This window comes from Lactuca sativa, chromosome 2 (genome assembly GCF_002870075.4).
Source record: "Lactuca sativa cultivar Salinas chromosome 2, Lsat_Salinas_v11, whole genome shotgun sequence".
NCBI classification, from domain to species: domain Eukaryota; kingdom Viridiplantae; phylum Streptophyta; class Magnoliopsida; order Asterales; family Asteraceae; genus Lactuca; species Lactuca sativa.
Genome location: NC_056624.2, coordinates 67225434 through 67297522, shown reverse-complemented (window position 1 = coordinate 67297522; position 72089 = coordinate 67225434). Strand labels below are relative to the sequence as shown.

Sequence of the window (72089 nt, the reverse complement as noted above, 5' to 3'; positions counted from 1 at the left end):
TCTTTATTAATACTATTTTCTTGGATATATTTGCATATGAAAAGAGAAAAACAAATATGATTAATATTTTAATTATGTATAGGAAGTGTTTGTGTGTGCCAAACGTAGAAAGTGTGTGACTGTGTATGTGTCAAGTGTGTGTACGTGAACGTTCATATGTGATTGTGTGTGTGTATAATGTGATTCAATGATTTGTATTTTTCTATATGTTTGACTGTCGGTGTTGTTATAGTTTCTATTCATTGTTCCAGGTTATCTAACAGCCAAAACAAGAGGATATCTTACTACAACTAAGTTTTACTCTAGGCAGGGTAGGTATCTTTATGCTGTAAAAACAAAGTCAATGCACACAAACCATTATGCCTTTGAGGTCAAACATGCTATTTTTCTATTATATTTTTTTATTGAAATATTAAAAAGTTATGATATTTTATAATCATATAGAAAAGTAAAACCATGCTTATTGGAGCTATGTTATCAAAAGGGGAAAAAATGTTTTACAAGTTTTGTTGTTATGTACAAGTACGAAGGAGGAAGGAAGATAACATTTTCATTAAATTGAGTGGGGTTCCTTTAGCTAGCCTGTTATTCACATCATCTAACTCTATATTGTTTCTACTTTTCTTTGGTAAGGAAGCTTCTGTTATTTTAACAACTTTATTGTGTGGTTTTATTATTTTTTATTTAACCACTAAAATTGGAAAGCATATCATCGTTCTCGAGAAATATGATCTAAATGAAAAGTGTGATGGATGTCTATGTAATATAATCAATCCATTGATTCAGATATTCTGTCATCTCTCATTGAAAATGGCATTTGTTGCGTATGTACCAGAATTAAATAAATTATATTATGTAAGGGTACTACTATTAATCACACCCATGTCGCATCAGGTAAACCTTTAAATTGCCTTTATCGATCTTTTTCACCTAGCTATTCTATGTAATGCATATGTGAATTTTATTAATCATCTAATTCATGCTTATCATTGGTAACTAACTAATCTCAATGATTTTTGTTCACATACATTTTATACATTGTGTTTAAATTTTGGTAGTTTAATTAGATGAAGAGTGATCGTTGATGCATGACTATGAACCACCTACCACTTTAATATCATTATATATGTTTTTTTTCGAAGCATTTGGGCAAACCTGCAGGTTTACTTTGGGTAAACTTTTTTTCTAATTCCTATTTTGAATTTGTGGATCATATATAACGTGAAGTTTGTATTATTTCATAGTAATTGTTTTTATTATCTCTTGGTAATTTGAATTTGTGGATCCAAATTTATGTTACATTCAAAGAAGCTTCTTAAGCCAAAGATAGTTCTTGAATATGTCAAATAAGATTATGCTCGCAAAATAGTTTTGTTGTTGGTGGTCCGCTAAATATCAAGAAATTTGTAACATCTCAATTTTTCCAGACCAAAAATTTCATTTTTAAATAAGTTATTACATAAAACCATCAGTATAAAAACATTCATAATGATATATCATGTCAAATCCAAAGTGTCAGTAATCAAAACATATTATCATAAAACCATATCAGAGTGCAATCCCAAAGATCTCATGTGCGGAAAACATAGTTTGATGCGCTACGATCAAGCCGACTCATTTCCTTTAAACACGAAGTACCTGAAATCAAAACTGAAAACCGTAAGCACAAAGCTTAGTGATTCCCAAGATACCACATACCATACATATCAACTGATCCATACATGCCATACATAACCATGAGCCATACGTAACCATGAGCCATACATAACCATCATATCCATAATCAAGTAAGGTGCTATGTGCCAAACATAGTCTTTCTAAGGTGCTATGTGCCAAACATAGTCTTGCGGTTATGCCACGGGCCGCACGTGGTCTTCCTGGTCAAGCCTGGGGCCACTCCCTGGGTCTTACAGACAAGTGCCAAGGGCCACCCCTAGTCTTCCATGCAAGCATCACAAAGACAACTATACATACTACCCTACTAGGCTACTCAGCATATGGTGTGCTAGGAGCCACCTCCTGGTCTTTCATACATAATAGCATATAGTGCGCTACGAGCCACCTCCTGGTCTTTCATACATGTTGCCTAGGGCCAACCCCCGGGTCTTCCTATCAGACATAATAACATATTGTGTGCCAGGAGCCGCCTCCTGGTCTTTCATGCATAATGCCTAGGCCTACCCCCCCCCCCCCCCCCCGGGGTCTTCCTACCATATATAAACTAAATGGGTCGGCATTATGGTCATAGACCCATACAAACAGTGAGGAGACTCACCTCAAACTGCTGAAGCTGTTGATAACCCTCTGGTTGCTATTCGATAACTCTTTGAACCGCTGCTCCTCTAGCTCCCCCAACAACCAGTACCAATAATAACAATTACCCTAACTGTCCTCCAGAAGTCAACTAGGTCAACTCTGGTCAAGGTCCTTCTCACGATCAAAGTCAATGGTCAGAGTCAACTTCTAGTTGACTCGACTCGTCGAGTTGTTCCACCAACTCGTTGAGTCTGTGCTCCTCAAATCCCAAAACAACCTCGAGTCTAGAAACAACTCGACGGGTTCTCCTTCAGCTAAACATTCAGGACTATCTTCAACCGACTCGCCGAGTTGTTCTACAGCTCGTTGAGTCTATCTTCATAAGCTAAGGAGATTGCCTTGGACTCGCCGAGTTCCTCCTTGAACTCGTCGAGTACCATGATCTTCATGTCCATTACGGACACAGACTGGCTGAGTCCTTCTTTAGCCCCTCACACTGATCCGACTCATAAACAGAAGGGTTTGAGTTTGCAACCCGAGTCGTCGACTCCGTGAAGTGACTCGTCGAGTCCATCTTATGACAACTCTATTATGCCAATTCCAGTCCATTCAGACACCTCATACTCGTAGATTTGGACTCCTTATGCTAGCATTGCACGTAAAGTTGCCAACTTTACGTGCATGCAAGGTGTTATGAAGCCAAAACTCTTACTCCAAGCTAGAAAGAAGGTCTAGGTCATGAAATAGGATCTCAGCTGGATAAAGCCAACAACTTTGAGCTTCTAAAACTCAAGAGTATCAGACCTGTTGTCCAAATCCATCCTCAAGGGTTTAATACTCAGATTAACCTTGGAAATGATCCAAATGTCACAAAAAGGCAAGCTAGAAAGGGGATCTATCAATTGAAAGCTCAAGGTCCAGACTTTTTACCTCCTAACAGTTGCCAAGTCAATATGGAGGTTGGATCTACTCTTCATTCCTTGCTCTTTTCTTCCAAGCCTTCAAACTCCACTCCAATGGACCTTAATCTTCACCATAAGCTCAAGAATGAAGTTAGGTGGCTAGGGTTTTGGGGTTGTGGACGAGAGAGGCTGTAATGAACCCCAGGGAAGAGAATAGGATGCTTAAATAGGGTACCAAGTCCCGAAACTAGGGCTTTCCCAACCCAGACCAGACTCATCGAGTCCACTCACCGACTTGCCGAGTCGGCCACTTATTCTGCGACACGGAACCCGCTCTGACTCGTCGAGTTCCTCCTTAGACTCGACAAGTTGAACCTTTTGACTTAGGGTTTTCTTTCCTTTCCGGGTCTTCTAGATTTTGGGTGTTACAAAATTTGGCTTTGTTACCTATTAAATTTGTAAAAATAAATTGTGAGTTGTATTCTTGAATAAGTTATATAATACACAACTAAATTTTTTTATAGAAAAATGTTCTTTTTTTAAGAAAAATGATCAAAATTTAATTACTTACATAGAATTCAAAAATCAATTTACTAAAAAAAAACATCCATACTTAAATATGTTTTTGGTAAAAACAAATTCCATACCATGTATAGTTTAATTAATCAATGAACATAGGTGTGTTAATTGCTCTAAAATAAATGGCGGTATCCAAGACACCTAATCAACTAAGGAAACTATTTATTGCAAAAAAAAATCACCATTGGATTTTGTTGAAGGCTTATGTTGTAATTTTTAACCAATGCCAAAAATGTCTATATTTAGTTATTTACCACTCTGCACCCTTATTCTCCCACCCCTAAACGCTAAATGTTAAGCTAAACCTTAGACTAGGAGTATAAACCATATACCTCTAAGGTAGTTAACAACCTAAATTAGATGTAAATGGGTACATACATTAAATATATGCATACCTTCAAGAAAACTATTTTTCAAATGATTATGTTTTTTTATCTAAATTTACATCAACGTATAATATATATTTGAAATATGTTATCATGAATTAGAAATGATCCATTTTCGATGCAATCAAATGATAATGTTTTTTAAATCTAAATTTACATCATCGGATCAGAGTAAATCACAGAATACTGAAGCATGTGATGTATGCCCTGCAAACAAACATCCTGAGCTCTTCCATTTGAAAAACGAAGTACCTAAAATCATAAATTGAAAATCGTAAGCACAAAGCTTAATGAGTTCCCCAAGATACCACATACTATACATAACTTATCACATAACGAGCCCTGCCCACTGAGATATGGGCCCCACCCATACTCACATAACAGACCTCGCCCATTGAGATACGGGCCCTACCCACACTCGCATAACTGGCCCCGCCCACTAAACATATAACCATATAATCATATAACATTCAAACACATACGAAAATCACAAAGATAGTAGCATACTGCATAATCATCAAGCCCCGCTCACATACAAATCATATATACATAACCTAATACTAGCATACAGAATAACCATCCTGTTGGATTAGGTGTCTAAGCCCATAGCTATTATTGGTATGTATTCGACCCGAGAGTAGCGTGGTCCATTTGGGTTGCATATCATCAGGACAATTTGTTAGGATGGACTTTTGAGAGAAGGTTATTTATGGTTTATTAATATATTATAAGTAATAATATATTAATATGAAATCATATGTTTTAACTAGTATTGATCAAGAATTAATTTGGAATTAATTTAGTGTTCGAAAGAGACTAATTAAATATATGGGGACTAATTATGATAATTAGTTATATTTATATGTGTTGGGCTTATGATCCATGTTGGACCAAATTTATGTATGGATACATAAAGAGTTAGGACACATGAACCATGGATCATAAAACCCATGGGTATGGATTTAGGTTATATCCATGACCCTAGAAATCCCACATATAAATAGATACTTCATTGCCCAAAATCGCCACTTGTATCTTTTTAGAGTTCATCGTGTCTTTTGTGTGCATGGAATTCTCTCTCAAGTTCATCCTTTGTCCATGAGGTGTTGTGATTCCATTTGAGGCTTCCACACTATTGTGGCTAAGCTCTTTAAGGCCAAATACACCAAGAATTCAAGCTCCATCAAAAGGTATGTCATGCTAACTAGTATATTTTATTTTTATGTTAAATGCATGCTAGTTGTAAGATTAATACCTTGGAAACCATTTGCATGTATAATTAGTGAAAAAATAGATCCAATGTATTTAGGGTTGTATGTTCACCATAGGATGTTGTAGTATACCAAAACCCAACAGTGGTATCAGAGCCATGGGTTGTTTTCAATTATACTTGATGCAAGTTGCTAAAAAAACTGGAAAAAATTGAATTTTTTGCTGTCAGGATAGCAGACTCTACGAGTCCAGTGATGGACTCGACGAGTCCATGAACAAATTCATCCAACTCGTCGAGTTGGTTCATGCACTCGACGAGTTGGACCACCTAACAGCTTATCTTCGAGTTTTTTGGCCTGATTTGGATTAGAATCATTACCGCAAAGTGTTTTTGTTCATAAAATTTGTTTTTTGATACTATGGTAATGTTTATTCTCATCCAAATAAAGCATAATAATCAATGTTTCAAGTTTCATACATGTTTATATGAAGCTTGAAAAATGTTGATTATGAATGTTCATGTTTATGAGTTTGTTTAGATTAATAGGAAAAATTATGAGATAGTTGTTTTCAATCCAAATTAATCTTGAAGTTGTTCATAATATGTGTTTTTGTAACTTGTCCTCAAGTTACATGAAAAGTCACATTTTTGAATTTTAAAACTCATAAAATTTCCATAAGTTATGAAAAAATGAAGAGTCACATTTTTAATGCGTTTAAAGTCTTCCATAACTTGTCTACAAGTTATGGAACTTGAAGGGTTTTTTTCCATTAAACCACTTTAAAATTCATAAGTTATGGAAACCATAAGTTTTTTGAAAGTTTTGGAATTTGTAAAGTCAAACCCCATATACACTTTAATTCCAAACCCAAGAATTTTAAAAGTTAAAGTTCAAACTTTATGGACTTCATTAAATTAATTAAAGTGTCTAATTAAAAGAGTTAATAATTCCATAAAGGCATGGTTTAAGCTTAATTAAATTAAGAGTATAGTTTAATTAATAGATTAAACCACCAAGTATTTTAAATGTTTAAAATACACCCTTATACTATTATAATATTAATATTTAATACTTATATATATATATATATATATATATATATATATATATATGTATGTATGTATGTATGTATAAGAACAAAGTCAGTCTTACCGTTAGTAGGCCTCATTCATGAAGCCGGTCTATAAAGGGGGTATAAGGTTACTGCCTATAAACTGGCAGTTTAATGGGTGTCCACTATCACCTACCACTTCCTTGACCGATGGAGGGTTGTTAGCCGAATGGTTAGGACAAGGACTATAATTCTCCCTTCATTAAAAGTATTAATGATAAATACTAAGTAACTAAACCTTTTATAAATACCCAATCATAGCTACTTAGGAAAAAGTGAATAAGGTGCTAATCCATGAAATTACACTTTGCAGTTTGTTTAAGTCGGTTAGTGGAGCGTGTATGGTTAACCGGCACACTAACTCGTATTTAAAAAGGTAGGAAAAGGGTTACTTAATATTTATCATAGTATCGATGGAGCATGTGTCGTTAACCGGTACATCGATTGAGGGGTAAACACTTAAGGGTACCAAGTAATTTGCATGGTTACTTCACACCTTGTTTTGTGATCCTCGGCATCCCAGTCACAAAACCTAAAGGGCACACTTGAGATCGAAACATGTCATTGAACAGTTCAATGAATCTCAAAGATCTAGGAGTTTCAAAAACTAATTAAAACCTAATAATATATATTTCGTTTTCATGGTGGAAATTGGTGAATCGTCATTCGCCTACCTTCAAATATTTTATAGCTTGGATTACGGCATCCCTCTTCCAAGTTATAAAAGTATTGTGTTAGGTCCTAGCCTTAATATTTCATATTGGGTGTTATATTAACGACTTTAAATCAACTATCTTGAATATCTCCCAAGAGATGTCTGGTTTAGACATTTATGATCTTCCCAAATCTCTTGAAACAAGCTTTCCTAAATGAGGATGATGTCCCATGGAAATCATACTTCTTTCTCCTCCTCCAATTATTCTCCCTAACCCACAAGTTCGTGAAAAGTTTAAGGTCACTCAAGCCCTATTGGCAAGCAAAGGTCTATGTGTGATCACATCTTGGAGATGAAGTCACATATTGACAAGCCGGGAGAGTTGGGTGTCAAAGTCTTGAGAAAGTTAGTGGCTTAACTACTTTCTAAGTCATATAGTGAGTTGTTTTGGAATACCTATGAAACAGACTATGACAAGACCCTTAATGATCTTATCTATTTGCTAAGATCAACTTCCTAAAAACTTTATGGACATTGACAATGATGACACTGGAAATCCTGAAAAAGCATTCTCTTCCCAATGGAAAGGGAATGGCCATAGTCAACTCGGTTGACCAAATGGTAAGGAGAAAAACTAAGTCTAAGATAGTCCCATTACCAAAGGGTCCATATGTTTATATTGCCAAAGAAAGGGGCATTGGTTGCGAAGCTGCCAAATTTACCTAAGGATGTTAAAGTCAATAAGTTTGACTCTACTTCAGGTAAAGTCCACTATCTAACTCTGCTAAGTTTCTATTATGAGATTCTTGATACATGATGTGACTAGGTCACATGTTGATGTTTTAAGAATCAAAGAAAAAGTGAAGAAACTTAAAGAAAGAATATGTTAAATCTAATCGCGTAGATGGATTTCTATCGCATAGTTTGAAGATTGGATTCTTGAGCTACTTCTTAGGAGTTATGATATTTTGCTTAGGAATAGATAACAACAAGTTTTCATATGGATTGTAAGGATAAGTTTTTCCGCGAAGTTTTAAAATAAAAGGTAAATCTTTTGATTTTATTATTTTAAAATATCCTTACAATGGCATTTGTGAAAATTTGTGTTGCGTATAAGATTCCATTAAGAGTAAGAGTGGAAATATGAATTTGATTCTTTCATTTGTGGTAGTGTCTAAATTTACCAAATAAGGAAAGATTCTCATCATCCAAGTTTTAGTTGGATAGAAACTTGGAATCATGCAAGTTGTATAGCATGATGAATGAGAACTTTCGAGCACTGGAAAAATTAAGACTAACTACTTGTTCACATGGATGTGTGAGTCAAGTGAAGGACTAAGGGATCGGGTACACATTCTTGTTCACTGGTCAGAGTCCACCACAAAAGATCGATAAGACTATTCGTCATAATTTACTATAGCTCAGTAAATATGGTTACTTACAAGTTTAAGTATAATTCTGAAACATTGGAAAATATTCGATGTATTGCAAAACGAATGAGAAGAATCAAATTAGGCAGAAAGATAAAAGTTTCTCAAATCTGAAAAGATGGGAGAGTAATTTAGTATCATGTTTTATGATCATCTTAATGATTAAGATACCATATCACAATTAATCGTCTAAAGACATCTTAGTGATGGGTTTGAGCCATACGAACATTCCTATGTGCACATGCAAACCCTAATGCTTGGATCTAGGTTTCTCTAATTGAACATGCAATATATCCTAGACTTTGATTGATAGATCTAATGAAGAACATTCAAATCATATATGAAAAACAGATCTAGAAGATTACCTTGAGTTGCTTGCTTGAATCTTCTTGTCCTTGGAGCATAGAGTCACAATTGTTACTCCTCTAATGGCTTACAAACACCAACTAGCAAGAGGATGATTAGAGAGAGAGAGAGAGAGGAGGGCAAGAAATCGGCCAGGGTTTCTTCAAAGCAAGAGTGTACCGATTTCCTTAGCCCTAAGGGTCTATTTATACTAGTGAGCCTCCTAGGGTTTCACCCTTAAACACTAATTGGATAACTTAAGCCCTAAGCAATCCAATCTCCTAATTGATAAGCCTTGGACTATTTCTAGGTCCTTCCAAACCCCCAAAACTGTCCACCCATTATCCATAAGGGATTATAGCCCAAAGTACAACTATCATACAATTGACAGTTTATGCCCCTTTATTCAATTAATCTCTTTAAGTCACCAAATTAATTCCTAATTAATTTATGACTTATATTAATCAAATAACAATATTATTATTCCTTATATTATTCTCATAATATATTAATAATATTTCTTCTCTCATTATAAATCATCCTGTCAAGTTGTTATGGTGAAGGCAACCTAAAAGGACAATACACAACCGGGTCAAATACTTGCCTAATATAGTTGCAGCCTTAGACACTATTCCAACACTTAGTGCATTGTTATGGCTGAGAAGAGGAGACATGAATTGTTGGAATGGTTAAATCAAGAAGATGAGTCATACTTCGTTCCAAAAACAAAGTCTTAGAGTTCATACTCCAAGATTGTAACTTGAGTGACACATCTTAAAAAAGGTTATTAACACTATTCAAATGTAAGCGTAAAATGTTTTCTACTCTTGTACATTTGAAATTGGTAAGTTGTGATGTTTTGGATAAAACAGAGATCAACTTAGGCCAATTGCATGAAGTGTTAGTCTTGATAAGAATTCACACAATCCCTTGAATATTTGTTTTGTCAAGGAATGGTTCTTGACAAGAGAGTCTTATATGTCAAGAGGACAGTGGGAGTCTTAAAGGTCTTGAAAGTTTCAAGAACTAATCAAGGATAAAACCTATAGTTCTTCACTAGCACACAACTTGAGGTTTATAACCTATCGTGTTGACATTTCTATGCCCATAACTACTTGGAAGCAATGGCAGGCCCTTGGGCTGTAGGTCGCAAGAAGTTAAGACTGCATAAGTTCAATCCATATGAATTTGGAAGTGTCACTAACCTTGTCTTGTGATTATGGTTTTGACAAATTTCATATGTATAGAAACTCATACACCATAAAATCTAAGTGTCATAAGGTTTCTCTCCGATTCATGAAAATGATGGTGAGGAAACACTTTCACTAAGTAGATTTTTAGTAGATAGCAATTGTGACATTTTCATTCTCAAAGTCGTTAGTGGAGCGTGTGTGGGTAACCGGCACACTAACATAGACTTGTGAGAAATGGCAAAGGTCTAAACAATTGAGACTATGATTACGGCATCCCTTTTCATAGTTCTATAAAATTTTTTAGATACACATGTGAGCTATCTAAGGAAAGGTGTATGATTTTGATAAAGTTTTATCAAAACATCTAGTATCAGAAATCTGAACTTTGGTAAGAGAGTCAATAAAGTATTGATTTCTAGAAGTCCATCTAATTTCTGGATACATGTCAAAGCTAGTGGGAGCATAAGTGTTATGCTAATAATTATCATGTTAGTCGGAGCATGATTATTATGTTAAGTGTTAATTATAGAAAAAAAAAGTTTCAATTCGTGAAGTTGCAGGGATTGAAAAGTTCTTTTGCTATAATTAAGGGAGAGGAAATTATACTTCATTTCAAATCATCTTAGATAGTGATATTTTAATCATGTTTAGTCAAGTATATATATGAATTTTATGTTGGAATGGTTCGACTCAAGGAAATTCTATATATATTGCGTTTTCAAAATTCGGTTATGATGACGGCATCCCTCTTCATAGTCAAATTTTGAGAACATGGCAAATAAAAATATTTTAGCAAAAGATTGGTTTAGTATCATGTCTTTATGTGAGATATCATGAATCGTGTCCCACATGCTTCGGATATAGGATCCATTGCATATGCTATAATATTTATCCTTTCTAAATTTTCTGAATGCCTAAGGCATTAAGATCTACAATTGGATATGACTAAAATGATTAAACAATTGTCGAGGACAATCTAAGGTTTACCAAAGATTGGTTGCTCAGGGGTAGTTGGAAGTATAGTGTTAATTTTTGGAAAGGACCATAATTGAATTATTCTGAAAAGAGGCAACTCTTGTTCAGAAGTGACAGTTAAAATGAGAATATGGAAATATTCCCAAAGGTAGAAGTTATTCATTCAATCTGTGTAAGATTAGGAAACTTAATGCAAGAAGTTTGTTCAAAGCAATGTACTTTGAATTTGAGACTTTGGTTCCATGAAATGCTCTCCATTGGGATACTCTATAATGATTGTTGGCAAGTCTTTGTGACTTTGTGCATAGTCATTACGAGAGGATCAATGCATATAAGTTTAGAATCTAATAGATTTCGTTAAATGGTAGGTATTTGGAATTCTTACATTTACGATAAAGATTTGGGATTGTGAAATGAGCATCATTGGAATCATGTTCAATTGATCTATTTCACAAAGTAAAGATCATAGATAAACATAGTGTGCATACTTGATGTATGGCATGACTAGTGTTTACAAAACATAGTTTACATGCTTGGAGCATGGGACAACTATTGTTTTAATTCAAGTATAAAGTTGATTTTTTGAAACATTATACAATGAATAATGAGTAATCAATATGGTGTTTAAATAAAAGGTGTTTTATTTACTATCAAAGGTGCTTGGGACCATAGATGATTAGTATTATTCTTGTGTTTAACTTTGCATGTTTTAACTTCCAGAATAACTAGGTTATTCTTTCCGAATGACTAAGTTATTCAAACCATCCACAGTCGATAATACGTTGGAAGTAGGTATTAAGGCAAGATTGTCATGAATTGGGTTTGTAGATGTCCAAGGTAATGGACATAGTAAAAGTTACTACAACATTCATGAGTACTCCTGGAATAAGGATTCGAGTATTGGATTCAACCCATGCTCATTTGAATCACTTCATGGATTTTATGACGAGTGATCATGAGACGATAATATCTTATATCCTTCAAACCTAGAGATATGAGTTGTTACTATGAGTTAGTTGTACATTGATTACACGAAAACGCATTCGGTAACTCCATGTTATAAAACGTGCCTTTGTGTATGATTCAACAAGTAGTAGAACAAGCCATATGAGTCGAAGTTTATCCATTCCTTTTACCTTCAGGAGAAAAGCGATATCTGTGGGCCTCTCGATGATTTGGTGTTGACAAACGTAAGTGCTCGGTCGGGCCTGGACTGATTTGATTTGTTCAGTTAGTTAGTCGTCATAAATTGGAAATCGGGAAACAACAAATGGACAGAGAGAATGATTATAATCCATGTCTCAGTCCATATGATATCTAGAATGGAGGAATATATGATGCCTTATCTAATGGACATGTCATTTGATTTGTTCAGAGTTTGACAGCGACTTTAAGAGCTACGATTGCTAGTCGGGATCTTGGAGTCATAATTGAATAATAGTTTTAGACTTATCCACGTGGGAGACTGTTGGATTAGGTGTCTAAGCCCATAACTATTATTGGTATGTATTCGACCCGAGATTAGCATGGTCCATTTGGGTTGCATATCATCAGGACAATTTGTTAGGATGGACTTTTGAGAGAAGGTTATTTATGGTTTATTAATATATTATAAGTAATAATATATTAATATGAAATCATATGTTTTAATTAGTATTGATCAAGAATTAATTTGTAATTAATTTAGTGGTCGAAAGAGACTAATCAAAACTATGGGAACTAATTATGATAATTAGTTATATTTATATGTGTTGGACTTATGATCCATGTTGGACCAGGTTTATGTATGGATACATAAAGAGTTGGGCCACATGAACCATGGATCATAAAACCCATGGGTATGGATTTGGGTTATATCCATGACCCTAGAAATCCCACATATAAATAGATACTTCATTGCCCAAAATCGCCACTTGTATCTTTTTAGAGTTCATGGTGTCTTTTGTGTTCATGGAATTCTCTCTCAAGTTCATCCTTTGTCCATGGTGTGTTGTGATTCCATTTGAGGCTTCCACACTATTGGGGCTAAGCTCTTTAAGGCCAAATACCCCATGAATTCAAGCTCCATCAAAAGGTATGTCATGCTAACTAGTATATTATATTTTTATGTTAAATGCATGCTAGTTGTAAGATTAATACCTTGGAAACCATTTGCATGTATAATTAGTGAAAACATAGATCCAAGGTATTTAGCGTTGTATGTGTACCATAGGATGTTGTAGTATACCAAAACCCAACACATCCGACGCCGCCCACTAAGCATACCAACACCTGCACATGCAAGAGTCATGCATACATCTAGCACTCTACATAGTAACCATGGGCCGATATATGTAACAACCCCAATTATTCAAGAGAAATTTTTTTAATTTTAATAAATCAAACACATGTCCATAAACCATGAAATTCCAACACAATTGTTTTCAATCCACATTCATTATATCTTTATTTAAAACCATCAGAGTGTCCCATAAAATGTCGATGAGAGAGTGCACGCCGCGCCATCAACCTTTCCCTTGCTCTTGGGCTCAGATGTACATGAAAGAAATCCACTAACTGTAATCTAATGCTTAGTGAGTCCCCTAGAGCATACCCTACACACAAATCACATAACACATATCATATTAGCTATGGAAGCTATCTATACCACATAACATAACAAGTTATCCATAAAGTTATCTCTACCAAGTATCCCTGCATAAAGATGCCATCGGCTCCCCCACATGGTCTTACACCTAAGTGCCATGGGCTTCTCACCCATGGTCTTTCCATGCCGGACAATCATGGGCTCCCCCACATGGTCTTCCATCCAAGTGCCATGGGCTCCCCCCATGGTCTTCCATGCAATTATCACAAAATCACTAGCATAAAACTTAGCATAAAGCTAACTATCATACCACATATCTCTACTATAGCTAATGTACCACATATCATAAAATGGGCCGGCCTTGGTGCCTTAGACCCATTGGTATGGTGAGGAGACTCACATATGTCTATAGAATCCGAAAGCTGCTCTCCTAACAGTTCGTAGACACCCGTGCTAAACAATAATAAAATCACTCAATGTTATGCCTAAGAACTACCCAATTGAAAACCCAAACTCCAAGTCCTTTCACAAAGGCCCAAAAGGTCTTCCTTAGATAATGGGCCCAAATTTCATATCCAAAATCATTAATGGGCCTCATGGCCCAATAGAGCCCAACCATAACACCCATGATCCAAAACAGATAACTGGCCCCCTCTAACCCCAAACATGACTAGGCCTAATGACTAATTTAGGCCCAACAGATTAAAGGCCCAAATTGAATCCAAGTCCATTTGTTGAGCGTATGCTTAGCATACCTCCCTGGTGCGCGCAACGTACTGAGTCTCTAGGCCTTATGCGCTGCGTACGTAGGTTACACCCAACGTATTAACAGATTAAGCAATTTATCCATTAAGTGCTTAATACTCAGTTTTCCCACGTCCAAAAGTCAGATCTAAGCTTATTAAGATGACCTAGGGCATAAAGTTGGCAACTTTATGCCTTTTCATGCCTCTTATGTTCCCAACAACCCATTAAGACCTTTTTAAGGGTCTTTATCCATGCATGATGTCAAAACACCCATCAAGACTTCATTTTTATGTTATGAAGAGACCAAAGGACCTTAGATCTAACATTTCCAACCTTTAGAGTTTGCTCAACTCACAAGAGGAAATCCAAAACAAACAATAGGGACCAAACTAGAAAACCCTAACTAGATCTTATGAATAGGATGAAAAGATCAAAGCTTTATACCTCTAGAAGCTCCTCAAGGTGAAGTAGGTGTAGATTCTTGAAGCTCAATATCACTCCAAGCTTACTTGACAAATTCTCCTTCTTGAATGGACACTAAAATTGCCCCAAATGCACTCTCTAAGCTCAACAATGATCTCACAAACTCTCTCTGGACTATAAGGGCGAAATAAGGGTATGGAGGTTGTGTAGGGTTAGGTCTAAGAGGCTTAAGGACGTTTAAATAGGCATCCACTCCGAAAATTAAGGTTTTGGTCATTCGTTACGTACGCCCCGCGTACGTGCTACTCATCCGTCATTCTCATGCAAAGTACGCTAAGCGTACCCATAAGTATGCCCATCGTACTTAAGGGAGTCATTATGCCATATTTACAATTCTTCTAGGGCATCAAGGTAATTCCTAATTTGGAGTCTTCAATTTATGGTGTCTTCGACCAGCTAAACTTTGTGAGGAGACTCACCTTGGACAAATGAAACCCATAGATAAAACTCTGACTGCAGATCCACTAAAATCCCTGCGCTACCAAATACCAAATGACCACGAATCAATAATTGTGTCCTGACTCACACAAAGAGTCCAAATTGGGGTAAACGACCTTTTTAACCTTCCTTTAACTTGGCCCAATCCAAGTGTCCAAAAGCCTAAAATCCAAAATAAGCATCTAAGGCCCAATTATGGCCCAATTTTCCACATTGGGCACAATCCCTTTCATGGGCCTTTTCCTAAGAAGTTCAACAAAATTTCAACAGCCCAATCCATGCATTCTGATGGCCCAAAATGGCCCAAGACATCCAAGCCCACTGAATTCCAAAATCAAAGCCAAAACAAAAGAAACTCATCCTACTGAGTACGTGGGGCGTACTCTGCTTGTACATTTAGCATACTGTGTAAACGGCTTGTACGCCTAGCATACTCACCAACATGGCTAACTTTTCCATTTCAGCTCTTAACCCATTAAGACTTCAATCCAAACTAAGATTTGACTTCCATGAGGTGGTTAATCAGATAAAGTTGCCAACTTTATGTGCATGCATGGCTAAATGGGGCTCTAGAGATCAAAAGAGCTTAATGAATGACTTAATAAATGCATGAGACCTTAAACACCACAAAGTTTGCCTTTTTATTAACCTTGGAATTGAATGGAGATAAGATCTAGCACTCATTGCTTCTGGAGTAGATCAAAAACCCATCTTTATCACAAAAGAATCCAAAATGCACGAAATACCCGATGAACTAGATCTAACATATAAGATCATCAAGATAGAAACTATATACCTCCAAAATGTTGATCAAGATGCAACAAGCCTAGATCCAAAAGCTCCAAGCAATCCCACACCTTTCCGAGAAGTTCCTTCTTCTTCAAAGATCACCAAAATTCTTGAAATACCACTAAAATCTCAAAAACCACTCAAATGGGGGCTAAGGGTTGATTTCTAGGGTTTAGAGTGATAGAGGATGAAGATATTAGTGTTAGGTTCTGAGATAAGGAGTTTAAATAGTGTCTAAAACCCTAAAATAAGGTTTGGGTCTAATTGGAGTATGCCCAATGAACATATTGTCACACCCCCGAACCAGAACGACGGAAATGTTCAGGGGCGGATGACTTCTTGGGCGGTATCATAACAATGAATATAATAGTGAAGAAAGCAAACCCAACCATCATCAATATAATTGAAAAAGTTACATCGTAGTATATGTTTACATATTTTCAAAATCAATTACATCATGATGACAAAATATGTTTTTGAACTTGATGCCTTAGCGTCCCTGTCCTCAAAGCTGAGCATTTCATGTTCACTGAAATCCTGAGAATACAGGTAGTTTTGAAAAAGTGTCAACAATTAAGTTGGTGAGTTCATAAGAGTATTATTTTGAAATGAAATTGTTTTCCTTTGTAAAAGCGAATAAGTTTTTCCAGAAAATCCGATATTTTCCTTAAAGATTGAATTGAAAGTCTCTATGTTATGAAATAGTGCATCCTAGAATTTCCTATAGTTTCCTTCTATAATCTCCAAGTGTATATATAAATAAATATATATATATATATATATATATATATATATATATATATATATATATATATATATAAGTTATATAAAATTAAAGTTAGATAAAACGTCGAATTTAATGGTTCTGTCCTAGGCCCACAACCAAACAAGGAACAGGAAATAAAGCGGGCCTACCAATTCTAAGTCAATCACGACTAGATTCTATATAACTCTAGCATATACACTTAGTAATTATGGTTGAAAACTAACAATTCTAGACAGAATGTAGTCTTAAAAACCAAAGACCGAGACTATGCCTATCATAGTTCATCAAGTGGTAACAATGGACATAAACTATACATATCATAATTCACCAAATAGTGGTAGTGATAGTGAACATGAATTATGCATATTATAGTTTATCCAAAAGTGGTGGTGGTAGTGAACATAAACTATACATATCATAATTCACCAAACAGCGGTAGTGATAGTGAACATGAATTATGCATATTATAGTTTATCCAAATTATTTGTAATGTAATGCAACCTAACTATACCTACTATAGTTAGCGTATTTGTTGGTAGTGTACACTTATTATATTTTATTATAATTACTTGTAGTAGTGGCAAACCTTGGTATATGATTCATAACTTCAAGATAAGGTAAATAATATGTATTATCATTCACATGTATTCCATTAGTACTATCCTTCTCATGGTTTACCAAATGTTTGTATGTAATGGATGTAAACTTTGTTTATGACAATTTATTATTTCACCATACTTAATATAGTAAAAACCCATTTGTTTTCTGATGTATGTCTACATACCAAGACAAAATGACACATAATGTAATAATATATAATCACATAATGATACACACCTTGCGCAACAAGTTACAAGGTGTGAATGAAAGTTGTAAGCTGTCAACTTGTTTTTAACATTTCTGTACTGTTTTGGAAAAATCTCAGAAACATCATACGATGTCGAAAAATGAATCTGTAAACTCTGGGAGTTTAAAAAATGTGTGTAGTTTGTTCATAAATTTTATCATGATTTTTAGATGTCTCTAACTTGTGTGAAAATGTCCATATTCACAGACTGGTCCGGATTCGTAGCTACAGTGATAGGCAGTTTTGTAAAAATCACCATAAATTGTAGAAAACTCATATGGAGATGTGAAAGTTGTCATTTTAAAAGTATTAACCTGAACTATATGCATCTAATATACTTTTGAAAAATAAAATGTTTAATTTGACCATAACAGTCCGTGAATGGAGTTAAACTTTACTAATGAAAGTTGTTGGAAAAAGCTTAGTTGTGTTCTTGGTGTTTTAACTTTTATCCCCCCCCCCCCCCTTAAAACTTAAGAAAACATGAAAAGATAGGAGTATGAACTCACCTTATGTGTTCTTAGTGGGTGAATGTTTAAGAAGACAAGTGTTCTACTCAAGAACACTTAGGAGATGCCTTGAAGATTTCGAGAATCTAACACAAATATGATGGAGTTTGTGTAAAAAAACTATGATTGGAGTAGAAAGAAGTGAAATAATTATATGGAGGATGAATATACTTACCAAAAGTGGAAGAAAAACTTGGAAGAAGGCCCTTAAATATCGAATTTTAGTGAGAGAATTGAGAGAGAAAATGTGTTTGATCTTTGGTGGAAGAATGAGAAAATGAGAGAGTGTTAGGAGAGAGGATAGATTTTTGCCTTAGACAAAGAATGGGGTTGGGAAATGATGGGAAAAGGAAGATGAATGACCAGTTATGGTGGGGGGTGTGGGCTGGTCTTGGAGTGGGTGTGGGTGGTTGCTTGTGTCATAAACTAAAGTAAAGTCAACACTCCACTTCAAGTACTTCACCCACTCTTCTTGGATAAGATTTATCCCCAAAAACATGATTAATTAATAAATATGGGGCCTTATATGTTAAAATAAAGTTTTGGATGAAAATCCTACGTTAAAATGATGAAAAACGAGCCTAAAACGAAGTCGTAGTTGAAAACCAGGAAGAAAGGCGAAACCTACGAGACCTCTCGGTGCTGGGCCGAAGGTTCGGTCCCTTCTGGTCATGGACCGAAGGCAAGGTGAGCCGAAATAGCCCGAAGGCGAAAGGAGGGTTTCGGTCCGAGAAGGTAGGTTCGGGTTCGGTTCCATGAGCTTCAGGTTTGGTCCTCCTCCTCAGTTCGATCCTAGTGGTCTCGGCTTCGGTCCTCAGCAGAGTTCGGTCCCTATAGGGGACCTTTGGTCCTAAGACGCTTCGCTTCTAATAGGAGGGTTTTGGTTCCATAAGGTTATTTTACCCGTTTTTACTCCGTTTTAAGCGGTTTTTGACCCGGTAAGGGTCGGGATGACCCGAATGATTTCAAAAAGTTAAAGGAACTTTTGAGAGAGATTTGGAAGAGATTTTGAATAGAGATATATAGAGTGAAAGAGATTGGGAGAGGCTTCATTTGTGACCTTTTTGAGTGTTTAGCTTTGCAAGCAAGGTTCGTAAACCCCATTAAGTCATGTTTAAGGATCTTACACACCCCCGATGGGTATGCAATAGTGTTTTATCGTTTCGTTGCCTCACTTACCCCGATTAGGGTTATAGAAATCTAAAAATACGAATTTTCCAAATGATGATTTTTTTTATTAAAATAGCGAGTTGTACAGTAATTACATAACATAAACCCTAGTATACAAGGCTTAATTGAGCTGACCGATTTTACTTGTTGACTTTATTTGCCTTTGACTTGACCGGAATTTGACGATTGTCATATCATCCCCCCGTTAGAAGGAATTTCATCCCGAAATTAGTGTTTTGACTTGGACTTCAAGAATTTGGGGCAAAGATGTGGGTACTTATCGGAGTACAAGAAATTGATATGGCGAGGGCCACTCCACCTTATGTTAAACGACGACTTGGAAATTTTCTTATTGTAACTAGAGCTAAGTCGATTTAAAAGGAGTGACTGTTTCGGAATCATAGTGCATTCTATGTATGTCTTTAAGTTCTCTGTTTTATCATTGTTGTTACAACTATGAAAATTTCAGGTTGTAGTTAGTGAGTACTAGTAGTACAAGTGCTTCGATAATTTATGACGCAATTTTTAGTATAAGTCCTACCAATTCTTTTATAATCGCTTGGTGTAAACCGGTCGTATATCATTAAGATTGCAAGGGCAGTCGAATGAGTGACTCTGCCTTAAGCCCACAACCAAACAAGGAACAGGAAGTAAGGCGAAATTATACATTCTAAGTCCATAGAATCTTAATTATATATAGCCATAACGTTTACACTAGCCATCATAGATTCACTAGTAAAAACCCTATGTTTTTATATACGTGATAAGACTTATTCAGTTTCGTCGTGTTCGCGAGATTTATGGTTGATAAACCTTATATTGACCCTAGTTTTAGTAAAATTTAAATCCTACATGTGGTGTTAGGAACGCGTACCATTATTCACGGGTGGTTCTGGGGAAGTTTCTCCTGCGGTGATCATAATTACCCTTCCACCGTCACCAGCATTCCTTATCCTTGGACAGTGTCTCATAAAGTGTCTCGTTTCACCGCACTCGTAAAAATTTGGGCTTGCTCCAACGTCGGGGACTTGGTTGATGGGTCGTACCGGTACCTTACAGAAACGGGTAGTGTGTCCCTTCCTATTGCAATTCATGCAATGCAATTCCATACAAGCCCCAGTGTGATGGAAGCTATACTTGTTACATTTCGGAAGGGTTCTAGCGTATCGATTTATGGGTGTGGGAGTGGCACAGGTTGTGGCAGCATGAACATCGACGATCTGCTGCTTATTGGTGGGGTCTTTGGCTAACCGATTCTTCTCGTTGTCCCAAGACTTCCTTTTATTTTTTCCCTTGCCATCTTACTCAGGGGTGGTTGTCATAGTGTCGTGGCTGCCCCTATGGTCGATGAGTTGTTGTGCCAACTCCTTGGCACTGCCAAGGGTAGTTGGTCTTGAAGCCAACACGCTATCTTGAATTTGGGGAGACAATTCCCAGAGGTATCGTTCCACCTTCTTTTCCTTAGGAGTGACCATCGCGGGACAAAGGAGTGCTAGATCACAGAATCGGTCGGTGTAAGTTGCAAGGTCAGAGCCTGTCATCTTGAGATTCCATAGTTCTTGCTCTAGTTTTTGTACTTCGCCCCTTGGACAGTACTCTTTCAGCATCAGCGTCTTTAAGTCTTCCGAGCTTAATGAGTTAGCCACTGCAAGCATCAGTGACTTAACGTGGCTTTTCCACCATGTAAAGGATCGGACAGAGAAAGGGCAAGCTGCAAATTTGACCTTTCTTGCTTCGGGACATGCACAGACCTCGAAGACTGATTCCGTCTTCTCGAACCATTGCATCAGAGTGATAATGCCCCGGCTTCCATTAAAAGAATCAGGTTTGCTATTGATGAAGTCCTTATAGGAACATTCCCTTGTACACCCCATATTGTCCCCATGGTTAGAGTTTGTGGCACCAGATCCAGCACCACCGATACCATTCGTACCAATTTGCGACCTTGCGGCAGCTACGACTGCGGTTACGGCAGCTTGGAACATTACGGGATCAAACTGTGGAGGTGGTGGCGGAGGTGGTGGTGGTGTTGTGCTGCTGGAAGGTCTAGACTTTTTCTTTGGTGGCATAGTTATGTCATAAGTTTGTAAAGACGAACAGACGGTAAGTTTCTAACAGTAGTGACAAGTCGGATGTTATCGAACTAGACTTTTATGTATTATGTTCCAACTTAAAAGTATCTTGCATGCAATTCATAACAAAGCCCATATGAATGAATTTAGTGGTAGTGACTCAAATGTAACTTGTGATTTGTTTCGTGCCTGATCCCCTCCTAAGATCACTTGGTATATATACCAGTCGTGTATAATTAAGGTCCAATAGGCCGTCGAACTTAATGATTCTTCCCTAGGCCCACAACCAAACAAGGAACAGGACCCAAGGCGGACTCACCATTTCTAAGTCTATTATCTCTTAATTACACCTGACCTTGAGGTATACATTAAGAATTCTTGGAGTTACCATAAGCAAATCGTTTGTAATACCAAGTTAAGAAATATTTGCTAAATTCCCAATGTAATAAAATGCATGCCAAATTCATTGATATAATCTAGTACATAGAGTTTGGGAAAAATTTTGACCTAATAATAGGTCTACATTTCGTTAATGTAAGGAAAATTTTTGGAAGTGGCACGACGCCTTTGAATAGTGAAATCCCTAAATTTTACGGGTCGAATTTATGTATACGACGGGGTAGTGTTCACGCACACGCCAATAGTTTTGAGTCTGTATCGATATGTCAGTAGTGTACACATTACTCGTGGCGGGTGATGTTTCCTGGGCCATAGAATGAAGGCATGGAAGTCCGCATTGACCTAACCTCTGCCCTGGCTTCTATCGTTTGATGTGCTGCTTTTACCACGTGTTTTCTCCAACGCTGTTTGATGTTCCTGATACTCTCTGATTCTTGGCTCAAGTTGTGGTCACTTCTATTTGCAGGCCTTGACGTGGTTCCTGGCCTGTCATGTCCTCCATCTAGGTGACAAAGGCGAATTGCGGTGATCTTGGTGATAGCACTAACCTTCCTGATTCGGTTGACCGGTGCTCATGTTTGTATCCTCTGGTAAGCGATGTGGTATACTATGACAAAGAGGGCCTTGTCTACTGATCTTCCTCCATTGAGGTTGTAGAATCCTCTTTCCATACTGCAGGGAGGGTGCTTGACCTTGTCTCAGACTCCATCTATTTAAATCTACGGCTCATCGAGGTGCTGGGTCATGGAAGTCTCATCAGGATGTAGAGTCTGGAGGGTGTATTGTAGGCATCGGCTCCTCGTCAGAGTCTTCTCTCATTTATTCTTTCCTTTGTTTTCCTTTGGTTTCTCTTCCTCTCGTTCCCCTTCTAATTGTCTCCGAGGTCTTCCTCCATTATTTCTTCAGGATCCTCTTCGGGAGTTTCTTCGTTCTAACCACCATTTTCATGGTTGGGCGAATAGGGGTCTCCTGGTAGTTGAGCTCTCACCATGTTGTTCGTACGAGAATGGGGGCAGAAGAGATAGTTATTAGACGTCTAATCGTACAATTACTTATAGGGGTGATCCTCATTAGTCACTTCTATAATCACATAGTGCATACCAGTTATATATAATCTGAGATAGGATAGACCTTCGAATAGATGACTCTACTCTAAATCGACAACCTAACAAGGAACATGAAATAGAGCAATAGTCACAGATTCTGAGTCTATAATGTATTTAATTACATATAACTTTAGCATATGCACTCAGTCATTATATACCTACTAATGGGGTCTTTAGTTTTCACATAAGTTAGCTATACTACCACAAAATACTCCTATAGTATTTTAAATGTTTGACTTATGTTCTCAATGTTTCTTGGTAAGTTTTTAGACTTGTTGCAACACCACAATCATTCTTGGGCATATGCTAATCACTTCTAGGATAGATATAGTTGATCAGGCTATGTCATTCCCAGAATATACTATACATCCCCAAGCCTACTTGTGTCATTCAACAATCAGCACTTTTGTTATGTTCTACCATGAAACTGACCCTAGTGTGTGTGCATGTATGAATACTTTTAGCAAAGACTTGTTATATAAAAATATAACTCTTGGTCAGAGTGTTTTTTTCCCATTGTATTTATTGTTTGTATATCTTATATGGTTCGATATACTTAGTTCACTATAAACAATGCTCTGATACCAATCTGTCACACCCCCAAACCAGAACAGCGGAAACGTTCCGGGCGGATGACTTCTTAGACAGTATCATAACAATGAATATAATAGTGAAGAAAGCAAACACAACCATCATCAATATAATTGAAAAAGTTACATCTTAGTATATGTTTACATGTTTTTGAAATCAATTACATCATGATGACAAAATATGTTTTTGAACTTGACGGCTTAGCGTCCATGTCCTCAAAGCTGAGCATTTCCTGCTCACTGAAATCCTAAGAATACAAGTAGTTTTGAAAAAGTGTCAACAATGAAGTTGGTGAGTTCATAATAGTTTTATGTTGAAACGAAATTGTTTTCCTTTGTAAAAGCGAATAAGTTGTTCCAAAAAATCCGATATTTTCCGTAAAGAATGAATTGAAAGTCTCTATGTTATGAAATAGTGCATCCTAGAATTTCCTATAGTTTCCTTCTATAATCTCCAAGTATATATAAGTTATATAAAATTAAAGTTAGATAAAACGTCGAATGTAATGGGTCTGCCCTAGGCCCACAACCAAACAAGGAACAGGAAATAAAGCGGACCCACCAATTCTAAGTCGATCACGACTAGATTCTATATAACTCTAGCATATACACTTAGTAATTATGGTTGAAAACTAACAATTCTAGATAGAATGTAGTCTTAAAAACCAAAGACCGATACTATGCTTATCATAGTTCATCAAGTGGTGATAGTGGACATAAACTATACATATCATAATTCACCAAATAGTGGTGGTGATAGTGAACATGAATTATGCATATTATAGTTTATCCAAAAGTGGTGGTGGTAGTGAACATAAACTATACATATCATAATTCACCAAACAACGGTAGTGATAGTGAACATGAATTATGCATATTATAGTTTATCCAAATTATTTGTAATGTAATGCAACCTAACTATACCTACTATAGTTAGCGTATTTGTTCGTAGTGTACACTTATTATATTTTATTGTAATTACTTGTAGTAGTGGCAAACCTTGGTATATGAATTATGCATATGGAGATGTTCAAGTAGTCATTTTAAAGGTATTAACCTAAACTAGATTCATCTAATACAGTTTTGAAAACTAAAATGTTTAAGTTGACCAAAACAGTCTGTGAATGTAGTTAAACTTTCCTGATGAAAGCTGTTGGAAAAGCTTAGTTGTGTTCTTGGTGTTTTAACTTTTATTCCCCCCCCCCCCCCCCATTTAAAACTTAAAAAAATATGAAAAGATAGGGGTATGAACTCACCTTATGTGTTCTTAGTGGGTGAATGTTGAAGAAAAGAAGTGTTCTACTCAAGAACACTTAGGAGATGCCTTGAAGATTTCAAGAATCTAACACAAATATGATAGAGTTTGTGTAAGAAAACTATGATTGAAGTAGAAGTAAGTGAAATAATTATATGGAGGATGAATATACTTACTAAAAGTGGAAGATAAACTTGGAAGAAGACCCTTAAATCTCGAATTTTAGTGAGAGAATTGAGAGAGAAAATATCTTTGATCTTTGGGGGAAGAATTAGAAAATGAGAGAGTGTTAGGAGAGAGGATAAATTTCAGCCTTAGACAAAGAATGGGGTTGGGAAATGATGGGAAAAGGACGATGAATGACCAGGTATGGTGGGGGGTATGGGTTGGTCATGGAGTGGGTGTGGGTGGTTCCTTGTGTCATTGTGACAACCTGAAATTTATTCCGTCACTGTGACCCGTTTCCGTTAATAAAACCGTTTATATTTTAATTTTCCATTAACATTTTGAATTAGGTTATTTATATTGAGACTTTTATTATGACTTCATGAGTGTCCAAACGCATTAGAAGCATGTGACAACACCCCCAATATTCATTTGGAAGATTTTTAGTTACAAATAAGTCGGGTTACGACAATTTAATCGGGTACGACCATAAGCTCCGTTTAACGTCGGTATCGGGTAGATTTCCACCGGCCACAAACTCAAACCCTATATAAGGGTGAGTGGACCTTCATTTGAAGGTTTTTCACTCTCTTAACATTCTCTCTCACTACTCTCTCTCTACAAGCCAAATTTTGATCCAAAACCACCCCTTTCAAGCACAAATTTGGTAAGTGATCTATCCTAGCTTATAGTTTAGCTTGTTTAGCATACAAATCCGTGTTTGAATCATCCAAAAGTATCAAAAACTTGTGTTTACGACCCATGAACAACCCCAAACCGCAAACACCCATAAATGGGGTTTTGAAGCCCCAAAACCCTTTTCAAATCACTTTTGGTGCTTAGCTATGACTTAGGGACTTACATGTACGAGCTTAGAACACCAAAAACTTGTTATTTGGGGAGTAAACATGATTTTACGGCCCAAGATCATTCTTGGAACGTAAACCCTCTTTCATAGGCCGTAAACACCATTTAAGGTGTTAAATTGCCCCTTAAACACCTCTTATGGCTTGGAATAATGTCTAGAACCAACCACCATCCGACCTTAAACACCAAGGAAACAATGACCTTAGGAGATTACGGCCGTAAACCCCCCAAGGAATGGTCCCTTGGCCGTAAACTCCTCCAAAGAGGTCAAATGGCCCTAACTTCCTTCCATGGCTTGGATATTGGACTAGAATCGTGTGTACTTAACCTAGAACCATCAATAACCAAAAGAAGGGACAAGTAAGAGTTTACGGCCGTAAACTCTATGTTTACATCCGTAAACTCCCATAAATGGTCCATTTGACGACTTAACCACTTCCTATGCCCTAGAATTGAACCTAGCCTAATTCCACAAGTGTTGTAAGACCTTTAAGCATCCAAGAACACACCACCCATGAGTTTACGGCCGTAAACTCATGGGGATATGGTCTATGGGCCGTAATCTCTTCTAGGAGTTTACTCTTGAAGAGCAAACTCCATAACTAGGCCCTACACCCCCCTTAGATGCAACACGTATCATTCCTAACACTTGGAATAAAGTGTTTTCGCACCTCAGAGTGTATTATCTTACTTAATTAGTAGTTCAAAGTCTAATTAGATACAATTATGTATCTCTTCATATTACATAGGAACCTCGCGCGTATTCAAGCCCTAAACTGACACTTAGCATCATGCCTAGCACATTTCTCGTCTGGTGAGTTCATACCCCTACACCTTTTTCCGTGTTTTTCATGTTTTAAGGGGGGGGGGGGAATACAAGCAAAAGTACAAGTAAATCTTGTACTCAAACTTATTATTTCGTATGAAATATCTCATATTCCGTATGCTTTTAACACTGAAAACCGTATTAACCGACCATTTAACTTGTAGACCTAGTTTTCAAACTAATTGTGAAACTCATTATAAAATATCATATTTTATATTTCACAAATGATTTTCCATGTTATTACTGTTAAAATCATTAACCTTAGAACTTTTAATACGTCCTTGGTAACACTCCCCCAAGATACGAGAGTAAAGGACCAATAAAACAGAATTTTCCGTATTATTACTTTTAAAACGTCCTTGGTAACACTCCCCCAAGATACGAGAGTGAAGCACCAATAAAACAGAATTTTCCATATTATTACTTTTAAAACGTCCTTGGTAACACTCCCCCTAGATACGAGAGTGAAGGACCAATAAAACAAGATTTTCCATTCATTAATCTTAAGATTGGAGACACGTCCTTGGTAACACTCCCCCTAGATATGAGAGTGTAGGACTACCTCTGTAACCAGAATCTCCTGGAGGGAGAACGTGACTTGAGTGTATAGATCTATACGGGATTGACTAGCCCGCACCTGGCTGCTAGCTACAGTGGGACCGACTGGTCCACAGGTGACAAAAGTCATAAAATGATACTGACCCCGTTACGAGCCTTATCTAGTTTATTGTATGGTTATGGAACTCGCAACCTAGATTATGGAGATTTACTTCAGTAATTAGTTTACTGCCTACTTACTAGTTTTATATACGTGTTAAAACTAATGTACTTTTCAAGGATAACCAGGCTTTCAGGATACTTCTCTTAACGCTACAAGTATGGTAGATACTTGTACACTTCATTTCGGATTGATAACCAACTTTTATGGAAAATAAGGGTTTTTCCTGGGATAACTTAACTGTTCTTAACCAGGTTGTGTAACAAATGGATAACTAAACCTTTCTTATAAGAAAATATGGGATTTTCTTGGATAGCAACTTTTTCAGAAAACGAAAGGAAACTTGTTCTTTTACCAGAAACAAACCGCTTATGAACTCACCAGCTTTATGCTGATATTTTTAAAACTGCTTGTATTCTCAGGTTCTCGTTAGACAGGTATCCCGCATTCTTTTGGAGAAGACGGAGCATTTTAGCAGTCTTGTCTTTACTTTTGTTATACTGATGTATATATATAAACATGTATTACTTTGCTTTCAAACATATGTAAATATTCCTATGTAATGTAATGGTTGTGTTTACTATGCTTGCTATGTACATTGGTTGCAATACTTTACATGACGTCCTCCGCCCCGGAACGTTTCCACCATCGGTTTCGGGGTGTGACAGTCATAAACTAAAGTAGAGTCAACACTCCACTTCAAGTACTTCACCCACTCTTCTTGGATAAGATTTATTCCCAAAAACGTGATTAATTAATAAATATGGGGCTTTATATGTTAAAATAAAGTTTGGGGTGAAAATCCCGCGTTAAAATGATGAAAAACGGGCCTAAAATGAAGTCGTAGTTGAAAACTGGGAAGAAAGGCGAAACCTGCGAGACCTCTCGGTGCTGGGCCGAAGGTTCGGTCCCTTCTGGTCATGGACCGAAGGCAAGGTGAGCCAAAATAGCCTGAAGGCGAAAGGGGGGTTTTGGTCCGAGAAGGTAGGTTTGGGTTCGGTTCCATGAGCTTTGGGTTCGGTCCTCCTCCTCAGTTCGGTCCTAGTGGTCTCGGCTTCAGTCCTCAATAGAGTTCGGTCCCTATAGGGGACCTTTGGTCCTAAGAGGCTTCGCTTCTAAAAGGAGGGTTTTGGTTCCTTAAGGTTATTTTACCCGTTTTAAGCGGTTTTTGACCCGGTTAAGGGTCGGGATGACCCGAATGATCTCAGAAAGTTAAAGGAACTTTTGAGAGAGATTTGGAAGAGATTTGGGAGAGATTTTGAATAGAGAGATAGAGTGAAAGAGATTGGGAGGGGCTTCATTTGAGACCTTTTTGAGTGTTTGGTTTCGCAACACAAGGTCCGTAAACCCCGTTAAGTCATGTTTAAGGATCTTACACACCCCCGATGGGTATGCAATAGTGTTTTATCGTTTCGTTGCCTCCCTTACCCTGATTAGGGTTACAAAAATCTAAAAATACGAATTTTCCAAATGATGATTTCTTATTAAAATAGTGAGTTGTACAGTAATTACATAACGTAAACCCTAGTATACAAGTGTTAATTGAGTTGATCGGTTTAACTTGTTGACTTTATTTGCCTTTGACTTGACCGGAATTTGACGATTGTCACACATATGGCACGCTTAGCGTACTCCGTAGAGCATTCGAGATCGTCCTGGTTAGTACGTACAATGTACGCCAAGGTATGCCCCGCGTACTACCTCTTTCACTAGTCCCCCCCCACATACCCTTTGTGTACGCCCATCATACCCGACTAAACCCTAAGACCACCAACTTATGAAGGCCATAAATTTTTCGTTATAACTCTGTTTCTGATGATCCTTATATCCACGGAAAGGTAATGAGAAGATCTATGCTTCTATCAACTCATACTTTCCTTAAAACTTACAGATCTAAAACCTAATTTCCATAAAAGCGTGAACTGACACTTTACCAATATACCCTTTGGCTCCAAAATACAAAATGAACACCTGAATCATCCAAATTACCTTAACCATACCCAATTGGGTCTAAATCTCTTTTCCTCAAAGGCACTAATCCTGATGATACTTGGTCTTCAGGTCACCACCCCGCATTAGGAAACAAATCAGAACAGGGCGTTACACATTAAGTCCCAAGTGTTAGCCTCCCTATCAACCCCTATTGTCAAAAAACCCTAATATTGAACCCTATAGAATATTGGTGTGTTCTTGACCTTTTGAAGTGTATTTTGGGTAGCTTGGTGCCTTTAATAGAAAAAGGAGTTTGGTGCAATGTTTTGGATCAAGGAAGAACTTGTGGATCCTGACTCTTTACTCCATTTCCAGCTTGTTTGAGGTAAAAATATATGACCATCTTCATTAGAAGCTTCGCTCTAGTTTATATGGGTTTTCGACCCTTTTTGGCTGCATGAATGAGATCTAGTGGTTTAACACCACTCCAGGAGCTATGAGTTGCCACTCTTGGTGTCTTTGAGGTTCAAATTCCATAAAGTTGTCACCTTTAGGGTTGAGAATTACCCATGCATGAGGATATGTCCATTTAGCGCACGTAGAGTGTTATATCTTGAAGTTGGGTCCTTTTGGGGCATGTAAAGTCATCAAGTCAATGACTTTATGGTTCTAGACGCTTGCTAGGGGTTAGATATGTGGTTAGGACTTTTGGTCTTAAGAATTAAGTGCTTAAAGTGAGTTTTGGCTAAATGGGTAAGTACGTTGGGCATACAAGTCTGTACGCGTTGCGTACAGCTGAGTACGCCCTGCGTACTCAGTCTGATGGGATTCTCATTTTCGGCTTCGAGTGTAGACCTTTCTTTGGACTTTGGGGTTTTGGGATTTGGTTGGTTTTTGTGTTATTGGGATTTTGATAGATTGAGGATTATCTTAGAGTCTAGGACTTCTTGTTGGGCTAGCCCCGTTGGGCCTAGGAGTGTGTTGTTGGGCCTTAGTGAGCCCAATGGGCTTGGGCCCTTAGTGGGCTTGATTAGTTGGGCCATTGTTGGACCTAGTGGTTGGATTTAGCCATGGATATTAATTAAGTATGGTTTTGGTTGTTTAACTTAGTTCGAGGAGCCAATTCGCAACAACACTCGCGAGTGTAGGATCTTTTATCTATCGATTGAGATGAGTTTCCTCGCCGTGTTTAGCGGGGCGAAGGCACCAATGTCAGGCCATGATTATGTTGTGTTAGAATGTTAGATGTCTGCGTGACTCTTGCATGTGTTATGTACTTGTATGCTTACCGGGCGATGCCCGATGACATTTTTATATGCTATGTATCTTTGTGATTATTGCATGTGTATGTGTTTATTTGATATATGATTATATGTATGTTGGGCGGGGCCTGATCTGTATACCAAGCGGGGCTCGATGTCGGGTAGGACCCATTATGTGCTTATTATATATGGTATGTGGTATGTTTGGTGAACTCACTAAGTTTTGTGCTTACAGTTTTCAGTTTATGTTTCAAGTACTTCCAGTCCAAAGGGAAAGACCCGGGTGGATTGCAGAGCACACACCACCTCGTTCCGCTTTTTGTGTTTTACTCTGATCTGAGATGATGTTTGATACACTAATTTTATTGGGATTGTATTGATATTGTTTTTGGCATACTAATTTTATTAAATTAAGAATAAATTTTTTTTGTCTTAAATTTGGGATGTTTCACATACGTTGCTATAAAATGATAAACGAAATATTTTACTCAATTATATATATATATATATATATATATATATATATATATATATATATATATATATATATATATATATATATATATATATATATTAGAGGAACCTAATTTTTGTTTAATGCCACAGTAGCAATAAGAAGACAGAAATAGAAAGCATGTTGTTATAAAACGACATAAATGAAGAGTAAACTATATAAAATGAGAAAAGAACATTTTAGTCAATTTATAGCAACCTAGTTTCTATTTAAAGCAAAAGTAGCTATAAGATGACACAAATACAAAGCAAGTTGCTATAAAATGACATTAACAATTACAATAACATAAAACATCAAAAAAATTAAAAGGAAAAAATGTGCACATTATGTGATCGGGAGATGATTTTCATCCCCCCAACGATCTCTGGTTGCCTTTCTTCATTTTCAGCTCGCCGTCGCTGCCTCCTTACATATGAAATTGATTGCATTATGTCTCTGATAGCGGCACGATGGAGTTTTTGAGGTTCTGCTAACTCTCTCTCTCTCTCCCAAAAGGTTTGTGTCTTCATTGGTTATCTTATCAGGTGGTTTATCCATTTAGGTAAATTTGGCTTTCTTTATGATGACAAATTGACTTGTTTGTATGCCATTATTCTTTGCTTGAATGTGGTACTGCTTTGCATTTACAAGTTAATCGTGTAGGTACAGATGAATCCCCTCTTTTTTTATGAACACCAAGCGTTCGATAAAATTCCCCGATGAAAAGACCTCCACAGATTCTATATATGCTCCCCTTGTAGTGTTTAGGATACTCATATTCTTTGAATTGTCCTTTAATATATCATTGCTTTCTTTTCCTTCTCTGTATCATTATGTTACTTTTGATTTGGTGTTCATCAGGATGATTGTGATAAATAGATTACTTTTCATACAAAGTCCAAGCCTCTATAAGGTTACCATATCCATATGGCGTCCATATACATACAAACAAATATACACAAAGATACATACATGATACTATATCCATATACATACACGTTTCATACCTACACATACACTACTAATAATCTGATTCATGCATGATTTAGCACATTATTTGAGTTGCATTCTAACTCTCAGGGGAGCAAAATATAACTGTAATTTGTTCTTTGAGTGTTTTTTTTAATATATATATATATATATATATATATATATATATATATATATATATATATATATATATATATATATATATATATATTTATCAGTTCTCCAGTCACCAGTCTTTCTGATTGTCTAAATATTTGGGGATAGATTCATTGAGCTACTTTCCTTTTTTCTTACTACAAGAACAATGTTAAATGAATGAAATAGCATTGTACTTTTGTTGATTTGATTATTATGGCATCCTATTTTTCATTTCTTGTTACTACAACATTGTGTTTTGGAAAACAAATACCCAATTATAGCAATATCATCCAAACACAACGCAATTTTACTTCAATAGTTGTATAGATTTTTCAAAGATTACTTTTTAACAAGAAAAAATGGAAAGTACATTGCTATAACTGTGTGAAGTTTTCAGAGTATGAGACTTAATATTGAAAAAATGGAAATTTAGTGGTGTAATTATGGAAATAAATGAAAGTAGGATGCTAAGAGTACGTTGAACCAGCCAAAATGCAACACAACCATTGTGTATGGTTCTAAGAAGGTTCTTTCTTTTAACTTGGAAAATCAATTGAACCTCTTTCACCTTCAAAACTATTTTGTTTCATTTCATCATGAAGTTAACTAGAGCACAAAGTTAACTGGATCTGGTTACAGAATAAAAGAACAAAAAAATTATAATAGACTGTAAGATAACTGGAACAGTCGATGTCCAAAACACTCATAGGCAACAAATTCATTCAGAAAATCACAACACATAACAAATAAGATTATTTCAGAAAGATACATGAAGTTATAAATGAACTGTAAAGCAGCTCCTAGTAAGTACAGGTCCAACAACAGTAAAAAAAATCAGGTAAAAGGAAAAGGAAACAACACCAAATAATGGAGAGAAGTTATTCAGATAAAACCAAAAGAAAAAAAGCAATCCACAAGGTCTTGAATTCTAACATAGTAGAGAGTTGTGAGATTATTGAGCTACTTGAATCCAAAAAGGCATTGCTTTACTGAACAGAGGTTTCAAGAAGACGTAAGTTTAATCAGTTGAGAGATCATGGCAGCCACTTATTTTCTTGATAAAATCGAACCAACACCTGTGAATATGACAGCTCTAGCATCTTTTTAATATTGTTTGCTACTGATACATCAGATACTTCCACCATTAAAACTTCTGGTGAAAGCAGAGTTGAATGTAAAAAATAGCAATGTACTGTCCTTGACACATATGTTAAAAAACCTCCATTTTTTTAGATAAATGGGGTAAGAAAAATCTATTTTCAGACCATGTAACGAAATATAGGGATTAAAACTGAAAAACTGGATACATATTATATTACAAAAAAAAGTATATCAGAAGGTAAACATAAATAAACCAGTCACAAAGGTGAATTCTAATTTACATAAAACATTATATATTAACTATTAAAAGAGATATTATAATGATATACTAATATGTTCTATAAGTAATCATGAAAAGGTAGAAAATAATTTTATATGAGATTATCATAGAATGCTGATATAACTCAATTATTGGACACCTTTTGGATTGGAAAGCATTTTCCACTATAAATATCGACAAATTAATATGCTTGTGACCTCTTTCCATTCACTGAGTCTCTTTTTATTCCACCATCTCATACACTTTATTTATCACTTTCTCATTTTTCTTCCACCACTATTTTCCATACTCAAAATGTGTTTCAAAACCACATGCAGCATGCAAGTCTTATCATATGAAATAAGAAACTTAACATGGTGATTCCATTCAATACATACCAAATCAGCCATAAGGACTCACCGCATCCATTTCACATAAGTTCTTGTGATTTTCTCACCCATCAACCAGCACGTGATAATAAACTTCTTTAACTGAGATTCTGAAAATATAATACAACTTTTCAAACGTGGATAATATGAGACATTATCCAAATGTTAATAACTAGTATATAATAACTGATTAGGGACCACAAATATATAATGCTCATCTGTTTTACAGCACAAACTTAGAATGTTGATGGCTTATTTAATTATAATTATTATATACATAAACATGATAATATAATAAATTAGTTAAAATTTTGTAGATAAATTAAGTAAAACACAATGAACAGAGGCAGTACCGAAGCAGCAGGGGTTGAAGGAGTGGAAAAAAAGACAGCTCCAAGCGGGTGCTATTGTTACCCAGAGTCTCTTTTTAGCTGTGGCTGTAAATGCACCTGTTTCATTTTTTTTTTTTTCAAACGTGTTCATTAAACACATGATTGAGCATTAATTTAGTAATTTGGGAAATTTTAAAGTACGTTGCTCAACTGTTAACCTTGAAATCGACCCTAATTAAAACTTGAGCAACCCCCACCGAGTTTTCTCCATGGTGATGAAGTCTATTCTCCATACATGGTCCCATCTCAGCCAAATCAGGCCAAATGATATTAGGCTGTGGTTTCCTTTTTTATTTAATCTTGGCTAGCTCTTCCCTCACAACTCCAGCCTTCTGCAATATAACAAATTATAACAATTGCTATGAGTACCTTTATTAAGACTAAAAACATCATCTGATCTATACAAACTAACAAAAATGCTGAGAGTTCTGAGATGATTGGGCCACTTGAATTTAAAAGGCATCACTTTACTGAACAGAGGTTTCAAGAAGATGTAAGTTTAAGCATTTGATCAGAGATCATGGAAGCCACTTGATAAAATAGAACCAGCAGCTAATAAATGACAACACTACGCATTTTTTTAATATTGTTTGCTACTGATACATCAGATACTTCTCCATTAACACTTCATGCGAAAGCAGGGTTGAATTATGTACTTTCATTGACACAAATGTTAAAAAATCTCCATTTTTTTAGATAAATGGCATAAGAAAAATCTATTCCAGCCCATATAAAGAAATGTAGGGATTAAAACCAAAAAACTGGATACATATTGTATTACAATAGAAGTATATCAAAAGGTAAATAGAAACAAAGCGGTCACAAAGATGAATTCTAATTTACATAAAATATTATATATTAAGTATTAAAGAGAAATTATAATGATAGATTAATATGTTCTATAAGTAATAATGAAAAGGTAGAAAATAAATTTATAAGAGATTATTATAGAATGCTGATATAACTCAATTATTGGACACCTTTTGGATCGGATACCATTTTCCACTTTACATGCCCACAAATTAATATCCTTGTGACTTCTTACCATTCATTGAATCTCTCTCTGTCCCAGCATCTCATATCTTATCACTTCCTCTCTTTCTTCCACCATTCATCCACTTTGCCTCTCTCTTCTCAACAGTGAAAATGGCCGAAGCTTTAGTCACTATTGCAGCTGATGGGATATTGAAAAAGGTGTTGTCTATTGCTGCCGGAGAACTAGCCATTGCTTGGGGTTACGAAGGAAAGCTGGCCAGCCTTCACAGAACATTGGATCTGATTCGTGCCAAGTTGCAGGATGCGGAGAGACAAAAGGAAACAGAGGCTGTGATGGTGTGGCTGAAGCAGCTAAAAGTTGTGGTGGGCGAAGCTGATGATGTTTTGGACGAGGTTCATTATGAAATGTTGAGGCGTCAGATAAAGAAACGAGATCAGGTGGCAAGAAAGGTACCATCTCTTCCAAGCTTGAAAAAGCTTTCATTTCGCTGGGAAATGGGTCATAAAATAAAAAACATCAATGAAATGTTGCTTAAGATCAATACAGAAGCAAACAGCTTAGGATTACAAAATGAGCAGTACCCTGTTGGCCCTGTTCCAGATCGCCTCTATCGGGAGACTATTCCACATCCAGAAGAATTCAAAATTGTTGGAAGAGATGATGATGTGCTACATATCATAGAGCTTTTAACCAAACCAAGAACTGAAGAAAAACTTACAATTGTTCCCATTGTGGGAATGGGCGGTATTGGGAAGACAGCTTTGGCTAAGTCGGTCTACAATGATAATATAATTGAGCAACATTTTGATGTGAGAGCATGGTTGTGTGTGTCGATTAAGGTTGACATCATCACTCTTCTTGTAAAGATCTATGAATCTGTTGCTGGACAGAAACCTGAGTCAGACTCTAAAGTCAATTTAATTAAAAGTCTTGAAGAGAAGTTGGGATCAAAAAGATATTTTCTGGTCTTGGATGATGTTTGGGTTGAAGAGAGGCCGTATTGGGAAGAGTTTAGGAGATGTATGCTAGGTGTAAACTCACAAAATGGAAGTGGCATTCTTGTCACTACACGCAAACTTGAAATCGGAACTACTGGAATGAAGGCTGATTCATGTCTTTTGAAAGGTCTTTCTGATGATCATTGTTGGGACATCTTTAGAGAAAGAGCTTTTGTGGCAGGCACATCACCCTCTCCTGAACTGGAGGAGATAGGTCGTGAGATTGTAAAAAAATGTGGTGGTTTACCATTGCTATTAAATGTAATAGGTGGCATGTTGGCAAATTACAGTGATCCAGAGAAGTGGTTGTCCATCAAAAATAGCAAGGTTTGGGATCTGGAAGAAGAAAGGGATAGAGTTCAAAAGAGTTTGGAATTGAGCTTTGATAATCTCCCAAATTCTATCGTCAAACAATGCTTTGTGTATTGTTCCATTTTTAAGAAAGATACGGTCATGGAAAGGGAAGAACTGGTCCAACTTTGGATGGCTTTAGGGTTGGTTCAAGCAGATGAGGAAAAGAACAAGCAGATGGAGGATGTGGGGAATGATATTTTTCAAATTTTGGTCAGCAACTCATTGTTCCAAGATGTTGGAAGGGATAAATATGGTCACCTCACTCATTGTAATATGCATGATCTGGTGCATGATCTTTCATTATCACTTTCAAAACATGAAATCTTACGTCTGGTGGATGCGACTAATGATGATATTGCATGTATCCCTCAGGTTAAACATCTTTCATTATCACATTCTTTTTACCAAGAACTGAACGAGGATGATGAATTCAAAGCCAAGGTTTCAATGTTCATTGAACGGGATACAGTGGCTAGAAATTTGCATACACTGTTCATCAATGGCAAAGTTGAGAAGAAATTTTCATTTCAACCGTTAACATGCATGCGAATCCTAAAGCTCAATAGATGTGAGATAGAGAAGATAGACGACTCACTTGGAGAGTTGGTGCATCTCAGGTATCTTGATTTGTCAAGTACTAAAATCCATGTTTTGCCACAATCTATTGGTAAATTATACCACTTGCAAACTCTGAAGTTGCGAAGTTGCTATAGTCTCAACAAGTTTCCAGAAACCATGAGAAATTTGATCAGCCTAAGATTTTGTAAATCTGTAAAAAGCATTCCCAACAATATCGTGGGAAAATTGACTTCTCTTCGAACACTAATGCCTAATTCCTTCAGCGTGCTTAGAAATAAGGGACATGGTATTGAAGAGCTGCACCATTTGAATAACCTTACTGGAAGCCTCTGTATTTCACATCTAGAGAACGTCAATAGCAAAGAGGATGCTGTCAAGGCAGATTTATCTAGCAAGAAAAATTTATACGAGATTGAATTCAATTGGACTTGTTATGATCAAGTTGGCAACAGAAACGACAAGGAAGTATTGGGAGGCCTGCAAGCCCCTAGAGCTGTGAAAATATTAACAATTAAAAGATTTTCTGGTGATAATTTTCCAGAATGGGTAATGAAGATGGCAGTCAATATTGATAGGAAAGAGACGCCCCTTGACAAGCTGGTGTCAATCAGATTAGATGGATGTAGGAGCTGCCTCTCTCTTCCGACGCTTGAGCACCTACCACATCTTCTGGATCTTGAGTTGATTAATATGGACAACTTAACATGCTTAAGGAGTTCAGATGTTACTGGATCAATGATGCCTTTGTCTCCATCTTTGAGATCACTAACACTGGATGGTATGAAAAGACTAGAAAAGTGGATAGATGGAGCAACCAATAGCTCAAAAATGATATCACCTGTCCTTCAGAAGTTGTCCATCGAGAATTGCCAAAAGATTATTCTCTTAGATGAATGCTATCCCCATCCTCTTGTGTCCTTGAAGATCCAGAACTGCTATGGTCTGGAGTATATTAAGAGCATACAAGGACTTACATCTCTTGAATCTTTACGTATCGATAACTGCCCTAGTCTTTTAGGAATAACCAATTTTTCTGGTCACAATTACCCAACATCAGTAACGAAGATGGCAATTGATATTGAACGGAAATGGACGCCCTTTGACAAGATCCTGTCGATCACATTATCTGACTGTCGTAGCTGCCTGTCTCTTCCGACGCTTGAGCACCTTCCACATCTTCAGGATCTTGAGTTGATTAATATGGACAGCTTAACATGCTTAAGGAGTTCCGATATTACTGGATCAACAAAGCCTTTCTCTCCATCATTGAGATCGCTTCGACTAAGAAGTATGAAAAGACTGGAAAAGTGGATAGATGGAGCAACCAACAGCTCAATAATGATATCGCCTGTCCTCCGGAGCATGGATATCGAGAATTGCCCAAAGATTGTTCTCATAGATGAGTGCCATCCTCATCCTCTTGTTTCCTTAAAGATATGGATCTGCAGAGGTCTGGAGTACATTAAGAGCATACAAGGCCTCACATCTCTCAAATCTTTAAAAATTGCCATGTGTCCTAGTCTTTTAGGAATAACCAATTTACCCAACGAGTGTCATTCTTTGAAGACTTTGGAAATTACCGACTGCGGCAAACTGACTTCCTTGCCTCATGAAATGTTTGACTCTTTTGCTTTCTTGAAAAGGTTGGAACTTGGTCCGTTCTCGGAGGAGCTCGATTCTTTCCCAAGTCTCCAAGGCATCGAGAAGTTAAGGAACCAGCTTCACTCGTTAGAATTGTACGGATGGGATCATTGTGAGTCAATACCTGAAGAAATACAACACCTCACCTCACTTACTTGGTTACGCATATTTAGATTCGGAATACAAGAACTGCCTATGTGGTTAACCAACATGTCATCTATTCGAGAAATGAGATTCACTGTTTGCAGGGGACTAGATGAAGAAAAGGTTAAATGGGGAGCACCACGGGAAGCAAATGTTGTCAAATTAGATAATTTGACTGTAAATAGATCAAAATGTTAATTAGTTATTTGAGTGTGTTGGTGTATCATTCATTCCTTTTTCTGTTCAATTATAAACTCTCCCCAGCCATCCAACTGTATGAGAGATCGCTGTTCAACAATTTAAAGAAACAAGTAGAAATATTGTTAAGTAAAAGTCCAAACTTTTGAATTCTCTCACTTATCATTTAAACCTATACCACTTCTGGTCGCAATTAATCAACCAACTTTGCAAGCTTCATTTCTGCTTAATTTTCTTGTATAATTGTTCTTCATTGGAATTTTCTTGCATGATGGCTCTCATTCATTGCAACTATCCACTGCAGATATGGTTTACAAAAGGTTTGCTAGCTAGTCGATCAGCATAAGCCACCAAAAGATGGAATTTCTATTTCATTCTATTAGGATAGCAGCAGCATTCGTCTATCAACATTGTGAAAAATTAATGCTATTTCCTTTTTATGCATGCTGCAACATAACAATAAACCAGCAGAAAGGATAACACCAGCATCAAGCATGATAAATAGCCTGTAACTCAACACCATAAATTGAAACAGAAATCAATATAGAGGACCGAACTCAGAAAACTATGACAGCAGAAAACTAACTTCGAATATGTATTTAGTAGGTATATAAACGAACTTGACATGTAAAATTTATTTACAAACAAATGTCAACACATTATGGATGAAGACACTCTTTTGTTTGAATGCAATAAACCATAGTACCAAGCACTCTTTATTTAAAAATACAACAGAAATCCAAAACTTTCATGAGTAAGCCAATCCACTCAGATACCCTGGTTTTACGCCTTTATCTGCTAAAAAAATCAACACTTCTAAACTTCAGTATAGTGGAAGAGGCATCTACTCTGCGATATGTTTGGTAATAAATGGATATTAATTGTGCATTTTCTTTGTGGGTTGCTGCAGAATGAAGTTCCAAGCAACTATAGCACATATCCATCCTCACCCTTGATTAGATTCATCACTAGATATGAGAAGTGTAATTTTGGAAAATTAATGTATCAAAATCAATTCTTTTAAAGAATCAAGATACATACATAAAGCCAACCACGTCAATATACATACTTGTTTGATCGAGGAAATGATCAGATTGTGAGTTACATTAGGTAAACCTAATGTTAAAATTGACTTCAAATCGACATAACTGAAAGACCAGTCGGTCTCATCTTAGCCGGCCACTTCAAAGTCGCTTCATACCTACAAAGAAGAATCACAATAGCAGCGACTCTAATTTTAGATGTCAAGGCGTTTTGGTCGCTGCCTCACGAAATCGAATCGAAGTCATAAGCATCAGATGGTTGATGCACTGGTTAGTTTAAGCGGCTTGCTTGATATTTCAGCTCCGTCTTCATGCCGCGTGAATGGCTGAGGCGGTCGGTTTACTGGTTGCCTCCTGAGACCGCGACGAGGCCGCCTTAATCCCCATCGGCTTCACGCGACAAAATAGACCCTGATTTCTCAATTTACCCAAATCAGCCCCTACAATTGTATTTCTCCTTATTCCTTGCATTGTAAAACACTAGAAATTTGTCCGCATTTTGCCGCTGGTTTTACGTGTTTTTGTTGTATATTAGGAAAGTATAGAAAGGAAATCATATTATGTATACGATGAGGGCGGAGGATAAACACGAAAGTCTAGAAAATGAAAATATGAAATTGATATTTTATAAAGTTAAAGGTGGAGGGACTGAAAATAATATTTAAAAAAGTAGATGGATGAAAGATATCATTTTACAAAGGGATAATGTCATAAAAAACCTTAAGTTTGACAGAAAATGTCGGTTTTACCCTTCGGTAGATTTTTGGTCCGTTTATACTGCAAACTTGTCATTTTTTTGTCGGTTTTGCCCTTGTTACCTGCAATAGCAGGTTTCCAGGTTATTCTGACTTATTTTTTGCGAAAAAACCCTTAAGTTTACAAATATTTTGCAAAAAAAACCCTTAAGATTATAAACATATAAAATATAAATATATATTCAAAATTTTATAAAACTAAATAGTTTTCTACTGAAACATATTTTAAGCTTTATGTACGGTAACTTTTATATTTGTTCAATATAAAGTTTTTATATTTAAATTTTAAAACAGTTACCTAGTTTTATCAAAATGTAAATATTTATTAATTAATACTTCAACTTTTCAAAGCAACATTAAAAAACGTCTGTTAGCTAATAATAATATGACATTAACATTAGTTATATTCAATTAATTTTTTAAAAAAAAAAATAAAAATATTTATATGTTTAAAAGATTTGTATTTCAGAAATAATAAACTATCATATTTTTTTTATAAAAATAAATATATTTATATAACAAATTAGACAAATATATTTATATTTTATATGTTTAAAATGTTTATATTTATTTTTGATGTTTAAAATGTTTATGGTATTTTTATAAAAAAAGTGATAATATTATTATGTATTTAAACATATAAAAAAATATGATATGTTAGTATTTCTGAAATACAAACCTTTTAAACATATAAAATATTTTTATTTATCTTTAAAAAAAATTAATTGAATACTTGATACCATATTATTCATATTAACTATTTTAGCATAATTAATTATTAACTAACAAATGTTTTTTTAATTTTGTTTTGAAAAGTTGAAGTATTAATTAAGAAATATATTTAAATTTTGTTAAAACTAGGTAACTTTTTTTAAAATTTAAATATAAAAAGTTTATATCAAACAAATATAAAATAATTCATAATTAAGAAATATATTCAAAAAAAATTTATAATCTTAAGGGTTTTTTTGCAAAATATTTGTAAACTTAAGGGTTTTTTCGCAAAAAAATAATTCATAATAACCTGGAAACCTGCTATTGCAGGTAACAAGGGCAAAACCAACAAAAAAATGACAAATTTGCGGTATAAACGAACCAAAAATCTGCCGAAGGGTAAAACCGACATTTTTTGCGAAACTTAAGGCTTTTTATGACATTATCCCTTTTACAAAATAGAGGGGTTACAAGTGACGGATTATACAAAGTTGATGGATGAAAGATGAAGGGGTGTCAAAGTGTTGTTTTAAAAAAATATAGAGAAAAAAATATATATTATTTTTACAAAATAAAGGGTATGCAAGTGACGGGTGTGACAGATTATACAAAGTTAAGGGACTAAAGTTACAATTTATGCATTAATATAATTGTACCATGTCATGAAAGACATGTATTTTTTGTGCATTTCCTGGGATATGCATTTGAAACGCTTTTACACGTTGTATGTTGCTACCACTAATGGATCGTTTGTGGATAGTTGTATTTGCTCCTTGATGTTGGTTTTGGGCATACTCGGGTCGATATTTGCTCATTGAACCGACCCGGGTACTCTATTAATAACCAATTTAAAATGTGATCCATATATAAGAAATATTACTTTTTTGTTTGTCTAAGATGAAGAAAATATTACCTTTTTGTTTGTCTAAGGTGAAAGTAAAACTAAAGAAACATTAAGGTCTAAATCATTTCCGAAGCACTCCAAGAACTTTTGTTTTCACTTCAACTATAACATATTATAGCGGGTAGATTTCATTATTTGAATCAAGGCTCACATACATAGATTCTAATGAGAAATCAACCCTTCATGAATCTCTTAATAAAGTATTTGTCGACCTTTTGTACTAAAGACACCTTTAAGGTCTAGATAACAGTGCCCCTTCAAAGTCCAGTGTAACATTCTAAAAATCACAACAAATTTAAACTTTTAAAAACAACCCATAGTCATAAAATGTTTACAAAATCATTGTTTCCAAATTGTTTATCAATATCAGAGAATCCCAAAATCATAAAGCCATAACAAAGGATGTGTATTGTCACACCATCACTTTTCCGCGATCATCAAAAGTACCTAGAAGTACCTAAAACAATAAACTAAAACCCTAAGCCAAAGCTTAAATAAGTTTCCCCCAAAGTACCACCACACAAACATATAACATATACAAACAAACGTGTAGGGTCCAATCAACCATCGGGTTGAAATACTCTAGACCCAGTCATCCAGGTTCAGTCATCCTTGGGATGGACTACCCCAGGTTGGAATTCCAATATGCAACGAGTCCAGTCATCCTCAGGATGGAATACCGTCGAGCCCAATCAACCATCGGGTTCGAATGCCCCTGTCTATTCACTCACGCACATGGCAGCAAAGCCTCAACAACAAGTCAAAATAGGTGCACATATAACAGATAAACATATAACCACCCAACAAACTATCAGATAGATCTAACAGATCACTACAACATAACAACATAATATCACAGAGCAGGATATCCAATCCAACGAGCTAGCCTTGCTGCCTTCGACCCATATGTACAGCGAGGAAAACTCACCTCTCAATCTGAACAATGAGTTGATGAGGAAAAATAATTTATAACCTAATAGAAACTTGGAAACAATTAGAAACCGTGGATAGTGTACATAGATTTCACATTGATATATGAATTCTACAACTACTTAACTGTAGTGACTATACATATTCGGGTCGCTCTTTGACATGAACACCTTTTCATTAATCATATACACACATCATGCACTTGACCTAGTGGTATAAATTAGGTCTGAGTCTCGTAGGAACTTAAGTCAAAGTTGAAGACTAGGACTAGTACACTTGATTCCTCAATTTCGCTTGAATCTTGGAATCACTACATAGAATGCCAATAAGCCGATAAAATAAATTACAAACATTATTTATAACTATAAAAAGAGTTATAGTACCATAAGACAATTTAAAATCTCAAAGATTCAATTTATTTTAATATCCAAAGATTTATTAAATCCTAGAACCCTAAAAAGTCCTAAAAACTTAAATTTACAAAGCTTTACATTTAAAATCCCATGGAAATTTTTATAAACCCTATATTATCAAATTAAAATAATCAAGTTGGTAAATATAATCTAGGAAATTATATTTAGTGTACCAACATTTACCCTTAATTTATAAGTCAAAAACCAATATTTTATGAATAATATATAAGTTAAGGTGCATATTTTATAAAAATTTCATAATTTTATAAACATATGAAATTTATAAAAATGGCAGAGAGGGAAACCCTCTCTCATCCCCTAAATTTCGTTCTATCTCTCCCACTATCTCATTTTCCAAATTAGAAATCATTTAAAACAATTCTTACACTTAACCATCTTCTTCACTTCTCTCTCTCTCTCTCTCTCTCTCTCTCTCTCTCTCTCACTCTTCAAATCCCCAACACCATTTTCTCTCTTCCTCTCTCTATAACCACCAAATATTTCTAGAAAATGAAGCAAAAAACACACCTTAAACTCTAAATCTTCATCATCTAGGGTTGTTCTTCAAGGTAATCACAAAAATCCTTCAATCTTCCTTCAAAATCTCAAGTTTTCTTACATATCTTCTTCTTCTACACCATTCTATGGATAGATTATGAATCATATGTTTATAACCACGATTTTTATGATGTTGGAGGTAGTATTTCACCCAAAAACCAACATGCATGTGATGATCTTCAAGCTTAGAGACTTGATCATCAAAGTATGTTGTTAAAAAGCTTTCAAATAGGTTTATAAAGGATTTATTCCCAAATAAACCCCTAAAAATTATTTTATGTTCATATGTGATTTTTCTTAGAATCCAATCAACAAAATGAGATGTTCTACAAATTTTCAAAAAATAATTCATTTTTCTCGAATTATTATAACTATTGCAAGAAAATAGGGCAATAATTTATGAGGTCTATAAATCCTAGGTAAATTCTTGGATGACCCCTAAAGTGAATGATAACATCTCAGTGAGTTTCATCGATATTTGTTACTGTTTGCTATGGTTTTCAATTTTCTTTTTGTTTAATTCAAATAAATCATAAAACCACTTTAAGAAATTTGAAAAGGCTATATACGATTTTTTGCAGATCCTACCTAATGTGGAGTACTCAGAAAAACATTTTCAGAATTTTTCATAATGCATTCCTAGTTTTCTTCGATTTTTGTATTTATAATGGACTAATAATGGGAAATATATTTGTACTCATCCAAAATTCATGAAAATTTACCAGAAGACCTTAAAATATATTAGAACTCTAAATAAAGATTTTGATGATTTTTCTATTTAGTATACTATTTTTCTCCTATTTTCTAAGATTAAATAAACTTAAATCCACAAAATCGGATTCCAGTAGATAAAAACCACGTTTGGTATTTTTCCCATATTATTTACACTGTAAATGAAGTTTACTCAATCTTTTGGTAATTTACTTTAACATTTTAATAATTATTCTCTGATTAATGTTTATTTAATAGGATTAAAAAAGTAAAATAGAACGACTAATTGAAAAATATCTTTTATATTTTCCACAACTTCGACATGTATAATAACAGTGTTACAAAAAGTTTGGGCAATTTTGGAAACATTTTTCTATTTATTAGAATAAATGAACAAAAATCATAAAATCAAGTTAAACAGTTTAGAAATCCATTTTTATATTTTTCCCAGCTTAAGTATGTCGAATGGCAGTATCATAAAAAGTTTGGGAATTTTTATCATTTGGATGCTATTTTTCACGAATTTATATTGTTATGAAGGCTTAAAATTTTGGAAAAATAGTTGATCATCTCAAAAATTCAAAGGAAATTTTATGAAAGACCTCTATTGTGTTTGGAACAAAAGTGTAAAATTTAATGAATTTTGGAAACTGTTTTATAATATTTTTGGATTTTAGGAGTTTAAAACACCATTAAATTTATTGAAATACCCTCAATTAACATTACAAAAATATGGAAAATAATATCCAAAATTATCTTAATCACATGAGTTATAAAATTTCACCATTTCAGAAAAATGTTTGTAACTTAACAATATTAAATTTTGACACATTATTGGCATAATTCTATTGTAGTAGTAAGTATACTAGTATTAGATTTCAATTAGAGACTCATTAGTGTGTAACATCGTTGTAGGAAAACGATAGTGGTACGAGTGGAACGTAGTTTAAGACACCATTTGCATCATCTCAATACATATTGCGAGTATTCACGCATTCCCTTATTTTCGGTTTTTATGTTTTGGGGTGGAAAAGCATGTCCTAAACTATTTATGTTCGTTATATTTAGTTGACTCGTATTAACTTGATTACTATATTTTGCATATTGTGAGTATTCACGACTCCCCTATTTTCGATTTTTATGTTTTGGGGTGAAAAAGCATATCCAAAAAACTATTTATTGTTCGTTGTATTTAAATTGATTTGTATCAAACTTGATTGCTATATTTTGCTATATCTTTCTATGTATGTATATGCAACACGGAACATGAGAACTTATCTTCTTAAGTCCCTTCCCTTATACTTTACTCCAACCATTAACTCTTTGAGCCAATGGTCATTATGGATAGCGTTATTAGGAATTGACAACTCCTCACTCATCTGATTGCTGGAGTGCATGATACCATATAATCTATGGAACGATAAGCATAGATCTTGATAGGGCATCGATCATAGGCTTGGTTGGGAACTCATTGTTTGCTCATACACATACAAACTCGTTACTTATTATAGCAATAAACTTTGTATCTCATTATAATAACGAACTTTTATTACTAGAAACTTATATACATGTTTTAGCAATGCAATTGTTTGCTCCTTGTAGCAACGAAATTGATTGCTCATTTTAGCAATGAAACTTGTTTACTCGTTTGAGTGACAAACTTTATCTTCCATGAGAATATGAACGTTGCATCTTATTTGGGCAACATACTTTATCTCTCATGAGGACAAGGAACTTTGTTTTTTACAAACTTCTTTACTCATTTTAACAATATACTTTTATTATTGGAAACTTTTATCAAAAATTTGATGTCATTTTATGGAACCAATACTATTTTGTTTATCAGTGAGTACTCACTAACTATTTTTATAGTTGACGCTCGTTTTACATGCTTTTTCAGGAATCATCGAGTAAGTAGCACTTAGGGACACATCACTTTTAGGAGCATTCGTATGTGTTGTATTTCAATTTTCATTGTAATTTCTTTTAAAAGTTGTTCAAACTCATTGTAAATTTGTAATGATTTATAATACTATGGTTGGTGTTTTCTTTTAACTTTTGCTATGAAACCCTTTATACTGCCACGCCTCATGTTTCCGCTTTAGCGGGGTGTGACATATGCTGAGTACGCTGGGCGTACTAAAGAACCCTTGAGTACGCTGGGAGTACCGAAAGTATGTTCGGCGTACGCAATCAGTGCCCAAACCCTATTTTCATGGTTTGAGCCCTATTTAAGCTCCTTAACTCCCCTAAACCCACTCCATTTTCAGTCTTCACCCCTCCAACAACCGTTCCATGAAACCCTAACCCTAGTGGAGCCTTTTATGCTAAAAGAAGGTGTTTTTTGAGTGCTTTGGAGTATGCATGGTGCACCTAGGAGAAGAAGGAACTTTTTGGAGAAGTGTTGGTTTCATTGGAGCTTGTAGATCTGGACTTTGGTCATCTAGATCTATCTTCTAGAGGTATAAAGCTTGAATCTTGATGATGCATTTATTATATCTAACTAGTTTTGGATGTTATGAGCTTTTGGTTATTTTAGTGCATAAAGTTTAGATATTGGAAGTTTGTGACCTTGTTATGGATAAAGTTGGAAACTTTATCCAGCTATACATCATTTTGATTCAGATCTGAATGTTGGAGACTTGTACTTAATGGAATAAGTTGAAAAAGATGAACTTTTGGGTCCCTTTAAGACTTAAAGTCTTTACTCTTGTTTTTTGGTACCAATCTAATGTAACTTGATCCACTATAAAGCTATTATAAACTATAAAAATGTGATCTTGGCCCTTCTATCTCTTCCATGCAAAAGTTGTGATGTCTTTTTGGGTCAAGAACTTAGGGTTTTAGACATTAAGCACTTTATAGCCATGCAAAGTCATAAAGTTGGGAACTTTATGACTTAGGACATCATTTTTTCTTTGGATCTGAAGTATGGACGTAAAAGCTTAAGCCATTAAGCTCTTAATGGAGTTTTAAACCTTGCAATAGTATGCCCCGCGTACCTCCAGAGTACACCCCACGTTCAGAGTGGACTTTGGGCTCATTGTATTTTGGGCCTTTTGAGTCATCTTGGTCTAATTATTGGTCCAACGGAGTATTAGGCTTTAGGATAAGGCCCATATAGGGGTTGGGCCCAATTTGGAAAATTAGGCCTTAAGTAGGCCTTTGTGGATTCTTGGCTTTAGGCCTTTTGGTGCAAGTTGAGTCAGGGGTAAAATGATCATTTTACCCTAAGTTTGGATTATGGACTTCAGGTTGGGATTGCCTTGCTGGGTTTGCCCTATTGGGCATTGAATTGTGAATTGGGCCTAAAGGAGTTAAGCCTTGATGAGGCCCAATGGCTTAGGGTCTCAGTTTTGGTTAGTTGAGCCATTTTTGGTCCTAGTGTTGGGTTTAGCCTTGCTTAGTCATTGATTATGGTTTTGGGTTGTTTGGCTCAGTTCGAGAACCGGTTCGCAGCAGCGAGGGATCATTCGCGTAGCGTTCGAGGTGAGTTTACTTGCCGGTCCATGTTTATATTATGTTGTTAAAATGCTAGCTGTCTTTGTGACTTTTGCATGTACCTATATCAAGATGTTATTGGACTAAGGTCTGATGCCTCGCGAAGCCCGATGATTATCTATATGTTATGTATATTACATGTGTATGTGTTTATATGCTTTCCAAGCTCAGCTCGATGACTGAACGGGGCTCGAAGACCGGACGGGGCCTGATGATAGGGCGAGGCCCACTATATGCTTATTGTATGTTTGGTATGTGGTATTTGGGGAACTCACTAAGCTTTGTGGTTACGATTTTCAGTTTATGTTTCAGGTACTCTAGTTTTCAAATGAAAGAGCTCGGGTTGATTGCATACGAGAGAGAGAGAGAGAGAGAGAGAGAGACAGAGAGATTGATTTTCCTTTTGATTTTTTAAGTAAAAGAATAATAAAAAATTAAAGAAATTAAAAAAAAAAATACTGAAGGGGTATATTTTTCATTTCACACGAAAATGTCAGCCATATGAAACAAAACAACACAAGGTATCCAAAATTAAACGCACAACCAAAACTTTTCCAACTAAATTGACTAAACTTTTCCGACTAAATTGACTAAATTTGCCAAACCACTGGTAACAATTTACAATTTTGTCTCGCGGAAATTATATAAACAGGAGATGGTACAAATACATTCAATTTGTTTTAGTATTTTCATTCCTTCACCACCAACCGCCACACCGACACAAAATATAATAATAAATAAAAAAAAATTCAGCTATCTCTCTCGTTGCCCGTCTTGGTTTTCAACTCACCGTCGCTGCCTCTTTACATATGAAATAGATTGGATAATGTGTCTGATGGAGATGCAATTGATTTTTGAAGTTCCTCTCTCTCTCTCTCTCTCTCTCTCTCTCTCTCTCTCTCTCTCTCTCTCTCTCTCTCTCTCTCTCTCTCTCTCTCTCTCTCTCTCTCTCTCTCTCTCTCTCTCTCTCTCTCTCTCTCTCTCTCTCTCTCTCTCTCTCTCTCTCTCTCTCTGATGAATCACCAGAAGCTTTGTGTCTTCACTGGTGATATTCTAAATGGTAGTTTATTCATTTATGTAAGTTTGGTTTTCTTTATGATGGCAAATTGACCTGTTTGTATGTCATTATTCTTTGCTTAAATGTGGCAATGGTTTGCAATAACAAATTGGTCAGGTAAGTACAGAGTAACCTATTTTTTTTTTTATGAACACCAAAGTGTTTGTTAAAATTCCCCAATGAAAAGACCTCCAAAGATTCTATGCTCCTTTAACATCATTGCATTCATTTTCCTTCTCTGTATCACAATATTACTTTTCATTTGGTGTTCATCGGGATGATTGTGATAGATAGATTACTTTTCATACAAAGTCATATACATACAAATACATATAGGCAAAGATACATACATGATACATATTTCTTTCAAAATCATTTGGATTTTATTGTATCCATAGACATACACATTTCATACTTACATATACACTACTAATAATCTATCACATTATTTTTTCACTGGTTGGCAGCCAATTCAAATCTGATTTATGCATGATTTAGCACATTATTTGAGTTGTATTCTAACTCTCAGTGGAGAAAAATATAATCATGATTTTTTTCTTATGAGTGTAATTTTTTTTTTTTGTTAAATCGGTTCTTGAGTCATCTTTCTTTTTGATTGTCTAAATGTTTGGGTTTGGATTCATGGAGCAACTTTCATTTCTTCTTGTTACAAGAACTATGTTAAATGCAAGAAATATCAATGTAATTTTGTTGATTTGATTATTATGGCGTCTTACTTTTCATTTTTTCTTACTACAACATTTTATTTTGGAAAACAAATACAAAATTATAGAAATATCGTCCAAATACAATGCAATTTTACTGCTATAGTTGTATAGGTTTTTCAAAGTTTATTTTACAATAAGAAAAAATGGAAAGTATAATGCTATACATGTTTGAAGCTTTCATAGTATGAGACTTAATAAATGAAATTAGGATGCTAACAGTACATTGAACTAGCCAACCTGCTAAACAACGATTGTATGGTTCTAAGAAGGTTCTCTTTTTTAACTTGGAAAATCAATTGAACATTTTCACCTATAAAACTATATTGTTTAATTTTATCATGAAGTTAACTGGAGCATAAAGTTAACTGGATTTGGTTACAGAACCAAAGAACAAAAAAATGATACTAGATTGTAAGATAACTGGAACAGTCAATGTCAAAAAAAACTTCTAGGCGACAAATTCATTCCGAAAATCAGACCCAACATATGTTGATTTCAGAAAGATACATGAAGTTATAAAAAGAACTGTAAAGCAGCTCCTAGTAAGTACAGGTCCAAAAACATTAAAAAAAAGGTAGGTACAAGGAAAAGGAAACTATACTAGATCTACAAAACACACCCAACATCTGGAGCAGAGATAAAACAGAAACAAATAAGTATCCGAATGGAGAGATGTTATTCAAATAAAACCAAAAGATAAAAGCAATCCACAAGGTCTTCAACTCTAAAATAGTCAGAGTTTTGAGATAATTGAGCTACTAACATACTAAATCTAAAAGGCATCGTTTTACTGAACAGATGTTTCCAGAAGATGTAAGTTTAAGCAATTGAGAGATCATGACAGCCACTTAATGTTGTGTGCTACTGACACATCAGATATTTCACCATTAACACTTCAGGCGAAAGCAGAGTTGAATGTAAAAAAGTAACAATGTACATTCATTGACGCAAATATTAAAAAACACACAAATGTTAAAAAACTTCCATCTTTTTAGATAGATGGTGGTAGAAAAAACTATTCCAGCCCATATAAAAAATATAAAGATTAAAATCAATAAACTGGATGCAGTTATATATTACAATAAAAGTATATCAGAAGGTAAATATAAATAAATCAGTCACAAAGCGGGTGAATTCTAATTTATATAAAACATTATATATTAACTACTAAAAAAGAAATTATAATGATTATAATAAGCCAATTGATTTTCTAAAGAAATGATACGTAAAGAAAATAATTCTATAAGTAGTAAAGTAAAAGTAGAAAAGAAATTAAGAGATTATAATGGAATGCTGATATAACTCAATTATTGGACACTTTTTGGAATGGATACCATTTTCCACTATACATGCCGACAAATTATAATGATTCTCTTTTTATTCCACTATCTCTTCCACCATTCATCCATCCACTCTTCCTCTCTCTTCTCAGTTCTCAACAGTGAAAATGGCCGAAGGTTTAGCGACTATTGCTGCCGAGGGGATACTGAAAAAGGTGTTGTCTATTGCTGCGGGTGAACTCGCCATTGCCTGGGGTTACGAGGAAAAGCTGGCCAGCCTCCACAGAACATTGGACCTGATTCGTGCCAAGTTGCATGATGCGGATAGACAAAAGGGAACAGACGCTGTCATGGTGTGGCTGAAGCAGCTAAAAGATGTTGTGGGGGAAGCTGATGATGTGTTGGACGAGGTTCATTACGAAATGTTGAGGCGTCAGATAAAGAAACGGGATCGGTTGTCAAGAATGGTACCTTCTCTTTCAAGCTTGAAAAGGCTTTCATTTCGTAATGAAATAGGTCATAAAATCGAAAACATTAATAAAAAGTTGCTGGAGATCGATACACGAGCAAACAGTTTAGGACTACAAGTTGAACACTCTACTGGCCATGCTCCAGATCGTCTGTATTGGAGGGAGACTGTTCCAAATCCAGAAGAATTTAAAATTGTTGGGAGGGATGATGATAAACTACATATCATTGAGCTTTTAACCGAGTCAAAAAAAGAAGAAAAACTTACGATTCTTCCCATTGTGGGAATGGGCGGGATGGGGAAGACAACTTTGGCTAAGTTGGTCTACAATGATAAAAAGATTGAGAAGCATTTTAATGTTAAAGCATGGTTGTGTGTGTCAGTTAAGGTTGACATACACACACTTCTCGCAAAGATCTATGAAGCATTCTCTGGAAGCAAACCTACATCAAACCTCAAGGTCAATTTAATTAAAAGTCTTGAAGAGAAGTTGGCATCAAAAAGATATTTTCTCGTCTTGGATGATGTTTGGGATGAGGAGGGGCAATATTGGGAAGAGTTTAGGAAGGATATGGTCTATGTAAATTCACAAAATGGAAGTGCAATTCTTGTTACTACCCGGAAACATGACATCGGAACTCCTGGCATGCAGATGGATTCATGTCCTTTAAAAGGTCTTTCTGATAATCATTGTTGGGACATCTTTAGAGCAAGAGCGATGCCTTCACCAGAACTGGAGGAGATAGGCCGTGAGATTGCAAAAAAGTGTGGTGGTTTACCATTGCTATTAAATTTGATTGGTGGCATGTTGACAAATAACAATAACAGAGGGAAGTGGTTGGCCATCAAAAATAGCAAACTTTGGGATCTACAAGATAAAACGCAGAGAGTTCAAAAGAGTTTGGAACTGAGCTTTGATAATCTTCCCAATTCTATGGTCAAGCAATGCTTTGCATACTGTTCCATCTTTGAGAAAGATACACTCATTGAAAGGGAAGAACTGATCCAACTTTGGATGGCTCTAGGGTTGGTTCAAGTGGATGAAGAAAGAGAAGTGGAAATGGAGGATGTGGGAAATGATATTTTCCAAATATTGGTAAACAATTCATTGTTCCAAGATGTTGAAAGTGATAAGTATGGTTACATCACTGGTTGTAAAATGCATGATCTGGTGCATGATCTTTTGTTATCACTTTCCAAACTTGAAAGCAAATGTGTGGTGGGTGTGACGAATGATGATCATATTTCTCCTGAGGTTAAACATCTTGCTTTTTACCAAAAACGAAACAAGGATTATAAATTCGAAGCCAATGTTTTTATGTCAATTGAAAAGGATATGGTGGCTAGCACGTTGAATACATTGTTCTTCAATGGTGAAGTTGGAAACAATGTTTCATTTCAACGATTCAAGAGCCTGCGTATCCTGAAACTCGAAAGATGTATAATAGAGGAGATAGATGATTCAATTGGAGAGTTGGTGCATCTCAGGTATCTTGATTTGTCATATACCAATATCAGTGTTCTTCCGGAATCTATTGGTAAGTTATACCACTTGCAAACTCTAAAGTTGCAAAATTGCCATGGTCTCAAGAAGTTTCCAGAATCCATGAGAAATTTGATAAGCCTGAGATATTGTAGGTCTGAAAAAAGCATTCCCAACAATATTGTGCGACAATTGACTTCTCTTCGAACACTAGTGCCTAATTACGTGGGCGTGCTAAGAAATGACCTAGGCCGGTTAAAACACCTCAGTGGAAAGCTCTGTATTTCGAATATAGAAAATTTTAGTAGCAAAGCGGATGCAGTCATGGCAGATTTATCTGGAAAAAGAAATTTAAATGAGATTGAATTCAACTGGGGTGGCAATGAAGGTGCCAACAGAAATGACAAGGAAGTATTTGAAGGCTTGCAACCCCCTGGATCTGTGAAAATTCTGACAATTAGAAGATTTCCTGGTGATAATTTTCCGGAATGGGTAATGAAGATGGCAGTCAATATTGATGGGAATGAGACACCCCTTGACAAGCTCGTTTCGATCAAATTAGATGGATGTAGGAGCTGCCTCTCTCTTCCGAAGCTTGAGCACCTACCACATCTTCGGAGTCTTTTTTTATGGAATATGGACAGCTTGAGATGCTTAAGGAGTTCCAATGTAATTACCAGATCACGGAAGCCTTTGTCTCCGTCGTTGAGATCACTCCAACTATATAATATGGAAAGACTGGAAAAGTGGATAGATGGAGAACCCAACAGCTCAAAAACGATATCGCCTGTCCTCGAGAAGTTGGAAATCAATGATTGCCCGAATATTATTCTCTTAGATGAATGTCATCCCCATCCTCTTGTTTCCTTAGAGATTAGTGACTGCAGGGGTCTGGTGTCCATTACGAGCCTACAAGGACTTACTTCTCTTGAATCTTTATCTATCTGGAGGTGCCCTAGTCTTTTAGAAATAGCCAATTTGCCCAATGAGTGTCATTCTTTGAAGACTTTGGAAATTACCCATTGCCACAAACTGACTTCCTTGCCTTGCGAAATGTTTGACAGTTTTGCCTTCTTAAATGACTTGTCACTTGGTCCGTTCTCGAAGGAGCTGGATTCTTTCCCGAGTCTCCAAGGCATCGAGAAGTTAAGAAACCACCTTCACTCGTTAACAATGTACGGTGAGGATCATTGGGAGTCAGTGCCAGAAGAAATACAACACCTCACTTCACTGACTAAGTTAACCTTAATAAGATTCGGAATGCGAGAACTCCCAATCTGGTTAACCAATATGTCATCTCTCCAACGTTTGAGGTTCTATGGTTGTAAGGGGCTAAATAAAGAAACAGTTACACGGGGAGCGCCGCAGGAAGCAACTGTTGTCTTCTCACTTTCTCCTCCCTTGTGATTCAATAATTGTACCGAGACATTTCTCTTGTTCAATAAGTGACAACTACTAAAGACGTGTAAAAGTCCAAACATTTATTTTATAAATTTGATACTTACACTTTATAGTAAATTACTAAATATCACAAAACTCTTCTCTCACTTATTCCTCACAGCTATTGATTTTTATTTGCAATTTGATGGGACCAATTTTTCAACATTCAATAGTGCATAGTATTTTTTTCATCGATAATTCATCATTGGACCAATTCATTGCATGATGGCTCTTGTTCATTACAACTAATCATTTCTACTATACTACTATTATTTTGAATTGCAATATAAGATTTCCAAATTTCTCATCCTTCTTTGTGTTGATCTGCATAAACCATCGGTAGAATGTTTTTTAGGATTATATACTTATCAATGCTGTCAATATTTTTAATTTTAATGATGTATTAAATTTAATATCTTCTAAACACAAATAAAAGTACTCAAGATGTAATATTTAAACTTTAAAGTTTAAACTGATGAGTTAAGAATTTATTGGATGGTATTGGACTTACCACTCCTAGGATATGGATTTGTTGGGATCGAGTAAACTTTAATATTTACTAAGAGTGAATTGTTTACTTGATTTCGAATTGATGATTAAGGAAATCGGAAAAAGATTCAACTTCGTTTTCAGTTTGACAATAGAACATATAGCTAAACGTTGCTAGTGACTACGGTTAGCGATGAAAATAACAAACTTTATTTCATGAACATTATTGATGAAAACACCAAAATTTCAAGCAAACAAAACAAGCGAAATACCAATAAATAAAAAAAATTTGTCAACTAAAATCAACATGTAGTGTTGCATGTATTCCAAAACATGAGCGACAACATACACTTACATATTAACCGCACAAAGGTTAAACAAAACCATACTTGTACCTAGTGCTCCTAGGTATTTATTAAAATATTATAAAAACAAATCTTGCTTTTGGAAACATAATCATATCTTATCAGGATGAAATCAATGGAATCAAGGTTCCACGAGGAGACAACTGGAAAGAGCTTTTTCCCAACCTTTGCAACCTAAACAAAAGTTTAAATCTTGAAATAAGGTTTCCTTTAATACATGGAGAAAAAAGGTAAAAACAAAAAACACACAACTTCTAAGCAACCAATTGTTGAAAAGCAAACTAATAGACATGCAAGGAAACCGACAAATAATATGGAGAATTATATGTCGATTAGTTGCGAATAATAGATCCAATTATTATTACTATATTTGCCAAGTTTCGTCCAAAATTGGATTAATCCTTCTCAATTAGATCTAATTATAAGAAAGGAAGAAGAAGATTGTCCTGTTGTTGGACGAAATTAAATGCAAGATAGAAAAATAAAACCGACCTGTTGATGACTGATCTTGAACTTTAGATAACCGCACGGATCGGACTCCTGTCCTTAAAGGTTTTTACTTCACTTCTATTGGCTGTAAGCATCAGAGTAAAACCCCAGAATTTAATGTAGATCTATCGATTTTCCAACAGCACTGGAGATCGATAAACACAAAGTGAATACTCGTTAACAGGAAGAAAAAACACAGAGAGTGGGAGAGAGCTCCGATTTTTCGTGAGTGGTAAATATGGCTCCTAGGGAGCAGTATTTAAAGGTATCGAAACCCTAGGACAAGAAACTTGCTCTCCAAGCAAGCCGTTTCCTAATCTTTCTAGAATGTTCCGTCACCTTATCCATGAAGTCAACTCTGGTCAACCGTTTGATAGGACCTGTCAAACCGACTTGACCCGAACTCGCCAAAAATGAAAGCTCATCAGCTCTCAGCGACCGATGCGTCATGCGAAGTGCAAAGTGCGCCTAAATTGCGCCATTTCGCACACTCGCGGCGTCAGCTAGTGCTAGGCTAGGATAGGCGCGCACGTGGGCTTGGCCCATTCCTTGATCCACTAAAGCCTTTAAAGGCCTATCAAGGGATTAAGCATATAAACCCACTAAAAGTTTCTTCCCCCTCCAATGCGGGATAGAGGAAACTTGCCAACTTGCAATTTATCCTCTATAATTTCCAACAATCCCCCACCAAGTTGGAAAGTTTCCTTTCACTCAGACAGATGATGTCACTTGGGTTTCACGAAGTTTAAGCCCTAGTTTAATGAGAACAAACAAGGAGAGACCATTTCGATGGTATCCTTATAGGTTTAAACCACGCACCTTAAGACCTCTCCGGTTTACCCCAACACATCACAAGTCATCTTTGTGTTCTCCCTGAGCGCTAATATGGCCATGCGCTATAAACCCTTTTCATGACCCTTTAGAAATAAACCACTAATCTTCACTTGAGGGGGCACCACCTCTAGATCATATAGGAAAAGTTTTACTACATCTTCGTTGCTTAGATGTCTCCAAAACTTTGCTAAGTGTCGTAACTCAACCTCGTTCTCAGCAACGACGTACTATCCTATCTCACATGGATCAATCAATAATTATAGTACCTTCTATCGTTAGTGACTTCGTTGTAACCCTTTAAACTTGAGAATTAGGAGCACTAATGTCAAATTGGGTTTCCATCAAGAGACGATTATATTGTGGTTTTAGACCCATGACTCTCGTGGTAGATGTAACCAAATCTCTCATCAGAGGTTTGGTAAACGGATCTGCCTAGTTTCTACTTCTCTTGACATAGACAACCTTGATGGTACCACTCTCAATTAGTTGTCTCACAAAATTGTGTCACATTCCTATATGTGTCGACATCCCATTATATATCGCATTATATACTTTAGACAGTGTGGCCTCACTGTCACAGTACATGGGTATTGAAGGCACTGGAATATCCCACAAACGAATATCCATAAGCAGATCTCGAATCCACTCTACCTCTTTGCCCGCTGGTACTAGGGCAACTAGCTCCGCTTCCATCGTTGAATGAGCTATTCATGTATGTTTCTTGCTTGCCCAAGAAATAGCACCACTAGCTAGAGTATAAATCCAACCACTTGTGGATTTTGAATCACTAGTGTGATCAATCCAGCTGGCATCGGAATAACCTTCAAGTATTCCATTAGATGACTAATACGTCAACTCAAAAGTACTTGTCCTTTTCAGGTATCCTAGCACTCTACCGACTGCCTTCCAGTGCTCCGTCCCTGGATTAATAGTATATTGACTCAGTTTGCTTACAGCGAATGCGATGTCAGGTCGAGTGCAGTGAGTAGCATACATCATGCTTCCAACTACACTAGCATATTCTAGTTGAGCCACAGCTCGACTAGAATTCACCTTAAGTTTCACACCTAAATCAAAAGGAGTGTTGAATTCCTTAATGTTCAAACGTTGAAACTTTGTCATAACTTTCTCTATATAATGAGATGGACTAAGAGAAATCTGACCACCTGTCCTCTTCACCTTGATACCAAGAATTGTATCAACTTCTCCAGGATGTTTCATCTTAAAGTTCGAGGATAGGTATTTCTTCATCTCAATAATACCTTCTAGGTGAGTGGTGTTAATGATCAACATATCATCAACATAAAGACATATAACTACTATGTAATCGGATGTATATTTGGAATAAATACATCTGTCAGCACTATTGTGCTAAAAACCAAAGGCAATCAAAGTGGTGTCAAATCTCTCATGCTACTGTTTAGGAGCTTTCTTCAACCGTACAAGGATTTAACAAGTCTACACACTTTTTTTTCTTGTCCAGGTATCATGAAAACTTCAGGTTGCTCTAAGTAAATCTCCTCCTTGAGATAACCATTTAGAAAGGTTGTCTTCACATCCATTTGATGAATGCACAATCCTTTCAAAACTGATATTTCTATGAGAGTTCTAATAGAACTAATCCTAGCAACTGGGGCATAGGTATCAAAATAATTGATACCTTCTCACTACCTATAGCCCTTAGCAACTAATCTTGCTTTATATGAAGATATGGATCCATCTGGATGATACTGTCGCTTGAATATCCATTTGGATCCTATCGGTTTTCTTCCTTGGGTAGATCAACTAACTCCCAAGTTCCATTACCCATGATTGAATCCATTTCATCATTGATGGCTTCCTTCCACAAAGGATCATCTCGAGACGTCATGGCTTCAGTAAAGGTCTTAGGATAATCATCAAAATTAATGGCAAAGATGACCTCTCTCGTCACTTTCTTTTGTGTTCCTTCGACCAAATAAGAATAGAAATCATCTCCAAAACTTTTCTCTATTCTAGCCCTATTACTTCTCGTTGGCTCCTCTACAATAGGAGGAGGTGGGAGTATTTCTCGAGAAGTACTTGTAGGTGTTGTATGACTGGAGTTTTCTTCATCCCTAGAAAACTTGTCCTCAAAGAATTCCACATCTCTGGATTCCACAACACCTGATTCAATATCTAATAATCGGTAAGCCTTGCTATTGTGAGCATATCCAATAAAGATAGTCTTATAGCTCATGCTCCCAATTTGGTTCGCTTAGGATCGGGATTCCGATAATAAGCAACACACCCCCACACTTTCAAATAGTCTAGGTTAGGCTTTCTACCTTTCGACAACTCATAAGGGCTTGTAGGAATCCCACGACTAGTGATCCTATTATGAACATAGCAAGCAGTCAATAGTGTTGCCCCCCTCCCCCCACATACTGTTTGGTTGACCCGACTGGTTCAACATACAGTTGACCATCTCACAAAGGGTTTGGTTCTTTCTTTCAGCCAAACCATTCTGTTGGGGAGTATATGGTGAAGTTCTCTCATGTTTGATTCCATTCTCTTCACAGAATATGTCAAACTCTTGGTTGAATTATTCCCCGCCTCTATCCGAGTGAAAATTTTTGATGTTTCTTTCAAGTTGATTTTCGACCTCAGCCTTATACTGCTTAAATACATCAAGAGCTTCATCTTTTGATCTCAGCAAATAAACATGTAGATATCGACTGAAGTCATCACAGAATATGATGAAATACCTTTTTCCTCCTCAAGTAAGGATTTCTTTTAATTCACATATATCAGAATGAATCAACTCAAGCAATGATGTGTTTCTCTTAACTGATGGAAATGGTTTCTTAGTGAACTTTGATTTCACACATGTTTCACATTTTTCAAAATCTTTTGTGTCATATTTTAACATTCCTTTAGTTTGCATTTTTTTCAATATTTTTAACATTAGTATGAGCCAAACGTTTATGCCATAAAGAAATTGAACAAACAAGATAACCAGAAAAGTTCACTTCATTCACATTAGCAACCAATCCACCAATTACATCATTATCAACACTTGACACACTTGCAAAACTAGAACCACCACTCTCTACACTAGGACCACTCACACTACCCTCATCACTAAGGCATAAACTGTCACACCCCAAAACCAAGAACGGTGAAATACGTTCTGGGGTGGAGGACGTCATGTACAGTACCATAACCATTGCATAATAGTAAAAACAAGAGACAACAACCATTTCATTAATATAGTGATTACAATTACAAACGTGTTTTGCACAGTTAATAGACACCAAAAGTATAAACAAAATAAAAGATGAATCTTGTATACGCTCCATCTTCTCAAAAGCTGCACCAGTACATGTCTATCTTTGACCTGAGGATACAAGTCATTTTGAAAACGAGTATCAACATAAAGCTGGTGAGATCATAAGAATTTAGTGTTGTTTATATAAAAGTGTTTACAATCATGTAATGTAAAAGCTGAAATTAATGCTTGTGAGTAGTAGAAATCCCTAGAAAATCCTATATTTTCCAGAATTGTACATTTGTAAGTTAAATCCTTCGAGTTTGTAAAAGTATTTTCATTGAAACTTTCAGTTATAAAAATAAGGTAATAAATCTCATTCAAGTAACTTGGATGAGGAAAAGTTATGCCGCCTGGCTGTAGTAGTGTTGCAAACTTCAATTAGTAATAGGTATTTATTTACTTCGGGATTTTAGCTTAGCCTTTAAGTCTTAGTGTGTTAATTTGGATATGGATGTAATCCCTCATGTAACCAAACTGAGCAATAATAGAGAGCCCGATGACCTTCCCGGTCATACGTAGTGTAGTGATGTAGTGCCACCACTGGGCCTAGTCGGCTCGGACTATAGTTAACAGTCGGGATGTAATAGCGTCCGTCCTGTATAGATCTATACATGTAGTGTTGCTTTCCTTTCGGGAAGCTCTGGTTACATGGTATTTGCGCAGTAGAGTGCCGTATGGAGGGATAGTGTGTTATACTCTGGATTAGTGTACTCCCTTGTGTTATAGTATACTAAACTTTTAGTATAGTACATAGAGTGTTCTCTTTTACATGTATTAAATTGTAATAGTAGTAATTATAGTGAGTATAGTAGTAATAGAGGTAACGAGTAGTAGTCTTAACTATACCTATTATAGTTAAATAGAGTGTGGGATTGCATGCCTTTGATTTACAAAGGTATTAAATAAGATGAAGACTTTCATATCTAACAAAAATATATATGATATATAACTAAGAAATCAATGACAGTCGGACGGATAACAATATACCCTAAGACCACAATCAAACAAGAACAGGAAATAAGGCGAGCTATCGGTCCTAAGTCCTTCAAGTCTTACTTATATAAATATATTAGTGTAGATATGTTTAAAAGGAAAAGTAGTTTAAACACAGTTTGAAAATAGTTTGACAACAATCTAACCTTGAAAATGCATTTGATAATTATTTAAAACAGTTTTATTGATAAGTAACTAAAAGTATAGAAAATCCTTTTTAGTTGCAGGTTATCGATCACATATGATTTGATACTAACACTTGTTGCATTTAACTTGTACCCCCCCCCTAAAACATGTAAAAACATTTGAAAAGGTTCATTAAGGGGTATGAACTCACCTGCAGCAAGTTTAGTGGGTGGAGTTGTCGGGTAGAATGCTAGACGCCAAATGAGAATATGAACACTCACACGGTTCCTATGAAACATGTAGTGACACATAATGGTGTCTACTTAGTTATCTAATCACTAAATAAGTAAGTAATTACACCCTAATGCACGAAAACACTTTGTGTTATGTGTTGGATTAATGTCTAAGTCCATAACTATATTTGGTATGTACTTGACCCGACCCGACATGGTCCATTTGGGTTGCACTTCACCGGCACAATTTATATGGATAGTATTTTGAGAATAGTATATTTATGATTTATATTAATATATTATAAGTTCTAATATATTAATATAATCATATTATTTAATTAGTATTGATCAAGAATTAATTTATAATTAATTAAGTGATCAAAATGAACTAATTAAATATGGACTCTTAGATATATATATATATATATATATATATATATATATATATATATGTGTGTAGTGGGCCAAGTTCATTTAGGTTGGGCTAAGTCTTCATGGATAGTCCATGGAGCTTTAACCCATGGATCCTAAGAAATGAAAGGTCATGGGTATTAGGGTTTAACTCTAATCCTCCACACTATATAAAGATGTCCTTGGTTGGTGAAATGGGCACTAGTGTGGTTACACTAAGAGGGCTAGCCGATTTCACTAGAGAGAACCAAGTATTCATATTCTCTAAAGTCTTCCAAGGTGTTTTTGGTGATTTTTGATTCCACTTGAGGCTTCCACACTATTGGGGCTAAGCTCTTAAAGCTTGAAGACATCAAGCTACATCAAAAGGTATGTCATCTAACTAATACTTTGTAGTATAATAGCTTTATAATATGCTAGTTAGGATTAAAGCCTTGGAAAGTTCTTATTTGCATGTATAATAGAGAAAACATAGATCCAAGGTTTATAGGGCTGCATGTACACCATAGGAGTGTTAGAATGCTCAAAACCCAAAAGTGGTATCAGAGCCTAGGCTTGTTTTCTTGTTATACTTGCAATAGAAGCTAAAAAATCGAGTTTTGATGTTGTCTGCCCAGCAGACTCGCCGAGTCCAAGGCAAAATGCATACAACTCGCCAAGTTGGTTCTTGCACTCGACGAGTTGGACCCCCAGACAGCATAAATTCGACCTTTTTGGCTGGAATTGGACTAGGAACATTACCCTAAGATGTTTTTGGACTTATAAACTTGTTTTTGATGTGGTAATGTTCATGCTAATCCAATGTCAAAGATAATTGTCAATAGATTCATGTTTTGTATTAGTTTAAGGTTTAGAGTAATTACATGAAAATGTTTGATTTGAATTATCTTGTTCTTATGAGTTGCTTAGATTAATAGAAAAGTTAATTGATTATGTGTTTTCAATCCAAATTAATCTAAGAGTTGATTCTAAAATGTGTTTTTGTAACTTTTCCTCAAGTTATATGAAAAGTCACATTTAAGTTTCATAAAACTCATAAAAGTTGGCAAAGGTTACAAAAATGAAGAGTATTGTCTCATTGAATAGTTTTATGACTCCATAACTTGTCCTCAAGTTATGGAACTTCAAGAGTCACTTCATTAAGTAATAAAATATGTAACCTTAATTTAATTCCATAAGTTATAAAATAAAGAAAAAGTTAATTCTTTTATTAGTTTAAAGTCTTCCATAACTTGTCCTCAAGTTATGGAACTTGAAGAGTTTTTGGATTAAAACTACTTTAAACACATAAGTTATTGAATTAATTAGTTTTGAATAGTTTCAAAACTTGCCCTCAAGTTTTGGAATTTGAAAAGTTTTCACTTATGAATACTTTAATTCCAAGTTAGCCCTTAGAATTTTAAAAGTTAAAATTCAACCCTTATATTTATAATATTATAAGTTAATAATATATATATGTATAAGAGTAAAGTCAGTCTTACCGCTAGTACGCCTCATTCACGAAGCCGGTCTATAAGGTGGGTATAAGGTTGTTGACTATAAAATGGCAACTTAATGGGTGTCCACTCTCACCCACCGCTTGCTTGATTGGTGGAGGGTCGTTAGCCGAACGGGTTTGACAGGACTATAATTCTCCCTTCATTAAAAGTATTAATGATAAATACTAAGTAACTAAACTCTTAATAATACCCAATCTTAGTTACTTAGGAAAATGTGAATAAGGTGCTAATCCATGAAATTACACTTTGCACTTTGTTTAATTCGGTTAGTGGAGCGTGTGTGGTTAACCGGCACACTAACTCGTATTTAACAAGGTAGGCAAAGGGTAACTTAATGTTTATCATAGTATCGATGGAGCGTGTGTGGTTAACCGGCACATTGATTAAGGGGTAAACACTTAAGGGTACCAAGTAATTTGCATGGTTACTTCACACCTTGTTTTGTGATCCTCGGCATCCCAGTCACAAAACCTGAAGGGCACACTCGAGATTGAAACATGCCTTTGAACAGTTCAATGAATCTCAAAGATCTAGGAGTTTCAAAACCAATTAAAACCTAATAATACATTTCGTTTATCTTGGTGGAAATTGGTGAATCGTCATTCACCTACCTTCAAATATTCTATAGCTTGGATTACGGCATCCCTCTTCCAAGTTATAAAATAGTTTGTTGGGTCCTAGCCTTAATATTTCATATTGGGTGTTATATTAAGGACTTTAAATCAACTATTTTGAATATCTCCCAAGAGATGTCAAGTTCAGACATCTATGATCTTCCCAAATATCTTGGAACTTCACTTCCTCCACCTCCTCCAATTATTTTCCCTAACCCCACAAGTTCTTGAAAATTTTAAGGTCACCCAAGCCCTATTGGCAAGGAAAGGTCTATGTGTGGTCACATCTTGGAGATGTAGTCACATATTGACAAGCCGGGAGAGTTGGGTGTCAAAGTCTTGAAAAAGTTAGTGGTTCAATCACTTTCTAAGACACATAGTGAGTTCCTTTGGGACTCCTATGAGATAGACTATGATAAGACCCTTAATGATCTTATCTATTTGCTTGGTTCTGCTAAATCAGAAATGATTTAGTGTACTAGTAAAGCAAATTTGATTAGGAGATCGACTTCCCAAAACTTTATGGACAGGGACAATAGTGACACAGGAAATCCATAAATGCATTCTCTTCCCAATGGAAAGGGATTGGCCATAGTCAACTTGGTTGACCAAATGGTAAAAAGAAAGGCTAAGTCTGAGATAGTCCCATGTACTATTACCTAAGGGTCCATATATATTTCTATTGCCAAAGGAAGGGGCTTTGGTTATGAAGCTGCCAAACTTACCTAAGGATGGTAAAGTCAATAAGTTTGACTTTATTTCAGGTAAAGTCCATTGTCTAACTCTATTAAGTTCCTACTTGGAGATTCTTATTACATGATGTGGCTAGGTCACATGTTGATGTTTTAAGAATCAAAGGAAAGTAAAGAAACTTAAAGGAAGTACATGCTAATTCTGATCGCGAAGATGGATTTCAATCGCATGGTTCGGTGATCAGAATTTTGAGCAGGTGCTTAAGAGTTATGATAGATTGCTTAGGAATAGATGACAACAAGTTTTCATATACATTTGCATTGTAAGGATTTGTTTTTCCGCAAAGTTTAAAATAAAAAAAAAATCATTTTTGTTTATTTTAAAATATCCTTACAATGGCATTTGTAGAAAAAGGAAAAGATGTTGTTTATATGATTCCATTGATAGCAATATTGGAAATATGAATTTGATTGTTTCATTTGTGGTAGTGTCTAAATTTACCAAATAAGGAAAGATTCTCATCACCCAAGTTTCAGCTTGATAGAAACTTGGAATCATGCAAGTTGGATAGTATGATGAATGAGAACTTTCGAGCATTGGAAAATTAAGACTAACTACTTGTTCACATGGATGTGTGAGTCAAGATAAGGACTAAGGGATCAAGTACATTTTCTTATGCACTTGTCAAAGTCCACCACAAAAAAATGGATAAGACTATTCGTCATGATTTACTAAGTTTTAGTAAATATGATTATACTGACAAGCTTAAGTATAATTCTGAAACATTGGAAGATTTTCAATGTATGACAGGACGAATAAGAAGAATCAAATTAGGCAGAAGGATAAAAGTTTCTCAAATCTGAAAAGATGGGAGAGTACTTTAGTATCATGTTTTAAGATCATCTTAATGATTTTGAGACCTTATCAAAATTCATCCTCTAAGTGCATTCTGATAGCTAAAAAGAGGAGCTATGAATTGTTGAAGTGGTCAAATCAAGAAGATGAGTCATACTTCATTTCAAAACGATTCTTAGAGTCATACTCCAAGACTGTAAGTTGAGTGACATATCTTAAAGAAAGGTTTAAAACACTTGTCAAATGTAAGAGTAAAAGTTTTCTACTCTTGTACATTTGAAATTGGTAAGTTGTGATGCTTTGGATAAAACAAAGACCAACTAAGGCTAATTGTGTTAAGTGTTTGTCTTGATTAGAATCCACACACTATCTCTTGAATATTTGGCAAGAAAGTCTTATAGGTCAAGGAGACAGTGGGAGTCTAAAAGATCCTGAAAGGGTTCAAGAAGTAATCAAGAACAAAAACCTTTATTTCTTCACTAGCACACGACTTGAGGTTTATAAACTATCGTGTTGACATATTCTGTGCCCATTCCAATTAAAGTTGGCTTTGCATATGAGTTCTTAGAGTTCTCAATTGGTTGCACAACAACTTGGAAGCAATGGCAGGCCCTTGAGCTGCCAGGTGGCAAGAAGTTAAGATTGCACAAGTTCAATCCATATGAGTTAGGATTTGTCACTAACCTAGTCATGTGGTTATGTTTTTGACAAATTCACATGGATAGGAACGCTTACACCATAAAATCTAAGTGTTATAAGGTTTCTCTTCGATTCATGAAGATGATGGTAAGGAAACTCTTTCACTAAGTAGATTTTAAGTAGATAGCAATTGTGATATTTTCAGTTCTCAAAGTCGTTAGTGGAGCGTGCGTGGTTAACCGGCACACTAACAATGACTTTTGAGAAATGGGAAAAGGTCTAAACAATTTAGACTATGATTACGACATCCCTTTTCATAGTTCTGAAATTGTTTAGACACACATGTGAGCCATCTAAGAGAGGTGTATGATATTGATAAAGTCTTATCAAGGCAATCTAGTATCAGAAATCTGAATTTTGGTAAGAAAGTCAATAAAGTATTGATTTCTAGAAGTCCAGTTGATTTCTGGGTACATGTCAAAGCTAGTGGGAGCATAAGTGTTATGCTATTAATCATCATGTTAGTGGGAGCATGATAATTATGATAAAAGTTGCAAGTTAGCAATGTTAATTATAGAAAACAAAAAGGTTTCAATCGGGAAAAAGTTGTTTTGCTATAATTAAGGGAGAGGAAATTATACTTCATCTCAAATCTGAAAGCCTAGATTGAGGTTTTAATCGTATTTAGTCAAGAATATATATGAATTTCATATTGGAATGGCTCAACATAAGGAAATTCTATATATGGGTCCATTATTTGCGTTCTAAAACTCGATTATGATTACGGCATCCCTTTTCATAATCTGAATTATGAGAACTTGGCAAATAGAAATGGAAATATTATAGCAAAAGACTGGTTTAGTCTTTATGTGAGACATCATGAATCGTGTTCCATATGCTTCGGATATAGGATCGATTACATGTGCTATATTCATCCTTTCTAAAATTTTCCAAATGCCTGGGGCATTAAGAAGGGAAAAGTTTTAGAATTGGATATGACTAAAAGGATTAAGCAATTGTCGAGGACAATCTAAGGTTTACCAAGGATTGGTTGCTCAAGGACAGTTGGAAGTATAGTGTTGACTTTGGAAGGACCATATTGACATAGTCTGAAAAGAGGCAACTCTTGTTAAGAAGTGATAGTCAAAATGGAATATGGAAATGGTTCAAAGTTAGAAAGTATTCAATCTGTAAGATTAGGAAACTTAATGCAAGAAGGATGTTTCCAAGGAGTTGATCTTCTTTGGAATACTCTATAATGATTGTTGACAAGTCTTTCTGAATTTGCGCATTATCATTACAAGAGGATCAATGCATATATGTTTAGAATCTAACAGATTTCAGTAAATGGCATGAATTTGCAATTCTTGCATTTGCAGTAAGGGTTTGGGACTGTGAAAAGATGATCATTGGAGTTATGTTCAATCGATCTAAGTCACAAAGTAACGATCATAGACAAACATAGAGTGCATACTTGGTGTATGGCAAAGCTATTGTTTAAGAAAACATAGTGTACATGCTTGGAGCATGGGACAACTATTGTTTTAAATTCAAGAATAAAGTTGATAGCTGAAACAGTATACAATGAATAATGTGTAATCATATGGTGATAAATAAAAGGTTTTTTATTTATATTCATAAGTTCTGAGACCATATTGGATTCAATTATTCTTGTGTTTCATTTTGCATGTTTTGACTTCCAGAATAATCTAGGTTATTCTTCTGGAATGACTAAGTTAATCAAACCATCCATAGTCGGTCATATGTTGGAAGTAGATATGAATCAAGAATGTCATGGGTTGGCTTGTAGAGGTCTATGGTGTTGTACAAAGGGCTACAACACTCATGAGTGCTCATAAGTTCTGCGTATTGGATTCAACCCGCGCTCATTGGAATCACTTCATGGATTTTATCACGAGTGATCATGAGACGATAATATTTTATATTCTTCAAAACTAGAGATATGAGTTGTTACTATGAGTTGGTTGTACATTGATTGCACGAAAACGCATTCGGTAACTCGGTGTTATAAAACGTGCCTTTGTGTATGATTCAACAAGTAGTAGAACAAGCCATATGAGTCGAAGTTTATCCATTCCTTTTACCTTCGGGATAACAGCAATATCTGTGGGGCCCTCGATGATTTAAGGATGACACATGTGAGTGCTTGGCCAAGCCAGGACTGATTTGATTTATGCAATCAATCAGTCGTCATGAATCGGAAATCTGGAAACAACAACTGGACAGAGAGAATGATTATAATCCATGTCTCAGTCCATACGATATCTAGAATGGAGGAATATATGATCCCTTATCTAATGGACAAGTCCGTTGACAAGATCAGAGTTCGACAGCGGCTTTAAGAGCTACGATTTCCAGTTAGGTTTTGAAGTCATACTCAATAATAGTTTTAGACTTATCCAAGTGGGAGACTGTTGGATTAATGTCTAAGTCCATAACTATATTTGGTATGTACTTGACACGACCCGGTTGTTGGATTAGTGTCTAAGTCCATAACTATTTTGGTATGTACTTGACCCGATGGTGCATGGTCCTTTTGGGTTGCCTTCACCAAAGCAACTTGATAGGATGAATTATGGAGAGAAAGGATTAAATATGATTTATTAATATATTATAAGAATAATATATTAAAGGAGAAATCATATTGTTTAATTAATATTAGTCAAGAATTAATTGGTAATTAGTTTTGTGACTAAAAGAGATTAATTAAACTTAAGGGACTGGAATTGTAATTATAAGATAATTGCAATTTGGGCCATGGATTGCCTTATATTATAAGGTGGACGAATTTTATGGGGGAAGCCCATATGAAATTGTCCAAGGCCTTAAGGAAAAGGCTTCATGGGTTGCTTAGGGCTTAAGCATCCAAATTAGGGTTTCCTTGTTAGATAACCCTAATTGCCTCACTATATATAGATCCCTTAAGGACCAAAAACGTGGACAAGCTTCTTGCTAGGGTTTCACATGAGTTTTGGTAGCCTCCATCCTCTCTCCTCTTCATCCTCTTGCTTATGGTGTTTGTGAACCATTAGAGGAGTGACACTTGTGACTCTAAGCCTTCCAAAGTCAATTCAAGGAGGAATTGGGATTGTTATTGCTACATAACAATCAAGGTAACATTATAAACCTAGTCTCATGTTAATATGATTATTTGAATGCTATAACTAGGGTTTATAGTCTTGGATAACTTGCATGTACAATAGAGAAACCTAGATCCAAGCATTAGGGTTTGTATGAGCACATAGGATGTCTTATGACCAAAACCCATCAGTGGTATCAGAGCCTTGACTGGTTTCAATTGTATTGATGCATTACATGTTCAAAAAAATTTGATTTTTGATGTTCTGGAGGCTGGACTCGCCGAGTCCATAGCTGAACTCGCCGAGTCCATGCAGACTCGACGAGTCCAAGCTTGATTCGACAAGTCAACTCGTCAGATGGAGGGTATTTCGCGATTTCTTGTTGTTTTTGCTTATGGATTGTTACCTTATCATATTATATCAATATAAATCCGATTTTTTGATATATATGACTATATTTTTGATCTAATTGAAGATATTTATCAATTAATAAGATAATTGTTTCCTTATGTGATAATTGATTAATTATTTTGACTAAATTGATAAATTGTTTTGCAAGATATCATTAAATAAATCAAATATGGATAATTATGTGATTAACTGTTAATTTAGATTATTTGTTATTTGATCCTTGTTGTTATGAAAAGTTTCATATTTTCCCCTTTTAGGTTTTATAGTTTAAATTTGAACCCAAAAGTTTTGTTGTTTTGAAATTTAAATAGTTAAAACCCTAATGTTTTGAAAAAGGTTTCAAAAACTTGCCCTCAAGTTTTGGAATTTAAATTTTGTTTAATTGTTTAATTTTGATGTATATTTAAATTCTAAACCCTAATGTGTTGAAATGTTTCAAAACTTGCCCTCAAGTTTTGGAATTTAAAAGTTGATTAAAAGTTTAATTAGGAATGTTAAATTCTAAAACTCTAGTATAGTTTTGAAAAAGTTCAAATCACACCCTTATGGTTTTATTAATTAATTAAGGTGTATAATTAAAAGAGGTTTAATAAATCCATAAAAGCTTAGGTTTACAATTTAATTGAATTAAAAGTAAAATTGTTAAATTAGACCACCTAGTATTTTGAAAGTATAAAATACACCCTATACTATATATAACATTAAAAGTCTAACATTATATATATGTATGAGTAAAAGTCAGTCTTACCGTTAGTAGGCCTCATTCACGAAGCTGGTCTATAAGGGGTGTTTAAGGAAATTGCCTATAAAATGGCGATTGAATGGGTATCCACTCTTACCCACCGCACTCTTAACTAGTGGAGGATCGTTAGCCGAACGGGTAGGATAGGACGAAACCTTCCATTATAAGTATAATAAAGTATAAAAGTAACTAAATGTTTTCATAAAATTTCCAATTTTAGTTACTTCTGCAAAAGTGAATTTATGCAATTCCATGAAATTACACTTTGTGCCCTTGCGAAGACGTTAGTAGAGCGTGTGTGGTTTACCGACACACTAAATGGTTCTAAGAAAAGGTAGCAAAGGGTGACTCAATGTTTGTCATAGTTCAGTGGAGCGTGTATGGTTTACCGGCACATCGAATAGGTGACTGTAACATGTGAGGGCACCATGTAGTTTGCATGGTTATTCACACCCGCTTTGTGATCCTCGGCATCCCAGTCACAAACAAGAGGGGCATATCGAGATTTAAACATGCCATTGAAAGTTCAATGAATCTCAAAGGATCTAGGAGTTTTCATAGATTTAAAACTTAAATTTCTTTTTTTTTCGTTTTTCATGGTGGAAATTAGTGAATCGTCATTCACTTACCTTCAAATATTCTTCAATTTGGGTTACGGCATCCCTCTCCCGAGTTGTAGAATATTGTGTTGGGTCCTAGCCTTAGTATCTCATTTGGGTGATTTACTAAGGACTCAATCTATCAACTAACTTAAATTCGTTTTTCTCCCGTATAGTAGATGTCAAAGTTTGACAACTATGGTCTTCTCAAATCCCGTGGAACAAGCATTCCACATGAAGATGATATTCCACGATTCGATCGAGGAACAAGAGATCATGCTTCACTTCCTCCTCCTCCTCCTCCAATTATTCTCCCTAACCCACAAGTTCAAAGGCTTGAAAAGTTCAAGATCACTCAAGCCTTTTGGCAAGTAAACATAAAGAAGGAAAGTCGGTGTGTGCATACGTCCTAGGGATGAAGTCATACATTGATAGGCTAAGAACGTTGGGATCCGTTGTCTGTGAGTAAAT

At 35.6% G+C, this 72089-nt stretch overlaps 2 protein-coding genes across 2 annotated transcripts; both read left to right on the top strand.

Moving 5' to 3' along the window:
* Positions 1-35366: 35366 nt before the first annotated feature.
* On the top strand, positions 35367-40041 carry LOC111875934 (putative disease resistance protein RGA1). Its single transcript, XM_023872465.3, has one exon. The coding sequence runs from the start codon at positions 35483-35485 to the stop codon at positions 39245-39247; it is 3765 nt and encodes a 1254-aa protein (XP_023728233.1). The 5' UTR covers positions 35367-35482; the 3' UTR covers positions 39248-40041.
* An 11899-nt stretch (positions 40042-51940) lies between these two features.
* On the top strand, positions 51941-55255 carry LOC111875933 (putative disease resistance protein RGA3). The gene has a single exon (XM_023872464.3). The coding sequence runs from the start codon at positions 52009-52011 to the stop codon at positions 55198-55200; it is 3192 nt and encodes a 1063-aa protein (XP_023728232.1). The 5' UTR covers positions 51941-52008; the 3' UTR covers positions 55201-55255.
* Positions 55256-72089: the final 16834 nt, after the last annotated feature.

Excerpts from the sequence above, each read along its gene's own strand:
- LOC111875934 (XM_023872465.3), top strand. The coding sequence starts at position 35,483 with ATGGCCGAAGCTTTAGTCACTATTGCAGCTGATGGGATATTGAAAAAG.
- LOC111875933 (XM_023872464.3), top strand. The coding sequence starts at position 52,009 with ATGGCCGAAGGTTTAGCGACTATTGCTGCCGAGGGGATACTGAAAAAG.